The sequence below is a fragment of the Atractosteus spatula genome, chromosome 20, assembly GCF_055471065.1.
Source record: "Atractosteus spatula isolate fAtrSpa1 chromosome 20, fAtrSpa1.hap1, whole genome shotgun sequence".
In the NCBI taxonomy this organism is placed as follows: domain Eukaryota; kingdom Metazoa; phylum Chordata; class Actinopteri; order Semionotiformes; family Lepisosteidae; genus Atractosteus; species Atractosteus spatula.
Window position 1 is genome coordinate 15,297,037 of NC_142725.1, and position 66,792 is coordinate 15,363,828.

A 66,792-nucleotide genomic window follows, 5' to 3' on the forward strand; every position below is an offset into this window, starting at 1 on the left:
CGGAAGCTCTACAGCTCTACAGAAGAGACAACACTTCTAAAACTAATAGATTCACAGAGTCTTCTTCACAACTCTTTCAGATCGAAAACTAATGACCGTGCAAAAACATAACTTGACTACTTATGACCCGAAGATGAACAGGCCACCTGCTCTGTGAAAAGCCATTTGAGAACTTAGTTTTTTAGGTGCTAAACTGTAACACATATCCACACATTGTTAATTAACCACTTATCCTGATGAAGGTGGCACCATTCCTGACCCTCTTCCAGATTCAGAAGTTGCAAGGCATGACTCAGAGTACATGACTGCTCCACCTGGACAGGACACAAGTCCTTCATAGGGCCACGGAGCAAGAGACAGTATAGAATATTCCTACATTCTACTTCTGTGACAAATTGTACTTATTAAAACATTGTTGCATAGGATGTAGATATTATTGCATAGTCATTTAGAGGTGGAGCCTACAAGACTGTACAAAGACTAGCCACCAGATATACATTGGTTTCTTTTTAGCTGTAGCAACATGGTCAAGTTTAACCTGCTTAAATGAAGTTCTGTGACTGTTTTATTGGGCCATTTCCATTATCCTTGCATCCACTTTGTAGCCTATTTAAAAAAACAGGGAACAACTTTTTAAGTGCTTGCAATTTTAAAATACCTGCGAGTCATTTTGTCATGTGGCATAATAAAATTAATGTAGCAATTGTGCTAAAAGTCTTAGTAAACAAAATTACCTTCTCCGTGTTGCTTCAAGGGATTCTGCTGCTAAGCACTTTATGTCTTTAAACATTTGCAAAGAAGTCAAAGTATTAAAGCTGTCTTCAAAGAATATGCTCGTTTTTTCATTAGTAGTTGAAACCTATTAGCTCCACCATCTTCAGCAGTCATGTGGATCTCTGTTAGATTCCCCCCCCTCCACAAACACCACTGCATAAAAAAAGCGTCTTAAATCTGTTTTGTCACCAGGCTCTTACAAGAGCTTAGAGCAATATGCTTTCATTTATTTTGGATGCTGCCACCATCCAACAGAGGTATTAAATTGATGCTTAAATGACACAATAAAAGTGAGGAATGAAAACGCCCTGGGGGAAGAGAGTGAAGGAGAGAAAAAGTGATGGCACATTCAGATTCCAGACATTCACTTAGGGAGCTGAGGTGTCAGGCTGTCACTGTGTGGTTGTAGTCCACCGTGACTAACAGATCATGCATTCCAAAATAATACTTTAAAGTGCCAGGCATCATACTATGAAGTTTTGCAGCTACTGACTACAGATAAAGCCATACAATTAGCAAGTCCTGTTGTGACTTGGAAGGACTTCGTTCGAACGTGTGGGGTTTAATTAATAAACGAAACAGAGGAAACCGACATTATCTCTTACATAGTTACTTCGTATTAAGCGTTGGAGACATGCAGTATTTCTAAAGTTCTATGTCTAAAATATCAAGAAAAAAAGCAGAAGTGTGAAAGAGTTGTACAGATACTGAGCCTGGCTAAACATATTTCAATGTAATTGCTTACCTTTGCATAGTGTTTAGTTTGTAAGGCAGCCAGAAATATTACTATTATTATTTAGCAGGTTCTGAGCTTTTATTGTTTGTGGAGCTATAAATGTGGTTTTCAGAAGGCTCCAAAATATTATTTAGCAGAAAAGTAACAAACACAGTTGTGCTTCAAGTAATTTAGAATACATGTACATAAATTCCTACAGGTATACAGTATACTGTACATTCGCTATGCTTTGAAGTAAATGTTTTTAATTGTTTTGCAAAAATGCATGCTGTGCAAATGTTATATGGCTTGTCTTATTTTGTTTTCAAAGTCTTGAAAAGATGAATGCACCACAACCTAAATATAATTTCTCCCAGGATTATTTTTCTAATCTTCTGTCTCTGTGTTTTATTGGTAGAGTCAGCAGCAGGAGTAGTAAAAATGCACAGAATGTGTGTATGTACAATATATGTGTTTGTGTATACACATATCTATGAACATGCAGCTATGGAGTTAGCTTAGCTTTATTGACTAGTAAATATAATGCAATGTGATAGCTGACAAAGCCATTGTGTGTGAGATGGTTACACAAAGGAAAAGTCCTACATCTTCGTTACTTGTTAAAGTTTGTTATCACGTCTTTCTTCTCGCACACAGGGACAGCTACTCCAGCTATGAAGCCTAATGATCTAACTATGCCCAAATGAAAAGAAGGGAAAGAAACTCAAAAGAAACCTGTCTTAGATGTTGTTTTGATCTGCTTTTCTTTTCCTTATATATCTGGAAGCAGATGATTTAAAAGAAGAAAAAAAAGATTTGCTAAATCTAGTGTCCCTAGTTTCATGGTCTGAAGAATAAACAAGGCCAAGACTGAAGATCAAACTTGCTCCATGGCGTTTCAGACTTCTGGGAATCCTCTTGTAATCCTCGTGTAGGAGAGGACTCGGACTAAGAGCTCACTCCAAGTGCAGAAGGGAGCACCCAGCAGATTCAGGAAGAATCTCTCGAGCATACGCCAGGAGCCAGTGCTATTCAAACTCAAGATAGGCAAGTGCATCTCTACTGCTAATGAGTCGATGTGTTTAATCACACAGTTAAATTCATCCATTACAGTCTCTGAGAATTTCCAATTAAAAGCTGTGCAAAGAAAAACTCCAAACTCCTCAGCAAATTCTAATAAAACCTTATATCATCCTTATTGCAATTCTGAACAACTTGTTTCCCTGTTTTTCTAATCATCTTTCTTTCTTGATTTCTATAATGTTATTAAAGAGCATTTTTGGGGGGAAGGTGTTACAAAAGTAACTGCATGCGAGACAAAGGAATCTGAACAATATTTTTGTACACCCAGAAATGCAGAGGTTAATCGGCACTGTTTAAATTTGGACTCTGTGAATGCAGTGGTAAAGTTCAAGTTGTGGAAGACAAAAAGAAGGGAGAATTCCGATTGGGAAGACAGTGAAGACCGAAAGAACATGTTCAAAGAAAACCTCCAGAGAAGCTCTGTGCAAAAAGCATGGCTGGAGTTTACTTCAACTGTTAGATGAGAAGTGAAGACTTTAAACCTCCAAGGACCTGAAGGAAGTGAGCCCTGTCTTCAAAAGCTCCAACTTCAGAACCTTTGATGAGGAACAAGCCCCAGTCGGAAAGCTTAGGAGATGGGGCGTCTCTTTGATCAGCCGGAACGAACATCAATCAAGCACTGTCAAATTCCTGCATGTTGAGAACTAAATATGTCCTAGGGATTAAATGACTTTGATTGGATTGGTTCTGGTCAAACCTCGAGGTCTTTTTAGGTTCACTGGGCTAAAACAGAGCAATATGATAGACAGAGCAATGTGTGGGTTATACAAATGTACATCACACAGTTCTTGGGCAGTGTTTCTCTGCGAACAGCGATGGCATCTGCTCTGAGAATCCGTCGTTTGGAATTGTACACTCCGGATTTTTCCAAATTCATAAGCAAAATATATCTCTTTATAATTATGCACATCTGTTTTTTTTCTCCTCAATTAAGTGGGGGATGATAAAGTTTGATACCTTGTGACAAACTAGCATCCTTTAGTCTCGCCTTGTGCTCTGTGCTTCAGTGATCAGTTCCAGGTTCTGGCCACCTGTAGCAGGAATAATCAGCCTTCTGGTGATAGAATGATGGTGAAGGTTGGTGTTTCTAATTGTGATTCACTTTTTCAAAGCTTTGTGTTTTAAAACTGAACTCTCAGCATTACTTTCTCATGGAAAATCTGTGCACCGCCATAAGAATTCCTTTTCAGGGAAAATCCACCGGACAAAAACCTAATGGTTGTAACACCATTAGAGCTGGAAGCTTCACAAACCAGAGCTGCTTTGAAAGACCCAGCACATAGCCATACAGAGCAAAACACGATGCTTAATGTGAACATTCAGGAGATTTTGTTACATACTGTAGATTTTTTAAAAATAAGGAAGGATGTGATATTTCCTACTGATATTGTGCAATACATCTTTAGAGGAAGACCTGATATAATCATAATATCTGTTATTCCTGCCAAAATACTACCAGAAATAAATCCCAAATTAATCCAGGGATCCATTTTTAACCTAAAAGAAAAGCTTACCATAGCTGTTTACATCACCAAAACATCTTACAGGAGGCCTTGGTTTCTATTGATTTATATAATTTCTCAATATCATAATACAGAAAGATGCTTTATAATTTTGTTCTTGAACATAATTATACATACTGTACATTGAATACTTAAAAATTACATCTTCTCAACAGATCCCACTTCACCTGGCTAGTAGCACCCAAACAATCCATAATTTAATACTACTCATCCAAAAACAGCACCTTCAGAGTAAAACTGATTTGGGACAGAAGCAATGTACTGTATGGTGTATGTGTCACTGGGTAACATTAATAATAATAACTATAATTCTGCTGAGTAATTTGGTCAGAGGTTGTCAAATCTCACAGTTGACTTAGATGGGCTTAAGCCATCAGTGTCAAATCCACTGAAAGAGATGTGTGATTTGCCAGTCCCCTGTCGTCAAAATGCAATGTGATGTCCCAAGAAACCTGCATCAGTAATTATTCAATTTCATATGGATAGTCCATTCACAGCCTTCTGTCAATTCTTTGTTTCACATTGCACCTGGTCTCGTCTTTGGGGAAAGCGTCCTTCTTGTGCCTCTCGTCCCAGACGCAGTTGTGACAGGGTGTTATTTTCCTCATTAGCAGGAATAACACCCTGTCACAACTGCCTTCCTGAGTTTCCGCTGATTTTCCTTTCGCAAATTCCATTCATTCCGACCCATCGCAGTTTTCAGTCTGCCAGACCCAGGCCTGAAATGCTGTCATTGCTAAATTCTACTGGGATTGTGTAGCTGAATATCCGACTGAAACTCTGACCTTTTACAGGAAACTCTTACTTTTTAATTCCTGCCTTTAATTGTTGTTATTCCATTCATCTCCTATGAAACTACAGGCACTTTTGGCAATGTCTCTGAACTCTTGTTAGTGACCTGCAAGAGTATGGCTTCTAAACACTGTCAAGGGTTTAATGGTGATGTGCTGTGTGAAATATACTTTCTGTCAGAATGGGTTTCAAAAACATTGATAGGATTAAGCAGCTGTGACCTCAAATGGCGTGTAGTACCAAATTATATTAGATTGCATTTGGAGAGCAATATAGACTGTTCTGTTTGTTTTTCAAGCATTTTAGTGCATTTCTATAATGAATAAAAAGCAGAATACTTTAAATAAACCATGACCTCCACTATTATAATGCCAGTGAGAAAGTTATTATCTCTGAGAACTGAAATTTAAATAGATCTTTTTAGATTTAGCATAAGTAGTTTATTTGTGGCTTTTACAATCCTCTAGTGAACTTTGTCTCATATTTGAGCTTTAGATTTTCTAACTGAAGGAAGAGTTTATTTCATTTTAGTTTATAAATATTATGTCCTTGCTTTTCTTAAAAGTTACTGAATAGTTTTAAGATGTCAGAGATATGTTTATAATCCTAGTGTGACAGAATGTCTGATTTTACTTGGTAGATTTTATTTACAGCGGTCCTTAGTATTTCTAATTGAATGATACCAAAATGCATTTACACAAGATTTTTAGAATTATTTTCTAATTGGAACTAAAGATAGTCAGTATAAATGATAAATTTCTTAATTTTTAAAAAATATTCTTGGTTATTTCTAAACCAGCTGTTAAACAACAAACTCTGGTCTGTGTCTTGATTCCTCTAATAAAGAGGGTGGAGGTTTGGAGGGAAATATTACGGACTATATGGTGAAATATTTTACTTGTTTTGTGTTTGTCATGTTCTAAACAAAACAAATGTTGCCCTAAAAAGAGACAGAAGGTCAGAAATGTCAACGATTGTAAAATGTTCTATTTGTTCAATAAATTGAATGCAAAGAAAAGAGAAATCTTCTGGTTGAAACTCAGTTATTGTAGCCCAATTAAGAACCTCAGTCTTTTGTATCTGTATATAATTCATGACGCACCTTTAAGGTAAAATTGTAGTTGAAACCTTCCTGTCAAATAGGTGTGACAGTTTTATCTGATGTGCTGTGGGGAACACTACTTTAGGAACATCCTACATTAAAATATAACGCAAAAGGCAACTCTTTCAAAAATTCACAGAAAAAAAATGTTTTTAACGCACCATTGGGCTGAGAAACATCAATATTTAAAAAAAATGTTTCCAACTTCCATTTCACATCACTAACTCCCATGTCAGACCCGCGGGCTGGAGCATTCTCGTGGTGGGGCTGCTCTGAAAGTATTGAAAAATTTAAAGTAATTTTTAAAAGTATTAATTGGTCTGCTCTGTCCCATTCATTGTCATTTGCAGTTTTCTATCATATTCTTTAGAATAAGGATATTAATAATTAAACACCAGTATGAAACTTTTCTGTTGCAGAGCTGGGAGAGGTTGTGGAGCATCACAGTAGAGTGAAAGAAAACCAGAAACAAAGGAGTCTGGAAAATGGCAGGAGACTGGGAAAATCCACATTCTGGATCAGAACAGGGCCTTTAAACTTTTCATTGTTAAAGTACATATTGAAACAAACACCCAGCAGTGCTATACAGCACCTTACATTCTTGAAACGTAAGTAAAAATATAATGTATTTCTTTTGGCCCACCCTCTATATCTCCTAAGAAAGCACAACTACGGCTGGACTTGCCTAAAACTAATAAAACCTCTTCTGTGTTTTTCACAGGAGCTTTCTTATTGTCCCTGTGAACAACTAAGTCTAACATTTCCAAATCCAGGTTTTAAAGACTCAGAGTTTGAGAGTATGCCTTTTATGAGACTTTGCTTGTTACTGCAGAGAATTTCATATTTTGTTAAGGTTCCTTTAACCAGTCCTGCCAGTAAGACATCTTTGAACTTTCTGAGTTTTCATCCAGAATAACAAGGAGGATTTTGTTGTTGAGATGCTTTACAGAATAATTTTCAATGACAGCATAGAACAGGCAAAAATATGTATTACTTCGGAAAGCTCAATAACCGTGTCCTCTACAGGCTTTATCTTAATCAATACTGGAAAAAATCAGCATGCACACTGTAATCAACAGAATGCATAAGTAACAGAAGTATTGGAGCATCATATTGTTTTATGAGTTTTAACAATCTACATGGTTGGTATTACAGTGGCACATATTTTTACACAATGTTTGCAGGTGCGTGTCTTCTGGTAGGGGCACAAAAACTGTAATCTAGCCTTGTAACTCTACCTTGTAAGTGTATCTCCCCATTTTTCAGCTAAAACAATGGCTTCATGGGAGGGCAGAGTCAAGGTTAGGAATGTGAGAGTTCGGGTGAGATAGCTACTGAAATCACTGTTGTTCCACACACTAATGTGGGGTGAAAATTTTAAGAGATGAAATTCTAAGAGTTTCACTACCATAACAAATGTAGAATAATGAACACTATTACTAGTTTAATGCATGTACAATCACAAACACTGGCTGACAGAACAAACTGTGTCAACAATAAACATGCACAATATTGCATTATAAATATGCACTACATCTACACTGACATTATGTCGCAGTAATGCATTGGGAACTGGCACTTGAAAAACAAGAAAAGGTGAATAAGAGATAATTCTTCTTAAACAATTACTAAACACATCCATCTAAGTAAAATATAGAGCATACTTAAAAAATAATGTGTAAGCATTTAATCTAAATGTTCTCTATAAACTTAAAAAATGGTTCCAAATTTCCACCGTGTAGGACCTCCTGTATCTCAGGATGAGATTTTTTATATAAGCGCAAAGAAATATGGCTATCTTTCCCCTCTGTATTCGCCTGCTTGTGATACTCAGACTGTGGAAGATGGTACTGTCTCCGTCTCAGCTTGCAGAGCTGACAGAGTGAGAAAGAGAAAAACGTTTGGCAGCTTCATCTTTGACAGGATTGAAACTGTGGAGAAGCGATAACCCTTTTTTGCTTTAAAGAGAAGGAGATACCAGGGCCCGGAGTGTAAGAAATGGAAATTTTTCACAGGCTGCTCTCACAATAACGAAATGAAGTGTGGTTACAACACAAACCATTTTCAAACGCCAGACAGGGAAATGAGAGAACCGAATTCTCTTTCAAATGGCTGAATTGCAACTTTTGCAACTCAAAATGAAGACGAAATAAGAAAGTATAAAGCAACTTTCTCAAAAGGTGTCCTGTAGTGTACATGTTATTTTTGCCTTCCTGCAAATGCATTGCGGTAATCACAGTATGAACAAGCAATGCCACTGTCGGCTGTGGAACTGGAAAACGGAATTTGTGGACAAAACCATATAAATCAGGAAGCTGTCTCAATGAGAATGAGGAAAATATTACCTGTGAAGATGGGGATTCAAGTAAAAAAATGGGCCTGTTATTCTGAATTGATATCCTACTGTAGATGATTAATGCTATCATTCCCTAAAGCATTTTTTCCCAGGATGGGACATGACCCTAAAGAATGCATCTTATTTCTCCATACTGAAAACACGACAATACTGCCCACCAGAAATGCCCACCAATTATGCTGAGATTAAAAAGAGATTCACCCTTTTAGCATGACAGCTCTCCATAATGAATGACAATTATTTAACAGTGAGTAATACTGTAGGTGAAAACTATTTATTATTTCTGTAATGGGATGTTTATTCTTTGATCTAAGAATAGAATTAAAATGTGCAGAAACACTTAAAAACCTGACTGCTGCATTCTGTTCTGGAGATAATGAAGTCTACTATGTCTGTCACGAATGTCATAAAGACATACCATGGAATGGCCAGGAGAGCAATAAAGACCCTATGCGTAGTAGCAAAACGGGGGTTAGCCCGGGCTCAGCAGGTCAGACGATGTCGGGTAAACTTCATGGACGGGCTCCTGAAGCCCAAAAAACAAATGAGCTGCATAGCACTGGGTGGAGGAAAAACCTCATTTAACTGAAAGGAAACCTCTGGGGATCCACGGTTGAGAGCTACCTCCTCCCCCATGTTAAAAACCTTTATTGAGAAGAGGAATGGGGGTCAGGTGGGGCTCTGGGGAGCGAGACAAAAAACACATACAAAAGCACACACAACAAAAATAAACCTGGGAAACCAGGGCAACAAACCACACAAGAAAGACTCACAACAGATAGGAACAAAGAGTCCAGGGAAACAGGGGTCAGAAAAAAAAGGGAACACAGAAACCAGGAAGTGAGGAAAAAATTAACAACAAAAAACCCAGGAAAAAAATAGAAAAACACCACACACAGGGCAAACAAATAAGTTCAACATTCCCGACTTCCCATGGAGAGCCAGGTATTCGTACACGGATGTCGGGAAGGCATACCGCTGAATGACCCACTCACAGGCACGAATCTCGGGAGTGGCATCCCATGATTAGAATAGGAGAACTGAAAAAAAAAGGCCCAAAATGATGCAGGAAAACAAAAAGCGCCACTCGCGGGGTCAAAGTATGGCTCAACATTCTGTCAGGGATGTCAGAAAGGCATACCGTGAAATGGCCAGGAGAGCAAAAAAGACCATATGCGTAGCGGCAAAACGGGGGTTAGCCCGGGCTCAGGAGGTCAGGTGATGTCGAGTAGAAACCTATAACCTCAAGCCACGGAAGAGACAACCTGGTGCTCGGCGGGTCTCAAGACATCCAAACCCTCAACGATGAGCTAGGAGGAACGGGTGACCTGGAAATATATGGCCCCACACAAAGACACACCGAAAGGACAAGCAAAGCACAGGGAAACTAGGAACAGGACAGAGAAGGAGCGCCCTCTAGCTGTAGAGGGTGTGACAATGTCCATTTCGAGGGTTTGTGCTTCAACTCAATGAACATGATGTGCAAAATCCACAAAGCTGCTGACCCGGGTGGTGCTTCACCTTGAATCCTCAAAGCTTTCTCACATCAGTTAACTCCTGCATTCACAGATATGTTCAACCTCTCACTGCCCCTAACTGTCACACCCACGTGCTTAAAAAAAAAAACACCGTAGTCCTACTGCCCAGGAAAACTAAGGCAACACGCCTGAATGACTACAGTCCAGTGACTGTAGCTATGAGGTGCTTAGAAAGGCTAGTAATGACTTACGTCCATAGCACTGTGCCGGTCTCCCTATAACCACTCCCACTCCAGTTTGCTTATCAAGCAGGTCAGTGGATGATGCCATCTCTCTGGCCCTTTGTCCTTGTCTTTGTGTCTGTATGGGTTTGTTCAAGGAGTCTCACAGCCCTCCCCTCATAATCCATTAGAGGGTGCATAAGTGGAGAATATATTGACGTGTTTTTCCAAAGATGTGCCCAATACCTGCCTCCAGGAGTCTGTTGTGTAGGAAAACTGATGATAAACAGGTCATTAAGGCTTTTTTCCATCCTCAGAGAATGCAGCTTCGGTAGCTGGCTTTATTGTTTTTTTATCTGTAATGGATTCTGAAGCTGTAATGCTTAAGGCTATTTGTATGTCAGAATTTAAATTCTGTATGTATGTTATGTATGTTTACTTCAACAAAGCAACAAATTCTTTACTAGCACCTACAATCTCAATGGCCCATTGAAGTTATGAAGGGATTACTTCAGCCTGTTGAATGAAGTCAACCGTTTATTTGCAGAAGGCAAATACTTTCACATCAACCCCTTACTGCTAATAAATGCTGCACAGTAAGTTCTATTGAAGATGATGTTAGGCAGGTGCTGAAATGAGCACAAATCATTAAGACCAACAGGTTAGAAGGGTTGTGGTGGTAAACAGTGCTGTGTCAATGTTATTGAATACTATAAAGCTAAAGACTCCTTAGGGACTGTAGAAGAATTAATGGAATTAATGTAAGTGTAAAAAATGTTTATTATATGTGCTTAGTATATTGAAGTTGAGCCGATACTGATGGTGTTAAATTTTATAATTTAATTTCTTCACCTGATGTAAAATGGGAGGCAATATTAGTAAATCTGAATGAGGCAATTGATTTTTTTTCTTCTGATGGATAATTGTTTTTGCATGTCACTATTCTATTTATGCTTTTCTCTTCTCCATTTTAAACATTACTGTATATTTTTAATTTTCTTTGCAAGACATTTAGCACACCCCGTTTCTATATGTTTTATATACAGTATATAGCATTTCCACTCGTCCACACTTTGTGCAAGGTGTTTTGTGTTTCAACCTCTCTAGTGGTTTCAGCTTTAACTTCTTCTGTATTTATCCTTATACAATATAAATACTGTCAATGCAGTTAATATTTCTGAGGCTCATTTTTCCAACTCATTCTGAAAGTGAATACAATCGGGAAACATCATGATTATTGTTCATTTGAGACTAGAGGCATATTAAGAGTCTTTCCATTTGATGTTTAAAATCAAATGTTTAAAATAAAATGCTAAAGCAAATAAGTTCACTTTTTACTTAATTTAAGGATGCAAGCTGATTAATGGTTTCTATTGAAAATATTTAATTCTCCAAGGTGTTCTTGTACTTGCTTGAACAAAATATTCTACAAGCATTTTACTATAACTGTACAGCATACAGTATGTCTGTATTTTCTACTTACATGGCAAATAATATGAATTGGAGCAATAATATGTATTTTATCTCGGAGACTCAGTCAGGTCACAAGCTGAAGTAAAATGTGTTTCTCTCTGGAAAGACAAGGTTCATCATACAGCATAGTGTTTCTCTAATAAGGAACAACAGCTTGTTTTAGATGTTTAATTGAAATTGTCAAGTGGAGTATTGCTAATGCAGGTTGTGTGCTGAAGTTAGGGAGGAGGCATAGTTACTCAGACACAGACACAAGTGAAAATGTGTGACTTTACAAGTGAAATCTGCAAGGGAAAGTGGTTTTACAAGAATCACTTCAGATAGAAAATAAGAGGCACTCTTTACAGCCGGCAGATCTGGAACACAGTGCCCAGCCGTGCTGTTTAATCAGACAGTCTGGTATCCTTCCAGGAGCCCCTGAGTGAGATACTGGGATCAGCAGTCGAACAAACAAGGTGTAACAGTCTCCTCTCATTTGTGACCTGGCTTGTGCACTTACTGTAGGTAACATCCAGTTGCTTTTAACTCTATTTATCTGAATTGTGCCCCAGGGTAATCCCTGTGAATGCCCTGCCATAAGTTTACCAACTCACTGCGTTTTTGACAAACTCATCCCTGAATCCGGGCTGCAGTCCCACAGCCCAGTGTGTTGGTGCCAAAGGATATCATTAAAGGAATCTATGCAAAAACCATCTTGCACTATTGAATGAATAGAAGCTCCAGGCAGTACTCTCCATTCTGAGCATGCATTGTTAACAAAGGTGAAACTAAAGTGATGCAAGAATTCCTTTTCTGGCATTGAAGGAAAGACAGTTACATATTTCCATTAGTGCTTTTTATAAATGATCTTGCATTTATGAAGCTATACATGTGTTACTATGGAGCATTATGGCCCTAGTTTTGAATGTGAGTCTGTGTGAAACCATAATTAGAGGTAATTCAGAATTCAAGACATCTTATAGTAGATTTAAGACTCAAAACCAGAAAGATTTCCTCTAAATCCTGGTTGTTTTTCTAATAAAGAAGTCATGTGTTGCTTGACAGGTGAAATGTAAAGATGAAAGCGCTTGAGTAAAATGTCAGAGAAAAAAACAGAGTTTGTTTGCATTTTCCCTCGATAGGGCTTATGATATTAATGGTTCCCATACTGAGGAAATGGAAAAGGTCGGTTTGGCTGCACACATTGTGCAAATCTTGAACTGCAAACAGTGGATAAAGCTATTTGCAATGCATAGCCCCTGATGGACAGAAGGAAGGCTGTATCATTAAAATTCTAAGTAAATTTACAACCATTGGCAAGCACTATTGACATGAATCTAAAACAGGAGCTTTTAGCGAAGCCCTGAAAGACAAAGAAAATCATATTTTGGATTTTTGAAAAATGCATGTGATTAAAAAGCAAACATAAGCTGTAGCATCAGAAGCATTGTTTATGAGCCCGCAGCTGAATATGGAGAGACTGGTAAATAAAAACAAGACATGTTCAGCCCACATTCATTGTATTTCATCATTAATTAATCTGTGGAGAGCCTTTCTCATTCCTATATTTTTTTTTACCAGACACAAGAAAATGCTCAGACTAACTCATAAACCAACAGCTTGATTTCCCAAGTGCGGGCATTACTTGAAAACACTTATGGATATTAAGCATTGATTAGTATCACATACAAGATTAGCTGTGTGAAAGATATACAGTACAGTATGAAATGGCTTAAAACCCCTAAACTGCAGGACTGCAATTCAACATTAACTATTATCTTCAGGCTTTTCATGGGAATAATATATTCCTTAATAAGCTGAGCATCAATACGGGTCTCACAAACCAAACAAAAGGAAAGGATTTGCATGTGATATTAAAGAGAATGAAATCAACAATGTTCCACTGCTAACAATTAGATTAATACTCAATATAATTGTTAAGATGGTTGTAATACAGAGCCAGTGCAATCCCTCCTGCTAAAACTTTGCTCACTGTGTATGCATTGGAGTTTCTTGCTACACTGCCAGGAGTTTATTAGCTGATGGGCCTCTTTTCTTCCTAGCAGACACTGTGTGATGAAGGTTTAAATATACTGTGTTTTTGTGTAACTCCGTATATGGATTGTGTGTTTCACAACCACGAAGCCTGACTGAGATTTTGAGGCATGGTGTTGCTTGTAGTTATTTCATAGCTTCTATCTGGGGCACGAGATGCTTTAACTCCAGGATCAGCTGACAAGCTTACCCTCCTACTTGTGCACAAAATCTTGTTAAACCGTGCAGCTAATCTAAGGAAGAAGTTGAAAAACCAGCCTTCTCCGACAGGCATGCGTGCTATCCTGATGTTAATGTTGTCCCCCAAACTCCATCTTATACAGTACATGTATCTTCTGAAATGAATAAACAAACAGTTGATCAACGAAATGTGCGTCGTCCTTTTCGCGACACACAGCTCTCAGGACATTCTTTCATTTGTTATCATTTTGAAGAGTAAAATGAATTTTTAACTGTTGAGATTGGCCATGTAGTTTAAACTTTACTGCTACTTTATCAGTACAAAATTAAAACCCAAAAGCACACGTTTCACTCTAATGCACTGGGTTGTGCATCTAATGAGCATTAATTACTCTCTCTTCACTAATTCAGTCGGGGACAGACCTGTCACCCACCTATGAGGTTTATTAGAATTGTTTTTTGTTTTTCAGCAAAAATATATTCCTCGAAAAGTGAAACACTGCCCTCTAGTGTTCAACTGGATTAACGTTCATCCTTTTTTTCCTAGTTTTAACTCGCCGTGCTATTCAATCAGAATTTAAAAGGTTAAAATTCGGAAATGAGTATTGTTTGATCAGCTGCATTATGATAACAGATTACGTATCAAGTGTTCACTGAGTGAATTTTTAGAAATAATATTACCATAAGGGAAAATAAACCTTCGCAAACAGAACTACAATACACAACTTGTTTTCTGTTGGTTTTGTTCTTGAACGTTTTGCCCCCAGACTCAAACCAAAACAATGAAAATGCTGAAAAAGGTTTTGCGAGGCTTGCGTTTATGAAAGACGTTCAGTGTCTCCGATTCACCTGAGCGTTAAGTAATAGCAGCAAGCCCATCACTGTGCAGAACTGTGCCAAAGAGTTTCTAATCCCAGTGATGGACTTTTTATTCTTTGGGAAACACCACATTCGGGAAGACAGTATCACCTGTTTTATCATAGAAATTGGCCCATATATTGTTATACCCGTGAAATAAAAATAGATTAGAAAAAATGCAAAAAAAAAACATGATTTTGGACGATTTAAAGACAAAAAAATCCGATCGTGACGCCGTTCGTACATTTTAATTCGACAGTTTGTTTCCACAAAATTAGAGTAATGGAAAACTCCATTCCAACAGAAGATGGGATGGACATGACCGCGACTTGGTCTGTTACTGGCGTTTCCGACAATGTGGAGCGTGTCAAATATTTAACACATGCTACTAAAAAACACAGCAGGAAAATAGGTTCAGGCAGAGGTCACCATCTTTAACAAATCTCCAGCAATCAAGTCACTGCGATAGTGTGGTGTCTTTAATGAAGCGTTGAGATAATTATAGACCTCAGCTAAATGCACGCTTCTAAAGCAGTATCCCAACAACAGCGTGGCCGTGTGCGTGTTTTATCTTGATTTTTATTTCTTTGCTGATAGTAAATTTGACGTATCACGGTATGACCCTTTTTACGTCCTAGTCTGGGTGTCATTACGATTTTTGCTATGTAGTATTATTAGTCCGCTTCAGAATAATTAAAAGGTTGCGTTAGTGTCTTCCACATTCCGAAATGGCAGCGCCTGCAATATCTGACTAAAGTATTTATTCACGCAACTAGTATTTATGGTCCCGCACTTCCGGTTCCGTTGGCTGGAGGGGTTAAATTGTTTCTTAGTTGCAATTAAATTGAGAAAATACCTCTCTTCACAAATCCAGAAACCCGATATTCCCCAAAATTGTGATAATGTTTTAATTGTGCTTCCTTTGGCTTTTTCTTTTAAATAAAATCAATATGCTTCTTGTACTGAGCATTGGTTCAAATACAAAACAAAAAAGTTAATCTGGTGACTTAAAACAACAAGGGCTTTATTTTTCCCAGTAGTAGATATATTTTTAGAGTTTTGTTTCCACGTTTTTTGACTGCCATAAATGTCCAAGATCAACTAAAATTAAATCCAAAGTTTCCCTCCACTATTTGAGAAAAACAGATGCACAGGTCATGTGGTGATTACTAAATGCTTTCTGTATTTACACTTTGGGAAAAAATAGATCTGAAATTTACAACTGGCAGGTGCATCAAGTTTTGATTTCTATGTGAAGTAAAGACTTGTTCTGTATTTATAAAATAGTATGTTCTCTATTCTGCTAACCTTATTAAAAACATCTCAAATGTAGGTGAGAGTGCTTTATATAAATCTTCCCCACACTGACATTTTCTCTATAATAAATCATGACTCTGCTAATGTTGTCATGTTTGCTGCCTCCAATACAAAGTCTGCCTTCTCACTGAATATTTATAGCACTCAGAATTATATCATTAACCTTTTCTTGTCTGCTCTTGTTGGAAAAGAGGCCATTGAGAGTGATTTCTTTTTTAAATCATCAGGATTTGAAGGAAAGGAAAAAAAAATTCAGAGAACTTTCACTCCTTTTGCTTTCCTAGTTTAACCATCCAAATTTAGGGTAATATTCATCTTGAAACTGGCAGGGAGAGGGGGGGTTTGGTATCATGTTGGTTTAGTTCAGAAGCAGCTCATCTCTCCATTCAGTGTGGACTTAGTTTTTATACGTACTGTACACAGTAACGGAGCTAGTTCGGGCACGGTGACGTCATCGCCCTCCCTGCGCGTAGCCGGGACCTCAGCCACCTGGGCTGAGGGAGGTCTCCTTTAGCTCACTCGGCTGGTTCCCTGTTGCGTTGCGCCCAGGTGTTGCGGGACGAACCGGCGGGGTGGAGCGGCAAGGGCACGAGCCCGCGCGGAACCGCGACGGTCACAACACCAGTGGTAGTTTGTCGATGTCTGTAAAAATGACTATGGACAGCAGGTTCCCTCTGCCAGGCTGCGTATGAAGCCAGGCCTGTTTCATTTTGGATTCTAGTCACTTCAGCTTCAGAATTGCACTTCTCTGTTCCCCTGCAGCTCCATCGAAAATCAAACGAAAAAAAAACAACTCTTCTTCCACGCCCCGTCCCCGCCCATCTCCTTTAAACACTATTCAGAAAGAGACGGGTTCCGCGCCGCTGTGTTTAGCTTTGTATGCTAGAGATCTTGTCATATAGGGTGTGATCCATGATCATCACTCCATCACTCCAACCCATCAATTATGACACAACAACAATTCCAAAGACTGAGATCGCTTGTGCACAATTGCCGAGGTCCAGCACAATCTACAAGCTGTATTAGTATTGAGATTACTCCCCAGTGATGCATTAAATGTTGAACCATGGTCCACGAGCCTGAAGTCCATTCTGATGGATGATTTCTTGTGGGTGGGATAATTATAGTCATTTTCTTTGCCAGCTTGATAACAGAGATCAGGAGAGAAGCTTGCCTACTACTTAAGTATACCATTGCCTGTACATTACAAGGTAGTGAGATTCACAGAAGAGTTCATATTATCTTAACAGAGTTCCACACGCTTCTAGTAACGATTTCCACTACAAGTGCAAATATTTATTGGAGCTTTGTGCTTATATGTAGGGGTGATGATTTGATTACTTCACCCACAGCCTTGGGTTGACTAATAATAAAAAGGCTAAACCCATTTGTTGCCAAAATGTCCTGTAAGTTCTTTCCCCTTATCCCTCTCCTTCTCCTCACAATTGTAGCCCCTCTCTGTACATCAAGGGTCGATTTAACCTGGATGACCTCTGCCCTAGTTTTGTTACTAAGGGTGGTTCCTGTAGTAGTCCACCTTGTTAAGGCTCATCTTGATAAATGTGCCATAGGTACAGTATTTAGCACTTTTACCATGTTTACCAGGTTTGCATACATTACACACTTACTACCATTTTCATTTTAGTTTGATTCTGGTTTCCTATTTCTTTAACATGTCTGCACTGTGCTTTTCTCTACTGGCCCACAGGAATACCATGGATTTCTGTAATAATTCAATAGAAACATTTATCACAGTGTATGGCATAGGTATAGGAAAGCACAGTTAAGCCTTGAGTGAGATCTTCAACAGCAGGTTTGATCCTTGACTACAGCTTTTTTGACCATGCTATAAATCCCTGATGCTTTAGGTCTTCATCTCTTCAATCATCCCTGTAGTTCTGGCCCTGAATGATGTGACTTTTTTACAGGAAGTAATGTATAAGACCTCTCAATTCTTTTTTTGACTGGAACGATTTCATCTTTATTCATGAATGCAAAATCAGGGATCTATATTTGTGGCAGTGTAGCAGAGGGAGTGCACCCTTGGGCTTAGATTTCACAGTAATATTGAATCCAGTGTGAAACTGAAAAAAAAGATCTGCGCTCCTCTTTGCGTCACTGGGTGTGGGAGTCTGTGGAGAAATTTCCACGTTGAGACCAATTTCTAGATCCCATTTCCATGGTTCAGTTCCAGAATCCCTTTAAAAAGCTGGAAATCGTTATTGCCAAGCTCGGGGGCAGCAGGCACTCCACACAATCAACAATGACGATTCCTCCACACAGCTCAAAAAAATGAGAAAACGATCCACAATAAATTTGCTTTCCAAGTGACTTGCAAACATTAGCTCTCTGCATGCATTGCTGGAAGTGTGCACACAGAGATACTTAAGGAAGTTTGATCTGCAGAGGCTCTCTGCAGAGAAAGCTCAGCCTGGAAATGACTCCATGCTGACTGGAGTAGGAGACAGAGCAGGGAATCGAGGAGTTGTTTACACCAGGTTTATCACAACATACAAGCAAGTGCTGACAGATCCTGTAAATCACTTATACAGTAACTTTCTTCTTATAGATCAGAGCTATTTATTGGCAATTCTGTATTGATTAATCCCTGCCCTTCTCCCTCCCTCCCCTCACTTCACAAACATAGTCAATGTTGGCACAAATGGTTGCATTTTGATGCCTTTTTTCTGACTAGTATGAATACAAAGCATAGCAGTGGTTTTCATGATGTTCTGTTGGTTTTGTGCTTGGGAGGTTCAAGTTTTATGCTTATTTCATTTCAAAATGTCAGGTTCCTGACTCATTCTTGCTTATGTCAACTGTGGAGACACAAGTTAGAATGCCTAATATATTAGCAAAACATAAATCAATATTAATATTGTCTGTATAGAAAAACAAAGGTCATTTATTTAGCTGGCAGATATCATTCATATGCTAATTTAATATTTTAATTTTAAATTTGAATTATTCATGTATGGAATCATTAGTTTTGTGAGGGTTTTTTTTCTTTCAGGAGCTCTTGGTGCTGTCTACATGCAGTAACGTCTTGTAATTTTGAAAATACTGCTGCATGTCGTTGTAAGCTAAACCTTTAATTTTACCCCTGAAAGCCTCTTCCCAGCTAACAGATGAAAGCAAGTCTGCCATTAGCATTTGGATTCATAACAATTTATACATTTTTTCTTTTTAATACAACCAAAGTAATTCCTTTTCAACAAGTTAACAGTGCCACCATGTGGGACTGTGTGAAAATTATTTTTTAAAGCTTTAACAATTCTGTTAGTGGGACACCCCTGTCTGGGGTGCAGAGCATTTCGGAGTATATCTTACAATAACTGTTTAAATGGGCTGATTAAATGGTCTTATTTGACCATTAAGTAAATTGCTGTTGTCAAAACAAAATGAAAAAATGCATTAATTACCTTTCATAAATATGCATCGTTCTGCTTTTACATTTGCATAAATTAATACCAGGAAGCGTTTAATGCAGGACAAACAGAAAAGAGGCTTTCAATTGTGTCATTAAAAGTGCTACAATACACTAAAAAATTAGCTTAGTGACTGGATGTTCAGTTGTTTGGTCAAATTCTGATAATGATTCTGATTAGTTCCTTGACTTTAACTTGCCTGGCTGAGGAAATGAGGGCACTGAGCAGATACCAGTGCCATCACATCCCCCCAGATGAATCCCCAAAACACAGACAGATTTTGAAGATCTAAGAGCAAATAAGTTCAGCTGCAGTTTCGCTGGAACTGAGCAGAACGTGTGTGTATCAAACGAAAACATATATACTGTATGATATTCAGCCAGTGGGTTTGAGTGCAGTGCCTGAGAAGCATGACCTGTATGCTGTGGATGACAAAACATGAGTCAGCAAACAGGTGGCAGCACTAGAGACCAGAAGCAGTAGCAGGACCAGCTAGCTTGGATTGGATTGGATTGGATTGGTGAGGAACAGAGGATGCTGGGTAACCCAGGAGAGTGTTGCCTCTTGCTGAATTTAGCTGGACAATAAGAACGTATTTCAAACTGACTCCTCCAAAAGAGAAGAAATATCAGTTAAATATGCATCTGGAGGCTTTGAGAGGCGGAAGAGTCAAAGGTCAATATGGACCAGTAAGATGCCAGCAGAAAGGAACAGTACATGGGCAAGGGAACCCATCGCTGCAGCTGCCTAAGCTCGAGCTGCACTGCGTAGGAAGGATTGGGGAGAGGGGAGAGAAGAAACAACACAGGCTGGGGTCCTGGAGGGGGTGGGTTGGATAAAGGAAAGTGAAAGGGAGGGAAAGGAGAACAAAGTGGTAGAGGCTAGAGATAGAGAGAGAGAAGAGGGGCAGAACCGTCGTGGTGACACCTGCTGCGGCTGCTCAGAGTTTCTGGAAGACGTGCTGACATCAGAAGACCTGAAAGAAGAATGCAGATGGCATGGTGGGCACAGAGCTGCTTGTTTTCGGTGAAGCGTTGAGGCTGGAGAGGCGAGAGCTGTTCCAGTCAAGTTCCTCCACCACCGGGTTCCACTGAAGAATAATGGAAAATTATGTATACAGATATACAAGTCCCTTCAGTCTCTTGTCAGCCTTTGTTGGTGGTGTTTGGGAGAGACTGGTTGATGTTAATTTCACGAATCAGTGAATCCATGCTTGAGGATGCGGTTCATCAGGGAAACCAAAGACCATCTGGATGATGATGCAAACACAGTCACAGGGCCACCTGAACACTCCTCCCTCTCTGCACTGCAGCAGGCAACCAGCTTCAATGAGCAGAGGTCAGGAGAGAGACGACTGTTGCACGACTGTTGATTATTGGAATGGGGTCTCCTTGTGTGTCTGGATAGTCTGAGAATCTGATTTTCTATACATCCCTTATTGAAGAGGCCTGCATACAAAATCAAGCCACTATAGTAGAGCATATCCGGGACCTGCAAAGACGACTAAGCATACTCAGGAGGGTTACTCAGATCAATCTCCGCTGGACCCAGAAGCAACAGCAATGGCTATACAATAAACATGTTTATATCAGGAGACAATGTACTGGTTTTGCTCCAAACATTAGCCTCTAAATTGTTGGCAATTTACAGTATATCCCCAAACGTATTACAAGTGGAACCCGAGTTTGAGTGTCTTGAATGAGCCAGACTAATTGTAACATAGTTATTGCCCAAACAACTCCCTTTGAAAATGATAGGTGACAACACACTCCCACCCCATTACTAATGTCTGTACAGGAAAGTATTTTTTCCTGGTTACTGACAAAACATAAGTGTAATTTGCTGTTGTTGCTAATGTATTGTCAGTGATGCCAGAGAAGCACTTCACCTCATGATGAAGTTCCAGTAATGAAGGTACTGTAGCTGACCACAAACCACCACTGACCAAGGGACTTACAGACAGAGAAAACACACAACATCTTGAAATAAATCATTTATATAAGTTTTCTGTTAAGACCTGAAGGACATGAAGAGGTCTATAACATTTTGAGTTTTGAGATATAGTATATCCTTTGCCTGAATAGTCGAATAATATATAAAAAAACGTATAGAACACCCTTACTATTCCTGAGCTAATTGAAAAAGATACAAACAGTGTGCTTTTAAAAAGACAGATGGAGTGCCCTGCATTTTACACATGAAATAAAAAAGTCCACTGTCCTATAAGCATGATCATTTCTGTAACTAAGAAAAAGAAAATAGAAAGAAGCTGTTGACCATTAGTGATGTCCTCTTTAAGGGCTTGGCTGAGGTACAGTAGCAGCTCCAGAATGCCTCTGGTAGTCCAAGGGAGGGGTTGACGTTCCCAAACCGAGATTATGGATGTTCAAACCTTGGGATTGCTGTGTAATGCTTTCTTTCTCAGACTGCTGTGCTTCTATTCTGTCGCAGCACTCCTTTCCCAAAAACAATCACAAGGATAGTGTAGACATCAATGAGGATCATTACTATGTTCTTGCAGGTGAAGTAGATTATTGTGTCGTTGTATACCCCCAGCTTAGTTATCAGGTAAAGTCGGTAGACGAGGAAAGGCGCATCCTGCATGACCACATTGATCAGCAAACCTAAGATCTTGTTGCAGCCCTCTTCCACCGAGTGGTCTCGGACTCTCTTAAGCAAACGGTTTGGGGCTGGATGGGTTGCTGGAAGTTGGATTTTTGTTATGACTAGGGGGAACTGCATGAGGGCCAGGCTAAAGAGGCTAAGCCCGATTACAAGTAGCTTGTAGTGGGACCGCACTTCCTTGTCCTTGAAGACCTCAGATAATTCCAGAACATCAGCCCCCAGACTCAGGAAATTCGTGAGGAGATTAGACAGGTCATCCCGGGACATTTCACCTTTCGGCATGAGCCAGCGTCCCAGAACCAGAACGAATGGTAAGGTCTGTCGCAGGTGCAGAATCTGCTCCTGTTTTATTCAAGAACATTGGTCACAATTAAAACCATCCCTCATCTCACATCTCAGAAAACAATACATTTCAGCTTTCAGAGAACAGAAAATCAGACAGTACCTTTCTTTGTTTTTTAAGTTTGTCAGACGATATGAGGTGTTATGCCTTGAGTATTAACTACCGTGGCTGCTGTAAATGGCAAAACTGTGATTCACTGTGTATTAATGTATTTCCATAAGGGTGTCACGATCGGCATCCCTCCTCTTAAAGGGTGCTCCGACAATTTCGTATTTTAGTTGATTATGTGCACCTGCCTCTTGTATTTTCCCACTATTTAAGCCTGACGCTCTCACTATTCCGGTCTCAACACTGGGAGATGGACACCTACCAGCGGGTCCAGGAGAGACCCGACGACATAGGCTTCATCACGGCAACCTGACCGTCTGAGTCCGGGGTTCGGAGCACCTGGCCTCGTTATCGTACTTTTTTTCCTAGTCCTTGTTCCGGATTTTAACTGTTTTGTTTCTTCTTGGTTGGAACCCCCTGGTTTTGGACTTTGGACTGCCCCCCGGATTCCCCCTTTTGGACTGCCTGAACTTGTTTGCCATCGCCACGCCCCCAGAGCACCGGATCACTGTAGTCACACCCCCCTGTCTGTCAACCCATTCTGATCCTCTTTGTCTCCTCCCCTGATGTCCTTCTTCACTTACTTCTTAATTATACCATCTTCTGGATTATACCATCTGCATAGGGTCCTGAACTACACTTCGCAGGAGCCTGGACCGGCTCCCGTTACAAAGGGGCCTGCTGGGAAATGGTCAGTGTACTGTATTGCTCCACAGTATCATCCCAGTGTGCATGCAGATACTGTATAAGGTCACATTGTGGAGGTGCATCACCTAATCTTTTTAATGCTTTTGTGGCCGCTACTGGAGATACAGACTGGTCGGGACAACCAGACTGAGAGAGTGTCACGAACAGTTCTTTCCGGGCCCTACGCAGACGACACAATCCGGAAGGGAGTGAGGAAACGCTAGGAAAAAGTCATGCAGGAGAGGGTATGGAGACAGGGGGCGTGTCCAAGGGGTGCAGGTGTCCAGGGAGAGTGAATCCGGGGCGAACAATCCATAAGAAAATCCAAACGGGTTATCCAAGAAGGTAGAGTCCAAGGCCAGGGGATCCATCCAGGGAATAAAACCATGAACCGGGTCGGGACCGGCGGGGCGGGGAATCAGGAACAGAAGGTTAAAACCATAACGGAGCCAGACGCAGCAGGACCCCGGGCTCTCATGAAGCGGAATTCAAAGAGGAACCAGGAGTGACGTCTGCGTCTGGCTTTTAAGGTGGAACAGAAATAAGAAACAGGTGCAGGTAATGGGGCAGTACAAGGAAGGGCTGGAGTGCCCTTAAGAGGAGGAGTAGCGATCGTGACAGAGAGATCTCAATCTAGGGAAGAAAAGGGAGACTATACCATGGCCTGATAAACAGTACCTCTAGATAGACATGAACCAATGACTAATTAATTGATCATCACAAGTTCTACATACGTTCCAAGTGTAATTGAAAAGGACCCTTTCTCTGACAGGACAGTATAAAATATGACATATGACATGACTTTTGATACCTACGTGTTTTTCTTTGCCATACATCTCTGTTGTTGTGTTGGATGATGGGTATGACTTCAGCGTCTGCAGCTCCAGTATCCAAATGGAAGGAATGACAGTACACAGGTATAAGAACACCATTGGAGAGAACCTAGAAACAGATTCAGACACATCAGTACCATACAAAAGATGTTCTAGAGTAAGTCTACTTTAATTTATGATCTTTGCCTCATAAATTTGTTTGTGCAAATCCACTTTTTAGGATCGGAACATTATTAAAGGAGAACTTGCTGCCAGTGCCCTGACTTTATAAGAAGAAAACATGCATGAGTTGTAAAGATTGAACGAAATCTTGGCCTCAGACCATAATCTCTGCTCATGCTGAATGTCATTGCAGCGCTTTACTGATTACAGTACATACAGTATGCAAATTCCAGGAGAGGACCTTCAAAACAATCTTACATTGTGCCATGTCACTGAAGAGAAGCCTCATCGTCAAACAGTAATCATGCTTTCTTTATAAAGGTTCTCTTGCTTGTTACTGTTAGGCTATGTAGGCTCTATTCCAAAGTAATTTAAGTTTTTTGTGCAAATTCTAATAATGATGAAACGAGCCAACTAATATACTGTAAAGTGATAGCATGCTTAACACTGGGGCATTAGCTCACCCAGATGAGGATAAGCTAGTGAACCAGGGAGCTGCTGCAAGCATGAAGCTGGAAAAGAGGGAGGGATGATAGAAACGATGTGTGCAGCGTTGTGAACAGCCAGTTACTTAGGGGAGCGGAGGTGTGAGATTTAGAGTTTACATCCTCCCGAATTTCTGTTAAATCAGAGCATTTTGTATGGTGTATGTCCTGATGAAGGCTTATGACAAGCATTTAATTTTGGAGCAGAGAATGTGCTCCCAGTTGATTTAGCCACTTTTACCAAATACTTGTGGACAGCTCCTCAATAACTTTTGTGTGTTCTCTTTCTCGTTTCGTGTAGGCAGCTTATACTGTCACAATGACAAAAATGAATTTATGTCAATGCCTTGCTTTTAAAACTCATGTACAGTATTGCAGTTCACACGTTAACATAGAGAAATTGTACATTAACGGTAATAACATGGGACAATCATCAAAGTAGCTATATCACCTTTAATATAAGGTGTTTCTCTAGTGTTCTGTTTTTATTTAAAATGTATCAAGCACACAAAATTCATGTACAAATGGAAACGGTATGGATGTTTAAAAAGCTGCATATACTGTATATATATATGGTTTGTACAAAGTTTTCAAGAGGATTTGGAAATGCAACACATGCAAACTAATTCTTTATAAAGAGCAAGAGAGTAAGGAATAAAAAAGAAGCAGACACTTAAAATCATTACCATTTCCACCATCCGTGGGTTGTAAACTTCCAAGTCATTATCATCTCGACTACCAGGAATAAAACGCCGAGCAGCAATACCCAATAAAAAGGGTCTCTTTTCACTGAGACCACGCACCACACCAGCATCCCCCCATGGACAGCAAATAAAGTGCGACTCAGGATGTCCAGCAGCGTTGTCCACATGGTCTGAGCGTGTCCACACATCGTTGCTGAGTTCCAGAAGATAGGTCCTGTTTACTAAACAGTAAGAACTTTGTTATTTTCTACAGCATAGTATATTTATTTCAAAGTGCCTCACACCCACACCCAGGTCACAGGCAGCAGATGGGCATGTAGGATCCAAGCACACGCTTGTGATGTGACCTTTTACCTCTGACCCAAACCCGCACTGGGGTTGGATGCACACAAAATGGTGACATCACATTCTTATTCCCTAGAGTCATTCAGGGCCTGTCCCGCAGCCTGTGCATGAAGCTAAACTTTATTATCTGTTAGTTTACAAGTCTATGTTCTCTGTTTACAGAACACCGCCAATGTCACAATTATGAAGCAAAGCTTCCAAATTTAAAGGAGTAGGTGAAATGTTAATGGTGGCACAAAGCGTGCCTCAGTATACTGCTATGTATAACAATTGACGTTATATATTTACAAAGATCCTCAGCAAAATTACATTTCAGTGATATGAAACCACAGCAATGGTACAGTATGTTACAATCATATAAAAGTTAAAAATATACAATAGTTCTGTGATAGATTTGTTATGTTAAACATCTGCATCTCATCTTACCATTTTTTATATATAGAAACGGAAATTAATATCTGCACATAATGAAATATATCTAATAATTTGTAGACATGTTTTAGGGTTATCAAAGTAAAGAGAACTGACTCCAAGCATTTCTTAATACAGAGGCCTGCAAGTCCAGTGTTTGAATATCACAGTCCTGCAAGTTTTTACCAGCGACCGAGAGAGGTTATTGCCGTGCTATCTGGGCTGAGACGGTAACGGAAAGCTAAGGTTGTGGTTTGTGTGGAAATCCCCTGGCCATGCTACCCAATAAAAGGGAGCTCTTCCACAAACATATATTATGATTACCACACACTCCTTCTTCTAGGAAAACAAAAGTGAAACTTTTTGAAGAATCCTGCTGGCACTGCAGGTGCCAGGCAGCTGGTTCGGCAGTGTCAGTATACACAAATATATGGTTTCTCACATAGTTTCAAGCAGAGGTACGAGCGGGGATGATTCAAAATGATTCTCATACTAATGTGTACAGTAGTTACATGTATATTAGTAATAATAAAGTAATTAACATGGATCATCTAAGAGTCAAAAGTTAAACTAATACCAGTAATCATTCATGGTAATTTCAGTATAACTGATTAGAATAAAATGACTAGAAGTATGTGACTGTCCAAAGTATTTGTTTTGCATACACGTATTTGTTATCATTCATTCCAGCTACTCATTAGGGTGTCTAAACTGCAGCCTTTTGTTGCATTACTTATAATTGATGAAAACGTAATCTGTTAGGATACGCCATGCTAGAAGTATAATTTGAATATACTTGAACATCCGAGTCATTACGTTCTGCTTTTAAGCTTTCATTATGTTTGATTTGCAGAAAGCACAGTGCTGCAAGGAGAAAGAAAGCAAACTGGAATTCGTTGACTTGGATCATGACTCTCGGCCCTTCTCTGTTGTGTTCAGAACTTTCTAGCCCATTTTTTACACCATTTCATGAAAGAACAAAAGCGCAGCCATGAGTCTTTTTGCCCAATTCAGAGATTACTATAGCAATACAAACAATAAAGATGGCATATCAATGAGTCCACGGTTTAAATAATAGTGATCTACAAGTATCGACTTACAAGGTGCTGTCCTGTGGAGCAGTATCTCTGTTCCGCAGACCGCTGGCAGGATAGGCACTTGTACAACCCCACAGTCAAGAGCGATTCTTCTGTGCACCTCAACACCAATAGACATCTGTGGGCAAGTGCATGTCAAGACAAGTGCAGGCCTTCTTTTCCAACCACAAATCTGTGTTCCTCTCCACCCAGCTCGCGTCAAAGAGCTCCAACAGCAGCTTTGCATGTTTATTTCCCCTTTTCCTTTGTGGCTGCAAGGTGTGGTTTGCACTTCATTTTTCTTTCAATTGTTTTTTTTTTTTCTGAGTTCCAGAAATGAATATTCACTGGTAAGTCTTTCATTTCGTTTAGTCTTTTATTCTGCCCTTAACGTCCTTCCCCTGTCTGGGTGTGTGTCAGCAGAATCTTTTGTTCAATGCCATTCTGAGGAAGTGAATTTACAAATTGTGCCTTTTTATCAAAAGGTTGGGCTCTCACTGTTTGAGGAGAAGCCAAGGACAGCAGAGTGAAGCTGATCAGCTTTATTGTGGCACTGGGAGCCCACAGTCCCACTATACAGTATGTCATGTAAAAAGTGTTCTCAACAAAATAAAGAATTATTATAGGGCCTTATAAGGATATCCTCGCAGGGGTGTGTGCAGAGTTATTTAGTTCGGATGGGAAGAACTGAGATACAAATACATTATTCCGCACAGTAGCATGCAAACAGTTGGAGTTCGTGTAAAAGCAATTCAGGGAGGTTCAACTGCAGAAAAACAAAAGGTTTCCTCTTCAAGGCCACCCTCACTCCTCCAGGAGCTCTGCTTCTGCCCAGAGCATTCCAAATGTTGTTGCTTGGCAACGAGATAGTGGCCCACTTCTTCAGCCCGTATCTCCCCAGCACACCATGAAGTGTCTCACTCACAGACCCGTCTCCTGATCACAAGCCTGTCTCTCCCTCCTAGCCTCCCCAGACCTGTCTCTCTCTGAGCCTTGTCTTTCTCTCAAACTATGAGCCTCACAAACCTTCACTGCCATTATGTTCTTTGAGATGTTCTTAGGCTCATTCTCTTGGACATTAGCATATTGTTTTTATCTTTACCACGTCTTTCACATCTTTAAATATCTTATTTGTGAACTCATGACCTGAAGAATCCAACTCCACTGTGCCCAGTTCTTTACTTCAGACTGACAAGTGTCATTGTGAAATCAGCATTTAATTGTTCTAATTTAGTAAGTGTGAATTTGAGAGCATATTCTTTCTAAGCAGCCAAATGTTGGTGTGATGGGGTAGCTGTGTCAGGGTACATTACTACAGATACAGATCTTCCAGCCTGTATAAGATTGATAAGACAACTCACTTCAGATACTTTTGGTACACTACACCATAGGTTACATTTTGGTGGATAAAAACTGTACCATACTAAAGAAAATTGCCTGTTACTCTTGTAGTTCTAAATGACTATATTTATGACTATATCTATTTGTCTCTTCCCTGTTAGGATACTTACAATGTCAAATGCCATCTCTAGAATAGAAACCTTTCCTACATCTGTACTTTTTTTTTCTTTTTTTTAACACACCTCCACCCCCCCAATTTTGGAGGACTTCTTTATTTTATTTTTTTTTCACTATCTCATTTTTGTTCTTTTTAGTCATTAACAAAAAAAATCTTAAATTCACAAATAAAAATTTTAATTCAAAAACTTCCTACTAATATTCTTAACATCCAGTGCCATTCAACTATGTCTCTAATGGGCCCAAAACATTCCTATACTCATTAAGTTTCCCCTGTAAATTATATGAAATCTTTTCAAATTTAACTTGTGATACAGCCTCTTTTATCCATTTTTTGTACGACGGTCCTATACTGTCCACCCATTTTTGCAATATTATTTTTTTAGCAATAATACAGAGAGTCAAAAAAGTATTTTTATATTGAATTGCTACTTTAACCTTTGATAAATCACCAAGGATACGTGTAATGGGAGTAAGTGGAATTGAGATATTTAGGTGCCTGAGAGTTTTCCCCACTGTGGAGGTGACTGTATGTGCTGACAATACTATAATGAGTGCAATAGTGATCCTTTATGTGTGTTACATTTTGAACACATTCCTGTATTATGCTACTTCATCTTCTTCAATTTTTCTGGGGTATAATAGTCTGTTTAAAATTTTGTACTGCAGCAGTTTATGTATAGCTCTAAATGGATAATACTGTACTATGCCACACAGTATCCCAGTCTATGTCCTCTGACCCTACACAGAGATCAGCAGTCCACTGAGATGCACAACTATCAAAAGACTTGTCTGACCTTGTATGTTAGTCTGCAATAGTTTATTGCTGTAATTATTCAATTCTTGTTTAAATCTATACTTCAAAAATGCAAAATTCCCACATTAAAATACAACATCCTAGTTGTAAGCATGTAGTCTGTCTTTAAAAAATGTGCAATTATTGAAAATTCAGGATAGGAATATGAGTGCTAACTTGTAGCACGTGTAGTTCTATAATGTATATTCTATTGTATTGTCAACTGAAAATCTAGGAAATGGTCAGAGATACTCTTGGCAGGATAGTTTGCAAAGTTCAGATGAGCCCAGTGATCATCAGTCATCATCATTGTAGACTTGGGATAGTTCCTGCCGTTAGTCGAGGTCTAACATTAACAACAAATCTTTGGTAGTCCTTACTTTTTTGATAACAACATTGAGGAACATCTTTGAGTTTTGTGATTGTTGAAGTCGTGTTCAAATAAGAAGGAGCAGTCTGGAGCAGTGGTCAGGATTCTGGACTTGTACCTGGAAGATTATTGGTTACAGTCTTCTGCAAATTACTTCAACTCAGTAGTTTCTGTAAAATGCCCAATTGCACAAATGGGTGCAAACATACTGCAAGTTGCTTTGAGTAAAAGTGTTGGTAAAGTAAAACTGTAGTCAGTAGAATGACATCAATTTTCCAGCAACTCTCTGCCTGTTAATGACTTAACTGGTGTGTTGTGATGATGTTAGGTAAAATACATATAATCTCTGTTGCTATTGGCTGTGGTGACACCAGAACTAGGGCTGAGAAACCAGACAGTCAGTACCATCGGAATATGTCATGCATGAAGAATGGTCAACCAAAAGTGCAAAATGAATGCAGTTAGCGCTGCAACTGTTTAAAAGACAGGAAGCTCACTTCCAGAGTAATATCACAGCTTCGTCACCCTAATAAAAACTTGTTCTTTACACGCCCCCCTGCCTGTCATGATGAGCGTCATCTATGTCATTTGTATGATCTGGTTTCAAAATTAGTAAAAGAAAAAAAAAGGAGAAATGTGATAGTTAGTGCAAGAAAAAAGGAGAAATATGATAGTTAATCATCCACACTATTGTTTTCTTTTGCTTCCGTGATGGAAAATGACCAATTTGTTTTCCTTTACAAGTACTCCAGCACCACTGTGATGTGTCAACCCTGCTACTGGGCTTGTTTCAAATCTGTATTTTACACGAGAAGACAAGAAAGGTTTCACATGAGCGGAGACCCATCTTGTTCACTTGGTCTCTAGCAGCTGAGTGATCTGAGGATCTCATCCAATCATTTCTTGAAAGATCCAATGAAATCAATTTCAATCACATGGCTGTTCAGCTTGTTAGAGAAACCCACACCCCTGTGTAAGAAGCGCTTATTCTTCTGTCCTTGGTCCTACATGTGTCACCTTCCAGTTTTCATGTGTGCCCCAAGACCATTGATATGTCTGTTTTGAATAGCTGAATCCCCTTTCAGTCTGTCTGTGTACACTGTTTGAACAAAGAATTAATCTAGTGGCTCACCTTTAAACACCCTCTAGGGCAGAAGTATCATTTTTGTAACACGGTGACCATGGTGACTGTGTAAATATAAAAAGAGCACCAAAGTGATTTGTTAAATGACTGACCTTTATGTTCACGGAGATCCATTCAGGGGTAATACCGAACTCAGTAGAAGAAAACAGTGCCCCAATGCAAAAGGTGCGAGATAAAAGTGTTCTTATCCAACTGACCAAATCCCCTATGAAGTTCAGGGGGTTTCAAGGGAACAGATAAAAACAAGCATTTATTGTACATACAGGTATGTAAAAAATACAAATAGCAAATACAAAGAAGACAACACATTTCAGCCCAAAAAAGTCTTCCATTCTGGGTCCAGTCCTGGCCTTCATCACCTGTCTGTGTGGCGGATGACTGGTTTCCCTAGGTTTTGTTAAGTCTATGAGAATGGTTACTGACTTCAGCTCATATCTGCTCCACTCTGTGAATGGACTGGGCTTGATGTCCCACTCAAGAGCCCCCGATTTCTAACAAAAAGCTTTGCTCTTACTCGCTCAGTTAGAGAATAACCCTTGGTGACTGTGTCTCAGCGTGCTAATAATATATTACAACATGTACTTGCACAACACAGTATCAGACTAAGATAATGCCAGGTTAATGTAAAAAGACAAGAACAGATTGCATTCTCAATGAGCATATTTACAATTAACAGTAAGAATACAAATGTTGCTTTCAGTTTTTCTTTGCAATTGTACAGTGAACACCCATCTCCCACTCTCCAGCGGTCATATCTGAAAATCACAACCTATATAATAATAATAATAATTGCTAACACTTATACAGTGCTTTTCTGGACACTCCAATCAAAGCGCTTTACAGGTAATGGGGTCTCCCCTCCACCACCACCAGTGTGCAGCCCCACCTGGATGATGCGACGGCAGCCGTAGTGCGCCAGAACGCTCACCACACATTAGCTATCAGTGGGGAGGAGAGCAGAGTGATGAAGCCAATTCATAGATGGGGATTATTAGGAGGCCATGATTGGCAACGGCCAATGAGAAATTTGGCCAGGACGCCAGGGTTACACCTATGTTCTATTTGTGATGCTCTGGATCCCAGTTCTCTGCCTCCGAGTCATGACGTGCCTCCCTGCTTGAAGATGTGGAGTGAAAAACTGAGACGCCCACAGAGATCTTACTGCACTGGACTACAATGATGCGGTAGATTTCTATGAGGACGATGAGGATGTTCTTGCAGGTGAAGAAGATCATGGACTGGTTGAGCACGCCCTCCTGGACAATCAGGTATATCCTGTAGATGAGAAAGGGGCCATCCTGCATCCCTACCGTGACCAGCAAACTCCAGACCTCACTGGAACAGCAACTGCCCACCGCCTCATCTGGCCTGGAGTCTGGGTCCTCAAGATGACACTGGGAAGGGCTGGTTTGGGTTAGGACCAAGGGAAACTGCATGAGGGCCCAGGTGAAGAGACTGAGCCCTGTGACAAGAATGCTGAGGTTGTTCTCTACCTCTTTCTCCTTGAAGATTTCAAATATGTCCAGGATGTCAGCTCCCAGCCCTACGTAGACCATGAGGAGCTGGGAGAGCTGATCCCGGGACAAGTCTCCCTTCGGCATGAGCCAGCGGCCAAGAACCAACACGATCAGCATGGTCTGCTCCAGCCCCAGCACCCAATTCTGTGGCTCTAGCTGTGACAGCTCCTGTGTCATTCAAAACATGGGACACATTGAAAAACACCCCTCATTTCAAAGCTGGGCTGGATCCTTTTCCAGGTTTATTTTTTGAAATACAGAAAATGCCTGTATTTGCCAGGGGTTATCTGTTTAAGGGGATAACTTTCAATTAATTCTTTTTTTTTCTATAAATAGTTCACAATAAATTACCCTGATCTTAGATTGTAGATTATTGTCTCTCTATTCCATTCTGTTCTAATGAATTGGAACATTTATTAAACAGTAGTTAATTATCAGATCATTATTGACTCAGAGACCGGATGGTTCATGCGTTTTGAGCATGGCATTGATACTGCCAGGAATGCCAATGAGGAAAAGCGTTTAATAGCCCATCACATTACATGTCTCCCTTTCACTTATGACCTGTAATGAGCCTGCACACACAGTGCACACATCAGTACTTCCAGCAGGGATATTAGCTTCGAACTGCAAATTATACATGGATGTCAAACATGATAAGCTAGATTGGTCATTTAACAGGTTGTTATAAAGATGGTTACAGGATATGTGCTTTAATACGCTAAGATCTGAGCATTTGAATGAACAGGCTTTGAAAAGGTCAGGGCTATTCATCACATCCAAAAAGTGTGTAGGAATTAGTGGGATGGGGAGGGGCAGATTACAAGTCAGTTATGCAAGGAAGATCAAAATAAAAGGAACCAGATATCCAGGTTAGAAGGGGAAAGTCTTACTTTATTTCTATAGTATATTCTGTAACAGCCACTTTACCTTTATATCTTATATCACCCAGGTAATTTGTATATTCTACATTACATTATTATATACAACTAATGTAGCTTATATTACTTGTTGGCATGATTGAGGTAAGGAGAATTTTGTTAAAGAGGACTGTATAAAAGATGGCGCGTGGCCTACATGTATGCTTCTCATACCCACCAGTGGTATTGGTATGCTGGCAGGCAGGTATGGATCACTCCCAAGAGAGGTGTTGACTGACATCCTGGACTGCATCAGGCTGAGTTCAAGATACCATATGGAAGGAATGGCAGTGCTTAGGTACAAAAACACCATTGGTGAGAACCTAAAGACAGACACAGGTCAGTTCTTAGCTCCATTGAATGCAGCATGTTCTAGATTTTAAAAAAAATTAGTGTTCTCATTCAGTATGCAAATCCCTCTTAACAGAATTGAAGCCTTTAAAAAGGAACGCCAAAGCGATGGAAGAGGCCCGAGGTGATTGTGCTCCTTCTACTCAGCTGTGTAGGAGTGAACTTGATGGAGAATTATTCATCAATGTAAAGGAATACAGACCTGCTCTAATATCACATGGCATCCTCTCCTCAGAGGCTCATTGTGGGGTAACTCTTTTGCAGGCTGTGTGTTAACGCAGTGCTTCATGCATTTGGATATTCTTGGAGAGTCTGTCCAAAATAGCTTTTGGTTGTCCTAAAGGCAGCAATCCTCTGACAGCCAAAACATGTTGAAGTGTTTAAACAGTTACTACAGACTATAATGCTGCTGTCGCTTGTAGCTGGTAAGCAGCTTATCTTGTCATGCTAGCGGGGAAAAGGCTTGAGCATGGTAATGATGCATTTCCTTTAACTGATATACAATATTCCACAAAGGAATTGTGCATGTGCACAAAAAGCATTAATAAAGATAACAATATAATCAGCAGCTTGCTACAATCACTGAGGTAGCTCACTGATACTAACCTGAAGTGTTAATGATAGGTCATTTTTTGCTTTTTGTGTTTTTATTTTTTATAACAGTAGTTTGGGATTAATAAACCATTACTACACATCTGATTATGATGAAAAGGTTTCTGTATGTGTTTACAGTTTTTGGTATTAAATTTACCACTGAAACGTCTTCTGAACTACGTCCTGTACTGTAAACCCCAAGATCTTGCTGCAGAGCTGTTTTTACTGTTACTTATTGGTAATGCTTTCATGTCACTTCAGATTGTTACAGCTCAAAATGCGCCCTCCGCCTTCTTCGCTCTCGTCTCCTCCCTCGTGAGAAGAAGGCTTACAGTAAGGGTCAGTGCAGATGCACACGGAAGCCTTTACCATTTCCACTCCCCGCTCCTTGTGAACTTCAATGTGACCCCCATCTCTACGCCCAGGAGAGCGACGCCCAACAGCAGGAGCCAGTAGACAGGATCCCCTTTGACCGTGACCACGCGCCACACCGTCAGAACGCCATGCACAGCGAACAGCAAGCGGCTCACTATGGCCAGCAGGACGTTCAGGAACTTGCACATCTCTGCTGAGGTCCCAGGGCCACGTCTCCTATAGAGTAACATGTTTTTCATTATATCCATAGTATCTCATAGCACTTCAGTCTTCGCTACAGACGTCTGGACTTTCATAGCTCAGGCCTAAACAACCCATACTCAGTGGCGGGGATTCTGTACTCTTATGACCCATTTAATATTAACAATTAATTGCAGTTATGTAGCACCCTAAAGGATCTCAGAGCACTTTTTGTACAGGTGGGGACCCACAACATCCACCACTGAAGTACAGCCCCCACCTGGCTGATTTATAGCCACTATTATGAATAGGCAGCCCCACAACACAGCAATGGAGAAGTGAGGAATTGCTTCACCTAATGAATCAAGGGTGAATTTTAGTTTGGCCAGCAAATATTGTTTGTTAAGCTTTACTTGTAATTTTTACTACTAAGATGCTGGCACGACGTTTTAATGACTTTGAAGATTTGAAGTCAAGAATTTAAGACACAGAAAACACAAAATATGTATTAAGAGAGGTTTTGTTTGAGAGGACACCAATCTTGTATTTAACATTCTTTAATTCACGTTGATCAGTACCTTCAAAACCACGATCACAACAACCCAAGGAGAACACTCTATAACCATCTAATATGAAGTGTTGCAGTAGCTGATTAATTAGATGATCAATCGCATTTAACAATCGAACCACATTAACTGAATGAGACAAGGTGAGCCTCATCAATTATATCAGACATATCAGAATTAACTGGTAATGGAAAACAAAATGGTTTTCAGTAGTTTGGCTAATGTAATTAATTGTAATTGATGCAAAAAAATGACACGTATATTGAAATATACGTAATGTTTCAGTGTTGGACATTAACTCACTGAAGTAAATACTCCCTTAAGTAATGTCCATCCTGGCCATAAGGTGAGAAAACCCCCTTCTCTTGCGAGGAATGAATCAGGGTGCTGCAGCAAGAGTGAAGATGGGGTGGAGGGAGGGGGACTAAAAGAGGCTTAGCAGCAAAAATATTTATACAGAAGAGAGGGAAAGTGCAAGATTTCCAATTTAATCTGCTCCTGAACTTCTGTTTAACAACTCGATAAAAAGGCAATATACAGTAGGTTTCAAAATGAAGAAGGAAAAACACAGAGTGTAATAGAATAGCAAACAATTCAAAGAACTCTAAAAGAACAGAATAATGCAAAATGTCTAGGATATGGCCAACCTATCAACACAGGCATTTGTTCACTTGCCTAAACCTTTAAGATGTTTGTCCAAATAACAGTTTCATTTTTATCTGGAAAGAAAACAATGTTTTAGATAAAAAGAACATAATTTAGGAAGTGTAAAGAAACAAGAACACGAATGTGATTTCTTAGTTTGGATAAGAGAACTTGTTAATTATGATCCAATACGATGGATGATGGAATAAGATGGATCTGTGTGTGTTATCAACTTTTTATTTCATTGTAGTTTAAAGTCTGATCCCACTACCATGAACAAAACAGCCAAAAACTGCTTTTCAAGAACATTTACGCTGTAGTAATATTCAAATCCAATATTCTGATATACAATTTTCAAAGCATAGAAATGCAACACTGTGTGCAGTTTGTAAGTACATAGCCATAATTGGGAGTCAACAACAATTCCTTTACCCTATAATTGTCAGATTTAATGTATCTTTATTAACTTAAAATTGAACTCTAGATATTCTATACACCCCATTCCTTTAGTTTTTACATGTTTTGTTCTTGAAACAAATATTTAATATGCTAAAATCATGCTTTTTTCTACATTGCTTCAGGGTTTAATTGAAGGAGACTTGTGCTTTAAAGAAATCTCATTTTTTATCTTGATACCTTATTGTAATGCTTTGTTATGGTTGCATGTGTAATAGGATTCGCAAAAGAACTTCATTTGAAAGGCATGACACTGTTTTCTAGCCTTATAAAAATAAAGACCCTTTACTCTCACATAAAAGCAGTGCCCCACAGATTGTAAATTCACTTACCAAATGCTTGGATGTTCCCTTCACAACTGCAAGTTGCAGCTCCTTGTTTCCTAATTAGGTTCTTCCCACAGTGATAGATCTGTTCAGTTTCGCCTGCAGAAACTGTTTCGTCCAGCTTTAGTTCATCATTGTTACAAAGACAGCATGCCAACCCCCATTCTTTCAATGTGATTGCCGAGCTCGCAGCTTTTAAAGATTACTGTTAAGGGGGGGGTGGACAAACTTTAACTGCATGGAAGGGTGTATACACTGTTATAAAGGTTAATGCAAAGTTGAAAAGATATGGTCAGGGATGGACATGATAAACTCCTCAAATCTGGACCTCCTCTGTCTGAAGGAAGTCATGTGAAGTCTCTGTCACTGGGAATGAATGGTTGTAGATAAAGGTTCCTGCTTTGAAATGGTCATCTCATATACCAGCCTTCGTTCTGTCTTTCAAACAGTGGAAAACAAAGTTATCTCAGATGACGAAGAGCAGAAAACAGAGGGACCTTTTTCAAAAATATCAGTGTTGTTCCTTAACCCACCCAAGACATGCCCAGTCTCAGCAATGTGCACAAGATAAAACATTTAAGACATCTGAGGTGCATGTAAATGTTTTTAACATGCACCTCAGATAAGAAGAAAAAGATTTGATTTCAGGGACATGTATTAACTAAAAAATAAATTAGTTCTGTTACGTTCAGGCCCGTGAACAGCATATAACTTTAGCTTTCATGCAGTATAACAAATTAATCTACACTGACTGCAACCTGGAAGCATATTAATAATTTAATTAATTGCTAATCTACAAATCTGTTTTTGACTTCAAGTTTGATGCTATCATTTACACAACACAGATAATATGAAATTAACAGAAATGTAGGCTTTTATTTAATTTTTGTATGAATAACATCAGAATAATGACAAACATTGTTTTCAACTAGACACAAGTCATCTACTCTTATAATATCATTTATGCTGTATCCATCATAACACTTGGTTTCACACCATATTATTGGGTAATGTGAGTTATCAAAACAGTATCTCATTGGAGTAATGCAATTCATTTCTCACAAAGTATAATATAACTTGCTCACGTATTAAGCTATATTATGAAATAGAAAAGATTCAGTTCAGGGATGACTGAGCAATAGGGCTCAACCTGCATTTGAAACAAGAGTCTTTATAAAAAGCATCTTCAAAGAAAAGATCAACCTTTACGTCAATGCAGAAATTATGTGACAAAGGGGACAGATACAGGTGATCAAAGAATTGCTTTTAATGTTCTGCAAACAGAGAGATTGACAGGATGTTATAAGATATCCCATGTAATAAACTTAGCGTAATAAAAACGAGACCAAAAGACAGTATGAGTGCATTGAAGGTAAACGTTAAAGAGAGAGTATTAGCATGCAGGATGACTTATCATGTGTTATACAGTATGACTGGCATTGCGCTGTTCTCTTGATCTTGCAGTTGCTGTTTCGATTGTACCGGTACTACTTTTTGTCTATGCAAATAGAAGGGTGGCCGTCTCCTCCTGTCTCCCTGTTGAGGGGTTATTTAATTTGCTCAGGGTAAACAAGCGCGGACACAGATACAAAAGCAACCGATGAAGGCCTTGAGGATGTGAACTGAAGTATTGAACCACAGACACAGAGCTGACCAGAATGTACTGTAGAGTGCAATATGGCAGACGTGGCTACTGTCCAAGAACTCTTTCCTTCCAGTTCCCCTTGTTGCACAGGATGACACAGGACTAACCTGTGTGTGGGGGGGGGGATTTCTGTTCCACAAGGAATAATCCATCGTTTTTAGTGCTGGGGTACCTATCTTATCTTGAACTCGTCTTTGGAACTTGAGGGGACAAATCCCTTGTGAATCACAGCGTTCAAGAGCTACCGGCAGCCATTGTCAAGGTACGCCATGCACGTAGTCCATGTGGCACTCCTGCTCACATGGTGTAAGCCACCCAGTAGATGACATTGACCGCCGCAAAGGCTGCTGGGAAGACCGCCCTGGCGTAGATATCGATGGTGTCCGCATCGATGGGTTTGAACACCGACTTCAGGCTGCTCTTTTTCTCCTCGCCCCCCTCCTGCTTCTTACCCTTTGTCTTCCCGTTCTCTGCCTCGTCCGCGCCGCAGGGAACGCCAGGAGCCCTCTGCGCGCGCTTCTGCCGGTTGGAAACGAGCAAGCCCTGGTTCATCCCCGTTACCGACAGGGAGAAGAGGACCATGGCTTGCTTGCCTTTCTTCACAATGGACTGGGAAGGGGAAGAAGAAAAAATTAAGAAAGGCCATTTTACACCCTCAGACTTGTACTTGTTCATTCATAAGGTTCAGATTATCCTGTATCCTCCTGTATTCATCACCACCATCATACGAGTCAGACTGAAAAGACAAGGCACCTACAAAATTATTGCTAGTCACTATTTATTACTGAATTAAACTTCATTTTCACAGCTTATCATCTTTTTCTTTTTTTACTATAAATAAATCTGTGCTTTTCCCTTTTCTCCATCTTTCCTTTCAGAGCAATATGTTTCCTGTCATATCTGTATACACAGATATATAATGTCATTTGCCAAACCGCTTTATACCATACGGTGTCGCGGGAAGCCGAAGCCTACCCGGCAAGCAACGAGCACAAGGCAGGGTACACCCTGGACAGGGCGCCAGTCCATCTCAGGGCCAGTGCAAGCCAATCATACAGGGGAAAATTTAGAGGCCACGGTAAAGGCCGAGGGGGGAAATTTGGCCCAGACACAGGGATAACTCCCTACTCTTATCAAGAAATGCCAAGGGATCTTTAATGACCACTGAGAGTCAGGACCTCAGTTTAATGTCTCATTCCGAAAGACAGCGCCCAGTACAGTATAGTGTCCCCGCCACTATACCAGGGCACTAGGGCCCACACAGACCGCAGAGTGGGCGCATATATATATGTAGCCAGCATATATAGTTTTGTGTGTTTCAGTAAATACAGTAAATATTCAAATTTTCACAAGAACATGCCACAGATGATTGATTACTATAACATTTAAGGTAATTTTCTAACCTTGCAACTAGAAATAAAAATCTATACATTACACGGAGAAGAATTAATGGAAACGGTTATTTTTACAAATTAAGTATGACCTCAGGGGATTTCTCTGTGGTTCAGAGATGCTATTTTTTCTGGTATAATCTAATGTAGAGACAGCAGGAGGCTGTATGGAATTTTTTTTCCTGTATCTGCAGTCCTGTCATAGAAGCTGACAATTCTGAACAGGAAATTGCACAGACAACAGACTGCAATACTTTTCTTCAAAGTCACTCTAGTGATTATTCTTCTGCTTTTCTTCTGATTACATCTGTGAATAAGTCTCTTCAAAGTGGATGTTTACACCAGAAGACTTGTGATTTCCAAACACTAACATTGGTTATTAATATTTCTCAGATAAAACAAGCAAGTCCATTTGCTGTTTTGTCATTCCGTGGCACAATAGTTTTTGTAAAGGGAACCGAGGGTTCATGATTCCTCCCTGGGGGCTCATATCAGAGATACCCCCACCACAGCAGGAGCCCACATATAAAGTTGGGTGAACTGGAGCAATTCTAGTAAAATAATTCGCCCAAACCACTGCCCTGGACTGCCCCTTCATCTCAGTGTTGTCCCAGATTCGTCCCGTCCTCACCTCTGTTGCCATTTTGTTGGCTCTGATTTTCTCCCTCTGCTTCCTCATGTAGTCGGCGTTGTAGTGGGCGAAGGCATACTCCACCAGGGCCGCGAATACGAAGACGTAGCAGATCCAGAAGTAGACGTCCAGGGCTTTGATGGCAGAGGCTCTGGGGAGAGAGGAGCGTGCGCTGACCATCAGAGTGGTCATGGTGAGGACTGTTGTGATCCCTGGAGAAAACACAAGCAGTAGAATGGTGAATATGAAAGTATTTTACAATAGAAGACACAGCTTTAGGTCCCAGTTATGGAAATGACTACTTCTTAAATACAAATATTTTTTCTATTTTCTAACAGTATTTTACAACATATGTACAATATTTCAGCAGTAAAGCTGAGACATTTTAATTTTGGTGTTTTTTGTAACAAACCTTTGTAGGAATCTCTTTATATGTTCTGTATAAATGTCTTTTAGAAATTGCACAATACCATTTTCAACCAGTCCACTCACTTCTTTTATTGTGTTTCATTATTCTCCATCCTTTTCCTTCATTCTTCTTTACAGTAAGTCCTGCAGTATACAGTATGTGTACAAATAATCTCCCAGAGTCTCTAATATTAAATTATAAATATAAATATTAAATCTGCATATGAAATTGATTTGTAGAGCATCCTCTTCATTGTTCATGTTCTACTTTAATATGTCATCGGTATACTTTCAAAAGTTTGCTCATATATAATTATGGAAAAGTCATGAATTCAAAAATCATGAATCGAAATCATTGCAAAACTCCACGCTCACCCACCTAATGACACCCTTGCAGGCACTGCTGATTGGCTGATCCAGAAGGAAACCCACGACATGGCAACCAACAGTATGGAAGGCACATAGGACTGGATGATGTACACTCCCCGATTCCGCCGTAACTGGAAACATAGACTCAGCCGGGGAAAGCGACCAGCTGAGGCATTGACAAGAGACCGAGTGAAAGGCATGTGTGTAACACTTACTGTATGAGACACTCGTGTTTTATCAGGTGCACTGCATTGAGTGTCATTGACTCTTAGCTGGAACACGTGAGATTTTCCAACATGTGAATTGGCCTCCCTGCATGACATCCATAGTCTACCATGCTGGCATGGCACCATTGGGTATCATGGCTTGATTGCCATGTTATAACTTTGAAAAAAAGACATTAGAATTCAAGCCTTCTGTTTCCAAGCTCCAACATTAACGATGAGTAATTATTCCCTTGCGTTAAAGGAGTAGAGAAGGACTCCATTCCCCTGTCATTCCACAAGCAGTCTCCTGATCATACTGTACCTGATTTAAAGTTCATCATCTCTGTGTCAAATCTGTAGTCGGTAATGGTGAACTGGGACAGTTCCAGTTTATCCAGCCCATGTATATGAGCTTGACTCTCGGACCAGTGATACACAATGTCCTCAGAAGAGTAACCATCTGGAATAAGAAAAAGGTTTATGAAAGCAGTCCTTTATTAGAAATATTAAAAAGATGCATGTTTAATTTGAATTCATTTGATCTGAACATCTCACACCCATAGAACTTGATACTGGCTTGGTTAAATTTACTCTGGAGCACAGGGAGCACTATGCAGAAAAGAACAATAACACTTCCGTACTGTTCTACACATTTACAATCCAAATCCTATGTTTCTAATTTTGTTTTCATGCTTGAAGATAAGATCACAAAAAGAGCAGCTCTACTTCAAATTGCCAACTCTTACAAGAAGCAAGGTAGAAATGAGCGTTTCATTTTTTTGTCTGGTGATGTTTTGCGCTCGGCATATTGTCCAGAGATTCAGACAGGGAGCAGACAGTCATGAAAGATTGAAACTCACAGCTCTCCAGCTCCAGCATGCATTCCTGTTCATCCATGGGATATTTGGTAAGATCCATGTCACATGCCACTGTTGAGGTAATTCTGAAAAAGAGGCATTTTTAAATAATACCAAAGGTGCTTGTCCTTGAACAGACAATTAGAATGTACAGTATGTGAAAATCAAGAGGCATTTAAAATGTTAATGTTAGTATTGCAATACGAATTTGGCCCTTATCTAAATATTTAGTTTCATTTGAGTATACAGCTGAAATTACCATTAATGGTGACGACTGATTAAAACCCCATGTTTGCCAACCATACCGGATGCTGTACAGGATAACTCCGTCAGGCTGCAGGCGGATCAGCTTGTTCTCCACTGTGACGTCGTGAAACCAGGCGGATTTGGCGTTGACGATGAAAGTGTCTGGGAGCCACAGCTTGTCGACGAATCGGCTGTCCAGGCCAAGCGTCTTGTTGGTGTGGTTGTATGAGAGACGGTCATCCCTCCAACTCTGACGCAGAAACACTGTCATCGTGTACTCCTTCAAGAGGAACATAGACACTGTCATCATGTAATCCTTCAAAAGAAAGATAGACACTGTCATCGTGTACTCCTTCAAGAGGAACACAGAAACTGTCATTGTGTACTCTTTCAAAAGAAAGATAGACACTGTCATTAGGTCAGAAAAATAGAAACTCTGTTTTTGCATACTCTTCCATCATACTAGAAGGAACTTTATACTTGATTAATATACTTATACCTGACGATAACAGTAATTGTATTGCTATTGTTTCCTGTTCTTGGATAGCCATTGTGCCACTGTAGGGCTGGCAGAGGGTTTCTGTAATGACTACTGAACTGTAGATGTACGATCAACAAAGGTGCATTATTTTTCTACTTCCGACATTGGTTCCGCTGCTACCTGTGGAACTTCAGCACCCTCTAGAGCAACAGTACTCTAAAAAAGACACATTACCATGTTTGCTTCTGAGATGTGATCGATACTGGCTACTTCTATAGCCATGGCTACGTTCACTGGAGGACCTGTTGAAAAACAATTTACAAAGAAACAAAACAAAGCACCGAAGCAAAAAATGCCATTCTTCCCCATATGGGAGAGCAATATGAGCAAAGCCAACATTTTATAGCTGTTCTTGTCAGATTCTTGACCATCTTAACAGCAATCTAATCATTATGTTTTTTATTATATTTACTCACATTACTTAGGTTTTGTTAACAGCAAAGACAAACCCTTTTTTATGTGAGATCTAAGATATACAGAACAACATCCTTTTTTGGACCACAGACATTATTTTCCAGATTCCTTGTGGTTCACTGTTTGGTCAGTTAGCCTTGGAAATCACTGCTGTTCAATTACACACCAGCAGATGCAGACTGTTAAAGACACAAGTGCCCAAAGCTATAAAAATATGCGGTGATTTCTAATGTCATCATTTTTTCTCATGGCCATCTCCTAAACCCATATTCATGGCTAAACTATCCCATGCCCGATTGTGCAATAACAAAGTTAATGTCATACTGCACTTCTGCTCAAAGTAGACACTTTAATTTCTTCTTCCAAAGGATACAGCAGAATCTCTTGATTTTGTTAATATACTTTTAGCATTAATGTGTATACAGCAAAATATTTTATTCAAAATAGCCTATTTGTAAGAGAGGGGGATAACAATGTTACCCTTTTCAGCATGAAATCTGCATTGGAACATGTTTGTACACGAGCGGTGTAGTTAACACTTGGCTGTACGGATGTTCTTCAGTTCCTGTAAAACACTGACTTGAGCAGCCACTTTATAAAGAGCATCCCGACAAGGCATAATTTATTTACGAAGAAGCATTGCCAAGGATATAATATTCTTGCTGAAAATATGATGAAAGTGTCATGACTTTGAGCTGAAATATTAAGAAGGTTTTAAAGCAGAATAATTCTTTGTTTCAAATTTGTGGTTAAATCCAGACTAATTCATAAGAGCTACAAAGAAAGCCTTTTTCACATGTTAAGATTTAGTGCCTACCATTGAAAGTGCTCAGTCACCAGCTACATAATGTTGTCTGCTACCCTAAGTTAATATTTTTTTAAACACATTGTATTTTTAGGGATTCAGCAGTACATCATTCTCTCCTCTTTCTGGAGTAGCAAGCACATTTTGCCTCCAGCTGTACGTTTACGTTTATAAATCGTTTTAAGAATACACTCCAGAACGTATTTAACAATTTATTGATAGATCTATATTAATATACATTTATCAGAGATAAAAGCAGACAGACCAAGCAAAACTTAAGCAGATACCTGTTTTTTTTACTTAAAAAAAATACAAACGAGAAACTTTATTTCCTCAGTCTGATTATCTCTGTTGACAACCAAACCTGACCTTCAGTGAATTCTGTCAAACTCCATAAAATCACCCCTCCACCAAAAGCCCCACCTCGTCTAGTAGAAAACCACAAACTCAAAACATTCATTTGTAGTTCACACTTTCATTCTGTGTCAGACAGACACAGATGTGGTCAATACTCTACGCTTTTTTTACAATAGAGGGCTTTATTGGTTTAGGTCATGGTTAATGTCGTAAATAGTGTTTTGGGGTCTCACAATAGAATGGATTCACAATTTTTTCCAGTGACTGTTTTGATATTTCATACTTCTTTAATATCAAGGCTGAATCATTTTAAGGCTAAATCATTTTTAAAACTTTCAGATTTTCAAAGGATTATGAGGGCTAGACACCAAGACAGGCAACAGCTGGTAAGTTGTGGAAGAAACATTCTATAGTAGTGTGCCCACCTGTATTGCAATTATCTTCACTGAAATATACTATATACTGTATTTGTGGTCCGTTCAGTCAGACATTTGCAGCTCATCTGACCTGAGTTAAGCTGTGAGATTGAGCGATCTACAGCTGTGGCCATTGGATGATTTACATTTGGCAGCCATTCTTAGCAAGGTTTGCTACTAAAACATTTGAACTGTTATTACTACACTAATGTCAAGGCCTTTAGGCCATTAGGTGATTTTGTAGACACAAGAGTAGACATTATATCCGTATTTGTGCAATTAATGAGCAAAAACATCTGTTATGGGTTGAAACTATTGCTTCACTATTCCGCACACGTACAGTATTTCACATGCCTTAACTTAATGAGAAATAACTTTTTTTATTTTTAGGAATTAATACTGCTTGTTGCAATGAGTCCCTGTTTTGCACTGAAACTGAAAAAAACAGCTGTTGAATATTCAGATCAGAACATTTTATTATCTTAAATGAAAACAAGCTATGCTACATTTCAGTCATAATTTCTATGAAAAGTCCTTACTTCAGCAGTTATGCTAAGAATGACTGGAAATGTAAGATGATGAAATGTGATCCAATGATTACGAGCAATAGATCTCATACTCACCTCCTATCCCAGGACGAAAATTACGTGCATACCCCTTCATTAAATCATCCAGATTAGGTAACCAGGATATTTCAATGTCTGTACCTACATAGTCTCCAATATCACTCATCATCGCCCTAAAGAAACAAAGATATGAAGCCTGTGATATGACACAATAAAGATACATTCTTTCTTTTAAATTTCCAGGTACAAGACACGTACAGTATGATGAACATGTGTGTTGTAGCTTTTTTCAAACCTATTCATCACACTAACAAAAAAACCCTGCTTGCGCTCGATTTAGTAAGATCGGTGGCTTTCAAAACATGAAAGGTTAAAGAGGTGACCTAGGGAGAAGTACTGTATATACAGGATCAGCAGATAGGAGAGCATTTGCAACAAATTCTGCAGATAAAATTAAACCTTAAAACTCTAAATTTATAAAAAAAAACATTTTCAGAAGTGCAAAGTATTTCAGAAAATACTTTATAGGGTTTTGTCGCTGAAAAAGGTTAATTTTCTCCTTCATTAAAGAAAAATACACTGTTTAACCTGTATTTGTTAATATACATAGATATATCTCCTAACATTCCTGTTCCTTCCTTCATTCCTCCACACATCTGCTCACAGCTTTTTTTTCTACCTTTTAGTGTGGAATTAAACTGGAATTAAACTGTACTTGTCCCTGGGGTTAATGACATCTCTCCTAAAGTTACTCAACGCTCAATTGTCCTGGCACATGGTAGTTGCTATGGTTCAGTGCATTCCCAAAATGAAAGATGCAGACTGCCAGTAAAGATGTCTGCATTAGTGAAAGAAATATAATTGGAGGTTAAGAGAGAGAGGAAATCAAAAGCACAATTTAGTTTATCCACAAGAGGGCAACCTCCCCCCCTCCCCCAGTGACACTGCAAGCAGTTGTTCACCCATCGGCTGCTAGGTTAGTTCAACATTAGACGAGGACAAAAGATGATATAAAGATCCCAGAGTATTAGTCAGAAAATTCTTCAGGGTGAAGGGAGAGAATATAGAATAAAAGTATAAGAATATAATTTTAGAGTGATTTAAATTAAACTTGACTAATAAAAGCACCTGAGGTGTGCAATACTCACTAGTAGTTATCACGGTCCATAATTATACAACTCCAAGACACTACCTGGAGAGCATGTGCTCCTGCTGTTGGCCACCTCCCATATGTACTGTACCAACTGTTGTGACACAAAATATCTCTAATGTTCAGAACCACAACGGGTCAAACATCTAAAGTTATAAATTTCAAATGAAAACATTACTACTGTGCTATTGTACTGTACATAAAGAGGATCAGTTCCATTGGAATTGTTCATCAATCTGTTGGAAATTTGAGTTTGAAGTAATTGTTGTCAAGCAATGGCAATGGTAGAGAAGAGGAAGGTGTACTGAAGAATACAAAAAGCACGAGGTCCTGGCTATGCTCTTGTGAGACTTGCTGAGCCCCTGTGCACAGAGACAGAGGAGTATGATGATGTTGGCCTAGAGGGCATGTGACCATCCTGCTCCCTCTGCTTACTGGAGGTTCTTGCCTGTTGACTTTCACTTCCTCTTGAAACAGAAAATACAGGAAAAAGCTTCTGTTCTGTTTTTTATGAGGGGAGTTGGCCGGGGCCATTCCTGGCTAAGCAGTTCTTTTCAAGTTCAAATCGAGAGCTGAAGGAAAAAGAGTAAAAAAACAAAAGCTTTCGAGTGGCTGCTTTTCGTCTGTGGCTCACTGCACATAACTAGACTGATTATGATTCATTCGATCAGCTTAATCCGTATCTGGTTCAAGGAGACATTAATCGAGATAATCTGCCCAAGTGCACTGGGCTCTGCAGAACTCTGAATAAGTGGAATTTTCATGGAAACTCTCAGAAAAACACGAACAAGGAGACTATGCATTAGGAGACTATGATTACAAGTCATCGATGACTGACTTGTAATCAGCACACTGTGCCTTGCACTGTGAAATACATACACATCCCTATGGATAATGTATCATATACCAAACAGTTCTGAAAATGAATCAAAACAAAATCACAGAGCTTTCAGAAGACCTTATATTGCCCCACGGTCTTTACAAACTAGCAGGAACAAACACGTGATTGAGGGATCCGCTGAGCTCATGTCCTGAGGTCTTTTACTGTGAAGCTTCTGCAGCCTTTCTGCTTGCTTGTCTGAGGGAGGAGAAAGGAGGCTGCACGCTCAGTGCAGTGCTTGATGCTTTTTTTTAACATAGCCCCTTGGTTAAAAACAAACAAGAAAACAAAAAGCCAGCGCAAGCAACTGCATTCCATTAACTAGGCCTGCCTGCGGCCATCAGTGTTATTTGGCAAGTTTCATTAAACTTAAGACAGACAAACCAACGTGCCCACATGCTTCCAAGGAAAACATTTAGCATTTGTACTGCTTATTTAAAATTAGAGCCATGCTTTCACTTAGTTAAGTTTGGATTCTGGTAGGCCTGAATACTCCCAGGGCAATCCTGTGACAATGCATGCCATTTTAACTAACCAATTGTTTTCAAATACATTTCTGTGGTCAGACGTAAGTCAAAACATCTTCCTCAGCTCTGCCCTGAAGGAACCACGTAACTGAGATCTGAAAACAGGTATATTCTCATGACACCTATAAAACATTCGGAACTATTGCGCATAGTGTTTATTTCTTTAAATTATACAACAATAATGAAATATTTTATTATATATACAGTAGCACCTTTAAAAGCAATTATATCAAAGTGCTGATTTCCAATTCCAGCTCAGAATGATCAAATTGCTTCTACTTGTTTCCACATATGGATTTGGAGCCAAAATTGTAATTAAACATAACCTTTGTAACACAAATCCACACATGATGCATATTTCATTACAATATTCTGTGAATCTCATAGAATTGGAAATGTCAATATCTGGCTATCGCATGTTCAAAATATGACAACCATTACATCATGGAAATGTCTCTAACAGTGAGTCACATTCCAGTTTTTAGTTAACACTACGACCATTTCAATTATACTGATGAACCTGATGGCAATGCTATTCTAGTCTGGGGCTCCATTTCTCCTTAAATTAAGGAAATTAAAAACTAACTTTTAAGATGTTACAGTTAACAAAGAAGCCTGCATGAGTTCTTATCCAGCTCTTGAAAAACAAAAGGCAGGTACTTCTCTGCAATATTTAAAATAAAGTTTCTCCTTATCAACTGAAAAGCCTTAGAAGCAATTTCAGGTATTTCACACAGTTCTGTGCAGTGGGTTGAGCTGCATGTTGAATGGACCATGACACATCCCAAGGGAATTCAAACACAGTCAGCTTGCTTTTGTTATTGGAAAACAAAAGGAAAGAGGGAAAGGTAGAGGGCAGTTTTCATGAGTCATAGTCCCAAGATATTGATGCTTCTGAATTGATTTCAGCACACGTTTAGTAGTGAACATCAAAACACACCATCTGCTGTCAGATTGACAACATTATAAATTGCATACACCTACCCATTTTAGTTAGCATAAGACCTTCCTAGGAACAGGACTGCAATACTGAATCTCTTCTAATCTGTGCAATCTCATAATTTTGCTTTGCTCATGAGCACAATCTTATGTGTTTACTACAGTATGCTGTAAAGCCTGGGTCATTTCAATGGCACTTTGGGGTCCTTTGGGATGAAAGGTGTTCTATAAATATTAGTAGTAGTAGTAGTTGTTGTTGTTGTTGTTGTTGTTGTTGGTTCAGATTTGACATGTGAAATGAGTCATCACAGCAACATCTCTGCTACATGCACTGGCTTGCTCCTCACTGTCTTGTCTAATTGTCTAATTTTATTAACTGGAATTTTTTAGTTCCACCATCTTATATTCAATGCCTCAAGGACATCGTGTTACTTGTAAGAATCAAAAAGAAGAGGTGTAATACAAGGATCAATTCAGGTAGATTTGGCAACCTAGGCAGCAGCATTTGCAACTTTGTAATCTGACATCATCACATCTGAGAAGCTAATCATTAGATCTGATCAATACCGGGATGGAAGACCTCAAAGGATAACCAGATTGCTGTTATTCCATCTGGACAAGCAAGTGGCACTCTTCATTTATAATCTGAATTTTCCTGTATTTTGACTGGACAAGATGCAGCATTGAGTTCATTTAAGACTTGTGATTCCAAAGTAATGGGAGGTGGGAAAGAAAAACAATCAAGCTAAGCAAATAGCAGCAAAAATAAAGAAGGTTACTCTGCACTTGAGAATTGTATACAATTCTCATGTCTTTAAGTCCAGTACTTAGCACTACTGCCTGGTACCCTGGCATTAATTCAGAATTAGCATGGCTTTCCACAAGAAGTCAGTGGGAAGGAGACAGAAGCTAACAACACGACAGGTGTGAATGTTGAGCTTGTTCATTTCTCTTGGGTTTGTCAATGTCCCTCCGAACATAAAAAATGATTGAATTATTACAGTACAGCAATGAGTGGAAGAAGACAGTAAAAACATTATTTTTAAATTTTAAAACAAGTCTTATTTTTAAAAATATGTTTCTAAATTATGCAAGTAGAATTTTACTGAAAATGCATTGGGAATCCTTCTCTTATATTAAAGCATAGATGCATTTAAAGCTGAATGGGGTGATGTTTATTTTCAAAATAGGCAATTTCGCTCCCTGCTGAAGCAGTTGTTGGACAGCAGTGACAGTTTCTAATAGCAATTTAAATAAGCCTTCCTCTATGCCCATAAAAATCTGTGTATAAGCTTCCTAAGAGACACATTCTCCTGAGTGCCATGGAAATGAGTTGCTAATTTTGGAAATAGCTTGGCATAGGATAACTTAACCCACTAAACAACTTTAATTCCTTACACTGCCATTCCGATTGTTACAGAACACGATCTTATATTTATAGAACTTGATGTTTGAGTTGTGTTTTACTGCCTCAGCCTTACACAAAGTGGCGCTTTTTTGTAGTGTGTCAATGTATGACATAATGACAAGTCTGACGCAAGTAGCTTTTGGATACTTAAATAACCCTTAGCATCAGGTCCCACTGTTAAAGGAACATTTTCACTGAAATTAGTCTGCAAATAACACTGAAAAAATACAAAAAGGAGAGGGATCCAAAATGAGATACAGTACTCAAGCAGCCAAAAGAAATTGTGATTTTAATACTTAATACAATGATCATATCAAATATATGCCGTCTATGGTCTTCTAAATATTTCATTAACTACATAGAAAAGCTACAGTGCCAATACGAAGACCCTGTAGTTGTCCTATATCGTCATATTAGCCTGATCTAAGACTAAGTAGGTCATATTGTATTGCTACTTCTACTCAGATTATTTACTAGAAAAATCTAAATTAGGCAACTGCAAAGCAAACCTCCTTGTCACCTTTGACATAATAACCCTGTCTTTATCTCTATATTTTTAAGGGTCACTACACCTTGATTAAAAGATATGTAAGCTTGGCTTGGCAAACATATTAATGATGCTGTTTCAAAGCTTTTAATTAACATATAAAAAGTCTGCTATTGGCAGTCCATGAGATGTTTATTAAATATTCATAGATGCAGATAAATGTTTAATGTGGATTTGAAAAGTTTTAAAATGTAATGGCATGATTTATTGAGTATTTATTTGGCACATAGTACTTTATGGTGTATTTTTAATTAAAAACATGAAACTATATGTTTATACCATACCTATGCAATTCTATGTTTATATTATATATGAAAAATAAAGCACATCTTGGATGTTATTACACATTACATATTCAGAGAGTAGGATACATTTTTTAATCATGTCGAACAGCTGACACACTACAGTTCTAAGCAGAACAAGAGTTATAACTTCACTAGAGCCTTTTTGCTCTTTTTTGCCTGTTTGCCTATTATTCTAAAGATGAAAATAGAAATTTAAAGCCTCTAGAGAAATGGTCTGATCAAAACCTACTGTATTTAATTTTTAACATTCTGAAAATATTGTGCACAGTTATTACAGAAACCACATTGAACTATACATATTTAGTACTAGTGCAATAATCCTCCCATATTTGTCAAATAGAAGGTTTAGTTTTATATATATAATTAAAATGTTTTTTATAGCTTTATTTAAGTGTTAATCTAATTATCTGTTTTCAACAGAAAAACATTCTATAAACCATGTGGGTAGAATATGCAAAATTTCTGCACATTTTGAATCACAGGTCTAGGGATCTGTTTAGTTTGGTTCATTACCATAGATGATGAGTTTTTTGAAGAACTCCAAACATTTTTGCTATATACAGTAGCAATCCATAGCATTCTTTATAATCCTTTAATATATGTAAAACATTTTGCAATAAAGTACATGTGCCTGTTGTAACCCTGTCTATATACTGCATGTTGAAGCATGTCATGTGCAGCTTCTTAAAAATCAATTTGAGCACTAATCTCTCTGACCCTGGAAACTTTCCAAGAAGTTGAATCTGTTGTGTGCCAGGAAATGAACATCGAGATATTAAAGAAGGAAATGATCTGCAAGAGGATTTCAGTGAAAAGATCTAAACAGTTCATGAACTATTAAGAAGACCATAATGTACAAACTCACCCCTTCTGTGAGGTTTGAACTGAATATTATTCTATATATTTATATACACACTATATTTATTTTGAGAATGGATCAAGATTTGAGGCATTTACTAAGCCCAACATCACAACTGTCACTAAACTACATGCACTAAAGCTAAGATGTTTCTTATCTTTTATAATAAAAGTGGTGCAATTATTAGAACCCAGAGCCATTTATAGAAAACTAAGTGAAGTGAAGTTTCCAGTTAGTTTTCCTCTTGAGTGTATTTTAAGTAACGTAATTCTTCAGGAAGCCCCTGGAGAAAACAAAAGACTGAAAGGTGACATAAAGTGGAAATCCATTTTTCGGATTTCTGGTAAGTTGATTTTCTTTTGCTAATATTTTATATCAGGGTATTTTAAGTTTAATGAAACACTGAAACAGAGAGACTGCATGTGCTTGACGATTAACCTATCAACAACCTAAATAAACCTGTTCCTGCTTCAGAAACAGTTGAAGAAGGACCTGCTGCATCTTCAAAAAGAGACACAACATACAGTGCAAACCATCTGGCATATGAATAAATGCAAATCTACACGCAGGGCAAAAAAAATCAAAATGCCCAGTTACCTCCATTACTGTCCTTATCATATTGAATTATTGATACACTGAAGAAGGGTCCACAGCTGAAACGTTGTGTTTCCTTTCTTTTCTGTTCAGCAGGAATAAACCCGTTACCTGTTCCTTTGCAGCCTACACATGCTGACGCATGCTGGAACTACTATTCAACTACTACTTTGTCTAGAGAGTTAGCAACACGTGGCAACAGTGTGACGTGTGTGTTAGTGCACTAGACTGGTAACTAGAAGGTCAAGGGTTCAAATGCCCAGTGGGGCACTGCTGTTATGCCCTTGAGCCAATGCGCCAGAGCAAGGTACAGTATATCATTAAGACTGCACCAGTAATATGCCCGGTTGTATAAACTGGTAAAAATGTAAGTCTTTGGATAACGCTGAAATGAATAAGAAATAGGGAGGGCAATGTGGTGGTGAATTTCAGGTCTGGGTTCAAATTCTGGACCTGAGGTGCTATCTGTGTGGAGCTTGTGTATGTTTCACATGTTCACATGGGTTTTCTCTGGATACTGTGGTTTCCTCCCACAGACCAAAGACATACTGTACAGGCAAGTTGATTGACTTCTTCTTCTTCCTAGGCGTGAGTGTGTGTTTGTGTCTGGGTGTGTGCCCTGTGATGGACAGGTGTCCCGTCCAGGGTGTACCCAGCCTTGCGCTTGTTGCTTGCTGGGATAGGCTCCGGCTTTCCTCCGACACTGAATGCGAAGAAAATGTTCGAACATTAGAAAATGTATTGATGGATGGAATAAATGGGGACGTGGAAAAGAGGTGATGATGGCCCTTGTGATACAGGAAATGTCAGTGGAAAAGGACACCTCTCACTGCACCGCCTTCGCATGAGCTGAAGTAAAGAGGGAAAAGCTAACTAAACTTCCTGCTTCAGAGCAGCTGGAGAAGGGCCTGCTGCATGTACAGAGTTTAACGAGTCATATCCACGGTAGGTGTTTTTCAGGTTAGCCACACAGTCCACAACGTGTACTGTAGATCAATAAACGCAGTTTTAAATGAGGTGTGGTAAAAACATGACCGTGGCTCTTTTCATTTTCCAGTTACATTTTAAGGTTTTTTTTTCTTGAATTCAAATATTTCATCAAGCGTCCCTAATTTTCTTAGTTCAGAAGTCTGATTTTCAGCTTTTAAGAGTCAGGGAGGTTTTATTCTTCTCAGACAGCACCACTGCAGATCCACATCACGGGGAAGAGATCGGTTTTATCATACATGTTTTAATGATTAACATTCCCTGAATTTATGGGTTTTCTTTCCATTTTTCCATTACAATGAAATAGTTCTGCTTCAGATATTTTACTCTTAAAAATATCTTTTACGTTTGCAGAGACGTTACAAAACTATAATTCCCACTTTCCCTTGTCAAATCGTTCATTTTGCTATAGTTAACAATCTGACACAAATATTACAAATTATAAAACCACGGTGTATTTATTAAGAGGTTTGCTAGTGTTATTATTATATTAGATATAAATCTAAAATATAATATTAGATATGATATTCTTAGATTCTGTTAAATTGTCTCTGAAGAAAGATTTAAGCGCAAGCCAGGCGCAAACCTTTTTTCTTCTTCTATTTTTAACACTGCTCTCTTCGTTTCCCCTTTGCAACACCCTTGCGAACAATGCCTTTAAAAATAAACACTGAACTTTTTTTTCTAACGGACACTGGTGAATCTTTGGACTGTGACCATTTTTCAAATTTAAGCGAAGCTCTGTAGCTGCGCTCTCCACTTACATAACTCCTCACAACTTAATCCTTCAGAAAACTGTTGTAACATCACGTCGCTCTGACTGTACTGAGATTTATTTTAGGATTTGAAGTGTGATGTTATTTTCAGGCAATATACTGTACACAATATGAATATGTGATATAGAGAGACAAGGGAGTGCTCACATTTCGGCATTTCGGCAAGTCATCATTTTCACAAACGTCAAATGACTGTACCAGCAGACTTTGCAGTTAAATTTCCGAAATCTCATGAACTATCTCATCAATTCCAGGTGGTTTATACGGTTTTCAGATGGATAGGTAGAAAACAAGCCCAATTTGTTCGTGCAAATGACTTACTCTTACGTCTCCGTAAATTGTGTATTCCGTTGCCGACCACAGAAAAAGCACTAACACAAATGACAATGTTTTTTTTTCTCTCAGAAGCAGCACTATACACGTTGTTAAATCGTCAGTCTTCTATATAATTTGCATTCTACTCTCCTTACTGTATATAGAGCAGAACGGTAATACAGATAAACTCCGTATCAGCATTCCAACCCCGACACCTTTGGAGAGCATTCGAGGTGTGAAAAAAGAAAGCTACACAAGAATATATATATAAATATTTCTTTTTCTGAGTATACCGCAACAGCACTGGTTCCCGCACGGTGTACAGTACGTTCCAATGTTGAACTTGCTCATAATAATTGTGGCCCGTGGATATTCATCAGTTGGTAAGTCTTGATTAGACTTTTTAATCAGGGTAGGGGTTGTACGATTTTTTGGGGGGGAACTCTCTTACAGCAGATGGGTTCCTGAATGTAATGTAGCTTATTTGTTTATTTCCATTTGTATAGTGCCGTGTACTGGCGCTAAACCCTTTCTCTAATCCCCAAACCATGTTTAAAGACTTGAAGTAACTCGGCTTAAACCGAGGGGACAAAATGCTGAACCAAGCACTACAGACATTCCAGTGGCAGCGCTGGAATTTTATTTCTTAATTCTCAGTTTTCAAGTGCTGAAACAGGAAACGCTGCAGTGAGAGTTGACCTCAATAATGTTATAGCCACGGCTCCCTCATGCTATAGCGCGTTTCAGCGAGCCGAATCCCGCCCCGGCAGATAGACACAAGGAGAAAGGATTTACCCTGGACTGGACTCCAGTCTGTGACAGGCAACATCAACACACACACACACGGGGACAATTCAGAGAGCCCAAATAAACCAGCCAGCATGTCTCTAGTGCGACGGGTGAACATGCAAACTTCACCCAGAAGGAGCCACTGCCCGGATTCGAACCCAGGTCACCAGAGCTGTGAAGCGGCAGAGCTAAGGACAAGGACACCGTTGTACTCCAATAACGGTTGTCATTAATAACGCGTCAAATACACTTTACACGTGTAGTACACTGGGAAACTAATCATAGGAGTTACCAGGCATGGAATAAACAAGCATTGAAACATACTAGAAAGGAGTCTAAAAGATACTATGTGTCGTGTCTAGTTGTAAGGTACAAAACAATGTATTATACTCTCAATCACGAGGCATCTTTTTTTGTTTAAGTAGTTTTAGACTTTGCGGGCGCGCACGCACGTACAGAATACTGCACCAACCGTACCTGGTAAACTTGTTCCGCTGGACGGACAGAAAAAGCGCAGCTGACAAAATCAAAGTGAGATACTCCATTTCTGCAGGCTGATAAAGTTCTCCAGTTCTGGTTGTTGGTGGGTTTTTTTTTCTTTAAATTCAGGCAGCTCACAGTAACGGCGTCTCTACAGCCCCATCCCGCTGGAAACGAACAGTTGGAAGAGGTCGACGCTCCTGGTTTCCCATTTTCCGAGCGGCTGCGGCGGTCCGTGTAGCAGAGGGCGCAGTTGCAGCGCGGTGAGTGCACTACAGCGCGCTGGCGCAAAGCTGGTGCGCTCTCTTCGCGAGCCGGCGCGCTCCGACTGGACCGCAGAACCGCTTAACCCCCCGCGCGCTGCCCGCTTTTTCTCTGCCATAGGCAGCCAGCCCACGAACATTTTAAAGACGTGCACGGTCATGCTTACGTTTGTTGTGTGTGTGTGTTCATGAGTGTGTGTACAATATTATGGCAATGTATCTGTTTAGTCTGGGGCTAATGAAGAACGGGTCTCGAAATGAGTGTTCTGCTGAAGCATCACAAAAAGTTATGATTTTATAAGCGCGGGGAAAACTCTGTCCCCTAATTCTCCAGAATAAACATTAAAAAATACCACTTCAGAAAAGCCAAATATTCACCAGCTATTAAAAGGCTGATTATTGGCATTATCTTATGTATAGCTTTAGGAATAACCAGCAAATTGGTATCTCCCTTTAAAGATATTCCAGGATAGTCACCTAAAATTTAAGAAACATTTTATATTAGCCATCTGAAAACTGAAGAAAGGAGAAATGTACAGTAGCAGGAAGGTGAAGGAGATGGTGTTTTTTTCCCATCCTATCTATTAACTTGCATAAATTAGAAGCTACGTGAATAGCTAATGGAGACTTTAATCCCATTCAGTTTTATAGCACAAGACCACCATGTGTGTAAGAAGGGTAAAGCAGTGAATCCACAAAGCATTTATTTCTGAGTTATAAAAAATGTTTTTAATAGTCTTCCCCTTAAGAAACATACAACTTCAAACAAGAGAAAGTGTTGAAGGTTACTGAGTCATGAATACAATTGCTTCAGAAGAAATCCCTCTGTATTTTCACATGTAAGGGGTTCAAAATTCATAACTGATTGTGTGGATCCAGGGGAGGAGGAAATCACTTCTAATCAATATACTGAGGACAGGGAGTTTGTAGCAAACTCTCCATCATTCATGTTAGAGTGACTGGAACACTCCTCTTTGTGGATAAGTGATATCACTGTGGGATGTTCTCCTGTAGTTTGTTTTTCTTCTTATAAAGGTGTCCTTATCTGAATCTACTGTAGGTTAAGGGATGGCCCATACACAGTTCACTTACGAGTTTGTTTGCAAACATGTTGAATAAAATAATCCTCCTATCCACTCCATTGCTTCATCATTTGTATTTTCCAGATCTGTCATATAACGAGGGATAAGCTTGGATCAATTTGTGTTTTCACATAGTATCAGTATTACTAACACAGAATGTCTCCCCCAGTGCAAACCATACCCTTTAATGAATTGCAATTCATACATTATTGTCTTTACATAGTTATGGTTTGCAAGTTATAGTTTGACAAAAAAAAACATTCGTGTTTTTTTATCTAAACTCCTTTTTCCCACAGTTATATTCACTTACACTTGCCCCATGAATTATAAAATATTTGACCCTGAAATTAGGGTGACAAAATTAATAAGAAATTCAGCAATACTGTATGTGTCTTCTTTTTAGTTAGCAGCTTTGCTGTTCTGCGTAAATCTGCATAATAAATTATAAGCCTAAAATAAACTGAAGTAAAAGACTAGCTTACCAGAGTTTCCAGGGCTGTTTAAATATTTTTGCATTTCATATTTTCATGTTCCAGTGCCTGACATAACTAGTTCTTGAAGCAATATGTGCTGAGAAGACATTGCAAATATAATGCTTACATACTGTATAATCATGTTTCCAAACTACTGTAGTAATAACATTGGGAGAATGAGTGATTGCATACAGGGTTTACAGAGAGCAGGAAGGGGAGATTACTTTTAACGGTACATCTGATATCATTATTCAAAGTATGGCAATACAATTGACTAAAAAAAGAATATATGTTCTGTGGGTACTTCTTTAAAAATGTTGCCTTTATATTAAAGATACATGACTACTGCATATTCTATAAATAGGAAATGGTACATTTTTGCACAGAGTTGGTCCATTAAGCTGCAGTAATGCAACAGAATGCTTTCATATTCCTGGTGTTTTTAAGTGATTTTTGCATCCATTGTGGAAGCTTTGTGGACCTCCTTGAGACACTGTCACTCGCCACAGAGGAACAAACCTATCTGCAGCCTCCAGACAAGGTATTAAGACAGCGCTTCACTCCACAGCGAACGCTGTCTGAGGACCCCGACTTCGCCTTCATCCCCCTCTCTCCTTCCAGAAGAGCAAGCATTCATCTGAAGTTTTCACTCTGGCTGGAAATCGGCTCTTATCTACGGCAGCCGGGCGGGATGAAGCCTGAAAATGCCAATCAGAAGTTTAACATTTACGGCAATAAAACTTTGATGGCACACTCCAAGAAGACTTTTCTTCTGTGAGGCTCAAAGGAAGAAAAAAGGAGCTGCTGAAAGAAGAGGATGGCAAACATTGCAGAGATCTCATCAAGAGGATAAAAGAAATGACTTAAGCAAGAGTCAAAAGCTTTTAATATGGGCTTCCCTGTATATATCTTTTAAGCTACAGTTTATAATGTGTGGACTCTGCAGAAGGTATTAAAGTTATTCCCAAAAGTGCCCCTAATATCCCTGCCTTTAGAATACTGAATCTCAGTGATGGGATAGCTCTGCTTAATATGAGCTAGCAGAATGGCAGATCTTAAGAAATATAACACTTGATCAAAATAAGGCTAAATTCTGAGCTTCAGTGAGATTTGTGTGATTGGCAAAAAAAACATTACGATGTCCTTTGTAACACAGAACTCCTTCTGCTGCTGCTCCTGGTTTGCTGTCATGTTAAGCACTATAGTTCACATTTAACCAAAGCATTTGTTAGTTGTTGGTTTTTTTTGAAAAAAGGAACACAAGTCTATTGCCATGGCATCAATAGATGTAGAGGACGTAAGTTTTAGATGTCAGAACAGCACATGGACATGAAGACCACAGATTTTCATAAGACAGCAGTTTCCAGTTTGCCACAGTCTAAAAAAGGCAGGTCAAACTAAAAAAAACACTAAATAAATACAATAACAAAGCTGTTACTGCAAACCTTGACATGTTAAAAGCTTACCTTATGACAAGTGCTATTTTCAAGCCTCAGTAGCTGTTCTGTTAGATGCTCAAAGCTTCCTTATCCGAAGGAAGACCTCCTGCCTTGTTTTTACTACAGCTGCTGGCGATTAATGAGATGGGTCAGGATTTAATGGATCATGTGGTAATGGAACTCCACTTCTCCATACTACAGCTGTCAAGCATGTTTTTATACAGCTTAAGACAGTCAAAGCAGCTCTGCTCGGCACTGCTTAAAAAATCTGTCCCCTTCGGAGCTACTCGATTTTTATGGGTGTCTTCTGCTTGTTCATTTCATGAGTAATCGGGTCTGTGTTTCTTTGCATTGTTTTAAGTCAAATTTCACTAGTTAGAAGTAAACTCATGTTTGGCCCACTGTAAAACAGCAGGACAGGTGAGCTTTGCTTAGGAATCCAAGGCAAAGTGTCAATAAGAAGATGGAATGAAATATACTGGTGGTTTTTGTGGTTGGTGGTCGAAGTGGGTGGTGTTTTTTGCGTTGGTAGTAGTGGCGTTAAGTGATGCAATTCTGTTTTTACGGCTCTTGCTTTAATGAAGTGATGCATTCCTCTTAGTTCCTCTCATCTGCAATCATTTCAAAAACAAAAGAACCAGGAAAGAAGCAAATGTAGGCGTTAGAAAGTCAACACATGGATACGGATGGATACTTCATAAGTCCTTGGGCAAATCGATAAGATTCCAGAGATGCTTTCTTTAAACTACTGTTTATATGCTTATGTGTAGTATGCAAAGCTGTGTGCAACGTTCACTACAATGATAGAGATAAAATAACCGAAAAGAAGCTAAAACAGCCCAGATTTTATTCACCAGCAGACTGCTTCCTTCACCAAAAGCCCAGAACAGAATATTGTGATGGACCTAAGCAGATCTTTATCAAGAAATGGTCTGTCTTGCATTTTTTCATGCATTGTAGGACATGCCTTCATTTTGGGACTGGAGAAGCTTTGAACTTTTAACAATACTTTAAAGACCACACTGTCATGAAGGACTCAGCTGACACAATACGTATTCTCCTGGGTGACATCATCTAAGCTGTCAAACCTTTTCTTTCCCTTGTCTTAATTATTTCAGTTCTCAGAAAGGTGTTCTTTCTAGAGAGTGTGGTAGCGTCAAAGTAAATGAAATCTAAAACCTAACAGAGGAAATTGTAGGCTTTAAACAACAGCAAAGGGAGACTAAAACACAGCAGTTATCCAGTGTTTAAAACTAAATAATGAGTCAGCAGAGGAACTGTTGCCTTAGGAAATACAGTAAAAATATTGAAATGAGACTTCAAATGGTTGGAGCCTTGTGAGCAGACAAAGTTGTGAAATTATATTCCATATATTATTTCTGTGAGCTTTGATGTCTGGGGCTCTAAATTAAAAAATAATGGTTTGGTCTCATCTCCTCATTTTGTTTCATTATGATATTTAGATTTTAAATTTCAGCCTAAAATCATGGTTCCCCAGCATCTTGCGCAGCAGAAAAAGATGTCCCTGCTTTTTTCGCCTTTTACTGACAACTAAAATCCTCTTTCCAGACTACCGGCACTCGGAGATATTAACAAAAAGAAAAAGGCAAATTCAACAAAATACATCTCGAGGCAAGCTTCCTAGTCAGGGAGAGCCAGACTGTGTAATCAAGTGAATGAAAAATTCTGGAACTTTGGAGTATGTAAGCGTATTCACCCCTGGAGCACAGCTTTACATTAGGAAACCTCAGTGTTAAGTGTATTCCTTCGGCAGAAATACTGGTTGGTTAGGGAAAATAAATTGAACACTTGAATCATGCCCCCTCAGTTCCTTTGTCCTGTCAGTATAGGATATTCCTTCTAGCCTGGGAATGTATCTGGTCATTCTTCTCTGGCCTGGTTCGAGAGCAGCAGTATATTTTTGTAACATGGTGACCAATGTTAGACACTATATTCTAAACAAGGTCTTATTAGTACAGTGTACTATTATGATGTAACCTAACTTGATTTAACTTACACATTTTTAAATAGATATGCTAACATTCTGTTTGCGTTTCGTATTGCATCTTGCCATTGTCTAAGCTGTAATTGATGTAACATAACATAAACACCTTTCTTTTTTGTACATAGCTTCTCCTGGCTCAGTGTTTACCATCCTACAGTATATTTCTAGTTTATGTTTTTGATATCTGCATGTAACACTGTGTACTTGTCTGTATTAAATGTCATCTGCCAGGCATTTACCACGTTTTGTAGTTGCTCTAAATCTTTTTGAATTTCTTTCATTAACTTTCTGATTTTAAAATCTTACACAATAGTAGCAATATCCTTATGTTCAGGGCCTGTCAGGGCTGGGTGGATTTGAGAAGGAGCCATGTGAGGGCTGTGTGAACTAAATTAAATCTGAGCCATGTTTTGTTTGTTTATAAGTAATATTGAGTAAGTAGTGTTTTTATCATTCTGGAACATTTTAGCCCAATGGATTTTGCATAAGCACGCTTGATCGGCATTAAAATAAGTTAGTTTTAGATCATTAAGTTTTAACTATATTGGCCTAAGGGTGAAAGTATGTGTGTTAAACAGAAGGAAATTGATTAATTTCAGCCTCATTTACCTGACCTAACAATCCAATTCATCTGTTCTGCATTTCCCTGCTTATATAGATTATTCAGCATTGTGGTACTGATGTGTTAAATGCTCGTTTTAACACTTTCTTATACCATGGCACACCACAAAAGTGTGTATAGAATCTAGTAACCTTGCTAATCATAGCAAAATGCCAGGAAGCAGGAAGGTTTTTCCATCACACGCACAATTCCCCCCCACACACACACACACACACACAATTCAGGTTAGGCCACATAAATTATGGTGTTCCAAATCTGATTTACTGCACGTCATTATGTAATATGAACACAGAAGGGGAACACAGCCTGCTAATGACAAGATTCTAGATACCTCTTATAGTAACCAAATAAGCCATTTACTTAAATAACTTGGAGAGTACCAATTTATTCAAATGGACATTTGCTGAAGCAATTTTAAGTAAAGGACCTCACTCCAGTGTACAACCACAATGTCCCCCAAGAATATGAACCCACACTTTAGCTGTCTGGAGCCCAGCACCCCAAACCACTATTCCACTGGTACAAGTCAGCTGCCAGTGTGTTTCCAATCTGAGGGGTCTAAAAACCAAATAAAAGCCAATCCTGAAATTTTGAAAAAAGAAGAAAGCATGCCCTGTCATTCTCATCCATCTCATCATCTCATCAGCTGCTTCAGTCTCTACTATTTAGCAGGCATTATAAATCAACTAAACTGATCACTAGACATTACAGAAACATTTAGTTTTTATCCTGCTATATGAATTTTGTCACGTTAATGATTTTAAAATGTTCTAATGTTTTCAAATTAGAGTGAAATGGAAAATTTGGATATGAATTCTTGGTGTACTCTGCCATTGGGAAAGTAAAATGTCTGTATTTGTATACTTGGTCTATGTTAAAGGTATAAATAATATGTGAAACTTACAAGACTTTCTAAATCTTGGATCTTGTGCCTGATAATAGACTGCATCTTTACTCTGTCATTTTTGTAAATTGTGTTTTTTGCCACAGAAAGCATAAGAGAAGTATGTGGGAGTTAATTTGTATAGTGCCAAAGGAACAAAGTGATTTTAAAAAACGATACCTTAAGAAAGTTTAAATTCCCTCCAGCAAAGTCAAGAAAACTTTGAAGTTTATGTAAAAGGTCATATGCATTCAATTACAGAAAGGCTTTTTCATCTAATGTACCTTTTTGTGCATGCAAAGTAATTTAAAGCAACAATGGTGAGCAACAGGAGACTTTAAAAACTTCAGTGGTGCTCTCCTGCCATGTGCATTGACTGAAAAGAGTCCCACTGGAAATTGAAAACACTGAAACACGTCAGTTTGGAAAAGAAAAAGAAAAACCCAGGAAAAGAAAAGGCTCTTTTTCAGTTTTGTTAAAATGATTTGTTTTTCCAGGTTCAGGTAGTCTTTGACTTCCCTGGCATGTCATTGCTGTGATTGAACTGGCGCTGCAGCCTGTCCAGCCCTCCTCCAAGGGTGAGTTCCCTTTACAGTAATACTAATAATATTGTCCCATACTTACTTCATACAAAGCTTCTCTCTCGCTGTTCTCCCTCCACCCCATCTACACCTCTGCAGCAGCTCCCTGGCTCATTCCTTGTGATAGTAAGGGGGGTTGGTCAGCCTCAACCTTACAGTCAGGCTGCCATTCTCTCAGCTAGGCAAATTACACCAAATAACCTATAATGCATTTGTCCCTCTCTCTCCTTTTGTAGGATCTAACCAAACTACTGAATTGACATTTGGAATCACATTGTTTAGACAATGTTCACTGAATTTTGATTAACAAAACTTAGAATTCCTAATGTCTGCGAAAATAAGAAAGGTCACAAACAAGAGTAGGCCCTTCTACCTCAGTAGCTATCAGTTAAATACTCAGAGGATCACACTGAGCCTTTTCTTGAAAGAAGGCAGAGTTTGAAACTTGAAAGAGGCATTATAAAGTGAGCAAAGACAAGCAACCAGAATAACTGTGTTTGATTTTTCTTTGCAGTTTTTGCTGACAATTAATTTCTTTCAGTTTGAGCATTCTGGTTTTCACTAAAAATATTCTTTAAAAAAAAGTAATTTCCCTTATTTGTAATAAACAAAAATGGGACATCACTGTAAGGGAGTGAGGCACTGTAGGTTACAGAAACTGAATCTCTTTCATCTTTAGCTGCAGAGGATGCAAGGGGACTTGATACAAGTATTCAAACCCTTGAAATGTATTGACAATGTCAACCAAATGGATTGCAATTGTTCAGCAGTAAAACAAGAGAAAAACAAAAACAAAACACAAACAAAACTAAATAGTTATTAATTAGGGGTGAGATTAGGAAGCGCTTTTTTAAACAAAGGGTGGAGTCATTGTGAAATAAAGTTTGTAAGACCATGGTCTGTACTAAAACTTAAATAACTCCTTGTCCATTGAAACTGATTTCAGAAGACCTAATTCTGACAGACTAAAGACTTTAAAGATTTAATAAAATATCTGGGGTGTTCCACCTAACAATTAAAAAATTAACAATTAGTGAGCATTTTTTAACATTTTTACAGAAACATTCATATATTTCCTCGTCTTTATTCCACTGCCACTGTGGATTCAATAACTATTTTTCAACTTCTGGCTAACTGGGAATTGTAGCCTACAGAATACAGCAATCACAGTCTGGTCTTAAAGCCCAGGGTTAAAATCCCCTTACACACCTCAAACAGTTCAGAGAAAAAAGGAGGGACAAGATTAGAATCTTTGGAAAGTTAAAAAACTCGATACAGCACCGATTTAGGTTCTAATTATTCTACAGCCAACTCTGCTAGAAGAATTCCATACAGCTTTGCTTGACATTCTTCACTGATCAGGAATTTACTTGCATAGCAACATTTTGAATCGACACTAATTCTTAACGTTTTTTTTCAGTCCAGGTTTGAAATGATATGCCCTGACACTCCAGTGCAGCAGAGCTAGGCGTTTCATAGCCTGATGGGATTCGTGTTGTCATCTTAACACATACAGTGGTTTCTTGCCATGTCTGAACATATCTTACAAGGGACAACAAAGTACTTATAATTGCACAGTATATTTCAGATTTAGTGTGTGTGAAATCCAGAAACCCCCTCCCTCCAGGAAAGATGAGCACTTTAAAGTGCCTCAGGAATGTGGGTCTGCAACGTAATGATCATGCCATAAAAAAGAAACAAGGAATTATTTATCTTGGTCCCACTAGCATCTGCTATAGAACAACTTCTTGAGCTCCTTTGCAATTCTGTTTTGTAAAAAGTAGAGTTTACAGTACCCTATAGTACAGTACAGTCCTGAAGTCAAATAAATAAAACAGTAAAGCAATATCCTGACTGGCGTCTTGTCCTGAGTGTATCCTGCCTTGCGCCCATTGCTTGCTGGGTTGAGCTCCAGCTCCTCTGAGACCCTGTACAGGAAAAAATGGTTTAGAAAATGGATGGATTGAGAATAAAGTAATATCCTATCCGAAAAACATCAATATTGGTTGATCTGCATTTCTAAATATCATATGTTACTGGTGGTATTAAAACCTACTACTTTGCCTGTTTTATAATATCAAAACAAGAAATCTGGTTAAAGTAGTAACTGAAGCCCATATGGGCAAGCAGGAAGGCTTAAAATAATCCACGCTGATTTGATAATACATAAAAGCCTTAAAAGCAATAAGATATCAAATCCTTTGTTTCTTAGTGCCCTGTCAATGATGCTATTGCATTTCGAGTAAGTCTTTCATACTCACGCATGGTGGACTGCATTTTGTATTAAGTCATTAAGGCCTAAGCACTAAGGCAATAGTAAGTCATTTTGCAGGTCCTATATCAAAGTTTTCTGCTGGATTTTGTACCTTAGCAAGATGTCTTATACATGTACCAATTAACACAGCAGCACAAACATGATGTCACAACCACTCAAGGAATTGTTGGATACTCTTGTTAGTTTAGACCCACTGCCAGGGTTAATAAACTGTTGCCTAAGAAAGATACATTTGCAGTCACTGGTTTTCTTGCAAAAGGCTGAAAAGAACAAAAAAGCAATTAAGATATAACAGATTTTTCAAGGAGGTAATAGGAAGTATTGTATGTAATAGAAAGCACGTGAGCAAAAATATGTAAAAACAATCACTAATGGATTTGTAGGAAAAACACATCTGTGTGAAAAATTCCTGTTTCTCTTTTATGTGTGCTCTGGTTAAGCAAGGCCATCAAATGGGAGTTTCTGCCAGTAATGTCCTACACATTGCAGGTAATTCCCTGAGAATCTAACCAGCAGCATCGTACTGAAGCTCTAAGCAAGTTCTTTTTTTCACTTCTTCCACCTCCTCACTTCCTAGAGCTCTTCTTGACAGGGCAGCACTGTCATTGGCTGTGAGGATGGCCCACTTTTTCCCTGGCATAAATTAAGCCAGGAAGCTTAAAGTCTTAAAGGCACATTAAACCATTCTCAGCTTAATTCAGAAATGAAAGGTCTTTAGTTGTTATTATCTGCTTGCTACACTAAGAGGTGTGACCTCAGCTGTTGCTGTTGAATTACCTCAGTTAACCCAACATAGGCACTCCCATCCAAACCCCTCACCCCTGCAGCTACAGTGAAGTAAACAAAATGAAAGCTGAATGTAAGAGAGTTTTGAGCAATGGGACTTGTAG

At 39.0% G+C, this 66,792-nt stretch overlaps 3 protein-coding genes across 3 annotated transcripts; all 3 read right to left on the reverse strand.

The window, feature by feature from the left end:
• Positions 1-21,316: 21,316 nt before the first annotated feature.
• LOC148817620 (transmembrane protein 26-like) lies at positions 21,317-27,301 on the reverse strand. The gene is made up of 4 exons (XM_088938119.1): positions 27,138-27,301; positions 25,264-25,502; positions 23,913-24,039; positions 21,317-22,301 (listed from the first exon to the last, which is right to left on the reverse strand). The coding sequence occupies exons 2-4, from the start codon at positions 25,467-25,469 to the stop codon at positions 21,756-21,758; spliced, it is 879 nt and encodes a 292-aa protein (XP_088794245.1). The 5' UTR covers positions 25,470-25,502; positions 27,138-27,301; the 3' UTR covers positions 21,317-21,755.
• A 4,698-nt stretch (positions 27,302-31,999) lies between these two features.
• Positions 32,000-34,886, reverse strand: LOC148817621 (transmembrane protein 26-like). The gene is made up of 3 exons (XM_088937848.1): positions 34,693-34,886; positions 33,557-33,701; positions 32,000-32,626 (listed from the first exon to the last, which is right to left on the reverse strand). Exons 1-3 carry the CDS (start codon positions 34,884-34,886, stop codon positions 32,000-32,002), a joined length of 966 nt encoding a protein of 321 aa, XP_088793974.1.
• Positions 34,887-37,723: 2,837 nt separating this feature from the next.
• On the reverse strand, positions 37,724-56,661 carry gabrd (gamma-aminobutyric acid type A receptor subunit delta). Its single transcript, XM_088937862.1, has 9 exons — positions 56,277-56,661; positions 45,781-45,896; positions 43,340-43,407; positions 42,684-42,904; positions 42,382-42,464; positions 41,844-41,981; positions 41,326-41,481; positions 40,539-40,750; positions 37,724-39,125 (listed from the first exon to the last, which is right to left on the reverse strand). Exons 1-9 carry the CDS (start codon positions 56,342-56,344, stop codon positions 38,814-38,816), a joined length of 1,374 nt encoding a protein of 457 aa, XP_088793988.1. The 5' UTR covers positions 56,345-56,661; the 3' UTR covers positions 37,724-38,813.
• Positions 56,662-66,792: the final 10,131 nt, after the last annotated feature.

Coding starts and splice junctions, on each gene's coding strand:
- LOC148817620 (XM_088938119.1), bottom strand. CDS start 25,469: ATGTGTGGACACGCTCAGACCATGTGGACAACGCTGCTGGACATCCTG. Junction 24,040..25,263: donor ACCCACGGATGGTGGAAATG/GTAATGATTTTA, acceptor ATCTGTTTCTAG/GTTCTCTCCAATGGTGTTCT. Junction 22,302..23,912: donor TGTATGGCAAAGAAAAACAC/GTAGGTATCAAA, acceptor TGAATAAAACAG/GAGCAGATTCTGCACCTGCG.
- LOC148817621 (XM_088937848.1), bottom strand. CDS start 34,886: ATGTGCAAGTTCCTGAACGTCCTGCTGGCCATAGTGAGCCGCTTGCTG. Junction 33,702..34,692: donor AGGAGCGGGGAGTGGAAATG/GTAAAGGCTTCC, acceptor GTCTGTCTTTAG/GTTCTCACCAATGGTGTTTT. Junction 32,627..33,556: donor CCAGCATACCAATACCACTG/GTGGGTATGAGA, acceptor TGAATGACACAG/GAGCTGTCACAGCTAGAGCC.
- gabrd (XM_088937862.1), bottom strand. CDS start 56,344: ATGGAGTATCTCACTTTGATTTTGTCAGCTGCGCTTTTTCTGTCCGTC. Junction 42,465..42,683: donor GTTATCCTGTACAGCATCCG/GTATGGTTGGCA, acceptor CCTCTTTTTCAG/AATTACCTCAACAGTGGCAT. Junction 39,126..40,538: donor CCAACAAAATGGCAACAGAG/GTGAGGACGGGA, acceptor TCCCCTTCCCAG/TCCATTGTGAAGAAAGGCAA.